This window comes from Ranitomeya imitator, chromosome 2 (genome assembly GCF_032444005.1).
Source record: "Ranitomeya imitator isolate aRanImi1 chromosome 2, aRanImi1.pri, whole genome shotgun sequence".
NCBI lineage: Eukaryota > Metazoa > Chordata > Amphibia > Anura > Dendrobatidae > Ranitomeya > Ranitomeya imitator.
Window position 1 is genome coordinate 24238108 of NC_091283.1, and position 61019 is coordinate 24299126.

General features: G+C 50.4%; 2 protein-coding genes across 5 annotated transcripts; one reads left to right on the forward strand and one right to left on the reverse strand.

Moving 5' to 3' along the window:
* Window positions 1-1278: 1278 nt before the first annotated feature.
* Window positions 1279-9452, forward strand: CKM (creatine kinase, M-type). The gene is made up of 8 exons (XM_069746179.1): window positions 1279-1431; window positions 4549-4761; window positions 5654-5808; window positions 6008-6140; window positions 6225-6396; window positions 6651-6774; window positions 6853-7042; window positions 8997-9452. The coding sequence occupies exons 1-8, from the start codon at window positions 1395-1397 to the stop codon at window positions 9173-9175; spliced, it is 1203 nt and encodes a 400-aa protein (XP_069602280.1). The 5' UTR covers window positions 1279-1394; the 3' UTR covers window positions 9176-9452.
* A 2798-nt stretch (window positions 9453-12250) lies between these two features.
* MARK4 (microtubule affinity regulating kinase 4) lies at window positions 12251-58256 on the reverse strand. 4 transcript variants are annotated; one of them, XM_069746183.1, is made up of 18 exons: window positions 57615-58256; window positions 57085-57282; window positions 56945-56998; window positions 44994-45042; window positions 44850-44915; window positions 44695-44765; window positions 41215-41271; window positions 40894-41130; window positions 37476-37595; window positions 37280-37379; window positions 36929-37038; window positions 36690-36843; window positions 35323-35537; window positions 34983-35086; window positions 34672-34908; window positions 22078-22157; window positions 20404-20448; window positions 12251-15511 (listed from the first exon to the last, which is right to left on the reverse strand). In XM_069746183.1, exons 1-18 carry the CDS (start codon window positions 57654-57656, stop codon window positions 15447-15449), a joined length of 2004 nt encoding a protein of 667 aa, XP_069602284.1. In that variant the 5' UTR covers window positions 57657-58256; the 3' UTR covers window positions 12251-15446. The 4 variants fall into 4 exon arrangements, with proteins under 4 accessions (XP_069602284.1, XP_069602283.1, XP_069602282.1 ...); XM_069746182.1 differs by having other exon boundaries at window positions 34672-34926; window positions 57615-58222; XM_069746181.1 differs by lacking the exon at window positions 22078-22157 and having other exon boundaries at window positions 15161-15511; window positions 57615-57796.
* Between the last annotated feature and the right edge of the window lie 2763 nt (window positions 58257-61019).

The following is a 61019-nucleotide window of genomic DNA, read 5'->3' on the forward strand; positions in this document are numbered from 1 at the left end:
TAGGGGGAGCTCCCTGTATACAGAGATACATGATAAGATCCTGTCTGCATCCACCACTAGGGGGAGCTCCCTGTATATAGAGATACATGATAAGATCCTGTCTGCAGCCACCACTAGGAGGAGCTCCCTGTATACAGAGATACATGATAAGATTCTGTCTGCAGCCACCACTAGGGGGAGCTCCCTGTATACAGAGATGCATGATAAGATCCTGTCTGCAGTCACCACTAGGGGGAGCTCCCTGTATACAGAGATACATGATAAGATCCTGTCTGCAGCCACCACTAGGGGGAGCTCCCTGTATACAGAGATACATGATAAGATCCTGTCTGCAGCCACCACTAGGGGGAGCTCCCTGTATACAGAGATACATGATAAGATCCTGTCTGCAGCCACCACTAGGGGGAGCTCCCTGTATACAGAGATACATGATAAGATCCTGTCTGCAGTCACCACTAGGGGGAGCTCCCTGTATACAGAGATACATGATAAGATCCTGTCTGCAGCCACCATTAGGGGGAGCTCCCTGTATATAGAGATACATGATAAGATCCTGTCTGCAGCCACCACTAGGCGGAGCTCCCTGTATACAGAGATACATGATAAGATCCTGTCTGCAGCCACCATTAGGGGGAGCTCCCTGTATACAGAGAGACATGATAAGATCCTGTCTGCAGCCACCATTAGGGGGAGCTCCCTGTATACAGAGAGACATGACAGGAGTATGTGGCTCGGGCCCTCTGCAGTCACTAGGCCTGCTCTATGGTAGGTACCACATTAGCTACCGGTATACAGCAGGATGGAGTGTGACGGGGCCACAATGCTAACGAGGAGGTTCTCTGTCCCCAGAGAGGTTGCGGTCAGTCCCTTAGACCCTGGTACTATGTGGCCCTGCAGGGAGTATGTGTTTAGGGCCTCACTTCCAGAGGTTTTAGTTGAAGCTGCCTGCACTATTGTTATCGGTGTGCGCAGGCCTCATGTAGATTGTCAGCTCTTTGGGTCATTAATACTGCCAATGTTAATTGCATGGATATTTTCTGCTCGCAGTTATCAGCCCCCCTCTAACATGTCACCCAGAAGGTGTCAGCACATGAGCCCCCTGTACCCCCCCCAACCCCCTCCCCGCTCTCATGTACCCCTGCAAGGTGACAGAGTGGGCATCCTCTGTGGAGATATCACCCTGCAGGGGAGCTCCCCCCCACTGTCCCCTCTAATAATAACTCCCTGTAAACTGAGCTCTTCTCCTCCAGATAAAGGCATCTTCACAGGCAGAGCAGCAGCCAATCAGATCGTGGCCGCCCTGATGACATCACGGTGACGCGCTTCACACCTCTCCGCTGTGGCCAATAGGACGGCTCTGACCATTATATATTGGGGGATTTGGGGACAGACTGATGGGTCACCCTGAAGTTTGCTCCGTCTCTACAGCAGGTAATGCTTCTTAACCCCTTTCTTGCCAGGGACATCCACTACTTAATGCTTTGTGGCCGGAGAGGACACAGAAAGCTGCAGAACTTTATAACTACTTTTATTACAAAATTAACGGGAACCTGCAGATTTATAAAGTAAGATGGACATCGAGGGGGTGCAGCCCCCGAATACTGCAAACTGTGCTCTTCTGTCCAACAGAGAAACACTGACTGCAGAGCGAGCCTTGCTCCAACATTAACCCCAACCTGCACCAACAGGTAGCAGAGGTAACCCTGCACTGACACCAACCCCAAACCTGACACCGTCACCTATTGTAGATCAAATTATGCATGAATCCCTGCACCGATAATAACCCCAGCACTGACTGCAAAGTTAACACCGACACCCTGCACTGCAGACCAGCAACCCATGCCCCAACCCCAGCACTGACTGCAAAGCTAACACCGGCACCCTGAACTGCCGACCACGAACCCATGCCCCAACCCTGACTGCAAAGCTAACACCGGCACTCTGCACTGCCGACCACCAACCCATGCCCCAACCCCAGCACTGACTGCACAGCTAACACCGGCACCCTGCACTGCAGACCACCAACCCATGCCCCAACCACAGCACTGACTGCAAAGCTAACACTGGCACTCTGCACTGCCGACCACCAACCCATGCCCCAACCCCAGCACTGACTGCAAAGCTAACACCGGCACCCTGCACTGCAGACCACCAACCCATGCCCCAACCCCAGCACTGACTGCACAGCTAACACCGGCACCCTGCACTGCAGACCACCAACCCATGCCCCAACCACAGCACTGACTGCAAAGCTAACACTGGCACTCTGCTCTGCCGACCACCAACCCATGCCCCAACCCCAGCACTGACTGCAAAGCTAACACCGGCACCCTGCACTGCAGACCACCAACCCATGCCCCAACCCCTGCACTGACTGCAAAGCTAACACCGGCACCCTGAACTGCCGACCACGAACCCATGCCCCAACCCCTGCACTGACTGCAAAGTTAACACCGGCACCCTGAACTGCCGACCACGAACCCATGCCCCAACCACAGCACTGACTGCAAAGCTAACACTGGCACTCTGCACTGCCGACCACCAACCCATGCCCCAACCCCAGCACTGACTACAAAACTAACACCGGTACCCTGAACTGCCGACCACCACCCATGCCCCAACCCCAGCACTGATTGAAAAGCTAACACCGGCACTCTGAACTGCCGACCAGTAACCCATGCCCCAACCCCAGCACTGACTGCAAAGCTAACACCGGCACTCTGCACTTCTGACCACCAACCCATGCCCCAATCCCAGCACTGACTGCACAGCTAACACCGGCACCATGCACTGCAGACCACCAACCCATGCCCCAACCCCAGCACTGACTGAAAAGCTAACACCGGCACCCCGAACTGCCGACCACCAACCCATGCCCCAACCCCAGCACTGACTGCAAAGCTAACACCGGCACCATCCACTGCCGACCACCAACCCATGCCCCAACCCCAGCACTGACTGCACAGCTAACACCGGCACCCTGAACTGCCGACCACCAACCCATGCCCCAACCCCAGCACTGACTGCACAGCTAATACCCTCCACTACCGACCCCTGTCCGAATCACTAACTGCTGCACCAACCCCAAAAATGCACCAACACTAACTGCTCTGCCAACCCCAATAATAACTGTCACTAACCCCGACACTGGCTGCGGAGCGGACCCGCCATTAGACCTCGCTTCAACATAAAGATCCACATTTACCTCTATATCATCTACTACATTACACCTAACCCTGACCTGCAGAACATTTTCTATTCCAAGATCCTGAAAAAAGCATAATATTGCAGAGCATTTCACCCCCACTGCAGAGCACTCCACCACCACTGCACAATATGTCTCTTCCACTGCAGAACATGTCACTTCCACTGCAGAACTTGTCTCTCCCACTGCAGAACATGTCACTTCCACTGCAGAACATGTCACTTCCACTGCAGAACATGTCCCTTCCACTGCAGAACATGTCACTTCCACTGCAGAACATGTCACTTCCACTGCAGAACATGTCACTTCCACTGCAGAACATGTCACTTCCACTGCAGAACATGTCACTTCCACTGCAGAACATGTCGCTTCCACTGCAGAACATGTCACTTCCACTGCAGAACATGTCGCTTCCACTGCAGAACATGTCGCTTCCACTGCAGAACATGTCACTTCCACTGCAGAACATGTCACTTCCACTGCAGAACTTGTCTCTTCCACTGCAGAACATGTCACTTCCACTACAGAACTTGTCTCTTCCACTGCAGAACATGTCACTTCCACTGCAGAACATGTCACTTCCACTGCAGAACTTGTCTCTTCCACTGCAGAACATGTCACTTCCACTGCAGAGCCCTCCACCGCCACTGCAGAACATGTCACTTCCACTGCAGAACATGTCACTTCCACTGCAGAACTTGTCTCTTCCACTGCAGAACATGTCACTTCCACTACAGAACTTGTCTCTTCCACTGCAGAACATGTCACTTCCACTACAGAACATGTCGCTTCCACTGCAGAGCCCTCCACCGCCACTGCAGAACATGTCACTTCCACTGCAGAGCATGTTCTGCGTATGACTTGAGATTTCTCCATCTCAATGTTCCTGCTGCCTCTTATGGGAGAATTGAATAGTTGGGGGAGTTACCAGAACCCCACCCCAAACCTCTTGCTGTTTACCACAATTTGAGACCCCCTTGCACCCCCCACCCGGAACCAGCCTCTCCTGCCCATCTCCTGTCACCAGCTGCCACCACCTGTCAGCCGGCTGAGAGGTCTATCTATATATACTGAGAATGTGCTGTCACTGCACGGATACCGTGGCACTTGTGGGAGAACTCACGCACTGGGTGACACTCTACACCACAACTGTTACATAACATGACCCTCCGACTACTACAAAGAGTGAAGGGTCTCACGTATTCATGTGCAGCTGCCAGGGGAAGGGCGCCGGGTGCCCAAAATGCATCAGGTCGTTTTACTAATGGAACTTTGTGGATCTCTATCCAGCCTCTCCCGCGCCCTTCCATTCACCGACCTGCACTAACCCTTCCTTTCCGCAGGTCCAGCCCGAACTCTCACCATGCCTTTCGGAAACACCCACAACAACTTCAAGCTGAACTATTCAGTGGAGGAGGAATTTCCCGACCTCACCAAACACAACAACCACATGGCCAAAGCCCTGACTCTTGACATCTACAAGAAGCTCAGAGACAAGCAGACACCCAGCGGCTTCACCCTTGACGATGTCATCCAGACCGGTGTGGACAACCCTGGTGAGTTGTACTGTTCTGCTGTATAGGCATCCCACACCGTGCAGGGCCATGAGCAGTAAGGAGGGTCCTCAACCCTGAGACCAAGAGCCGACCAGGGCTCCCAGAACCTGCTCCGTGAGGGACAGATTTATCACTGTCTACCACTTAGAGACCATGGGCCAAATTTATCCCAGAGGTGCTCGGAGAATGATAGATGTTGTTCAGCTTGCTAGATAAGATGGGAGACTTTTTATTTCCATATGCCACCTCTTGGTTGGGCTACGTTCTGCTCACTGATTTTGCCTGCCTGACCCGCCACCCTCACTGGTGATTGACAGCTTGCTGACTTGGCTTGACCCTGAGCTCCAGGCACGGCCACGCTGTCAATCACCAGTGAAGGTGGAGGGCATGCAAAATCCGAGAGTGGATCTGTGAAATGAGCTTTTCGGCAATGCTCAGGGTGCACCCAGCATATCCCATACAAGAATCCCTTTAAGTCACCTCCTATGTTGTAGACATGAAAGCATTAAAAAATGTGTTAAACATAATAAATCTGGAAGAAGACGGGTCTTCTAGTTTGTTGCATTACTTAAGTCTTTTTAGAAATCACTTCTACTCTTCTTGAGTTCCACCAGGTCTTATACTGCAGTCACATCCAGAGCTGCTGTCATGGAACAGAAGCTTGCACCTTTGGTAGTGACAGGAGGATAAGACTAGATAACAATAAAGGTTGTATCGGTCAGATGTAGAAGATGTAGTGTCCTGTTACAGCATGTAGATAATGTCACAGAATAGAGGTGAAATCTTCTTTCAGGATTCACCCAGGATGAGCCTCCAATGTAGCAGTAGTAGAATAGGATTCCACCAGGTCCCGGGAGCTCACACATCTGACTTCTTCCTCTTCCCGCTTCAGGACACCCTTTTATTATGACTGTCGGCTGCGTTGCTGGAGATGAAGAATCCTACGAAGTGTTCAAGGATCTGTTGGACCCAGTCATTGAGGATCGTCACAACGGCTACAAGCCCACAGACAAGCACAAGACTGACCTCAACTTCAGCAACCTGAAGGTAAGAAGCAGCGGTGGCTGTACGGTATAATGTGTCCAGCTCTGGGCGTTATAATCCTATAATGCGGCAGCACAGGACTGATCGCCTTTTAGGATTTTATGCGCCATAAAATCCCCAATTTTGTCAAGTCCAGTTGATGGAGAAGCTGGAGAGGGAGCGAGAAGAGGCCACAAACTGAACCGGCTGCTTGTCTTTTCAGGGAGGTGATGATCTGGACCCAAACTACGTCCTGAGCAGCCGTGTGAGGACTGGTCGCAGCATCAAGGGATACACCCTGCCCCCCCACTGCAGCCGTGGTGAGCGCCGCGCCATTGAGAAGCTGTCCATCCAGGGTAAGTGATCAGGGGATGGTGGGTCGCAGTGTGTGCTCACAGCTAGCCTGTGGCCACCGAAATGATGTCCATCTCTCTTCGCAGCTCTCAACAGCCTGACAGGAGAATTCAAGGGCAAATACTATCCCCTGAAGGACATGTCAGACGCCGAGCAGCAGCAGCTCATCGACGACCACTTCCTGTTTGACAAGCCTGTGTCTCCCTTGCTTCTGGCTGCTGGCATGGCTCGTGACTGGCCCGATGCCCGCGGTATCTGGTACGTGACTGCACAGCTCGTCTGGGAGACAATCCAGGTCATTAAATAGTTGCTTGGGGACAGGATTTGTTTGGTGGCTGCTCGTTGTCATTCTGCCCCATATGTGAAGGCTTCTAGAAACATAGATAGTACCGGCATGTGTTGCCTACCTTGTCTGGACACCTGTGTTCCTTCAGTGGCCGTTCTATAGTTGCCCCATCAGATCAGGGAGGACTTCTGGCCACAAAGGCTCATTGTATCCTCATCTCTTCCAGGCACAATGATAACAAGACTTTCTTGGTCTGGGTGAATGAAGAGGACCATCTGAGAGTTATTTCCATGCAGAAGGGTGGTAACATGAAGGAGGTCTTCCAACGCTTCTGTGTTGGTCTCCAAAAGGTAAGACGAAAACTTCCATTCTCCTTTACAAACACATGATCTATGGCTTCTGGTCTCACCTCTGGTTATCCGTCACAGATTGAAGAGATCTTCAAGGCCGCTGGACATCCCTTCAGCTGGAGCGAGCATCTTGGTTACATCCTGACCTGCCCATCCAACCTGGGCACAGGTCTCAGGGGGGGTGTTCACGTCAAACTCCCCAACCTCAGCAAGCACGCCAAATTCGAGGAGATCTTGACCAGACTCCGTCTACAAAAGAGAGGCACTGGTGAGTGTGGTTTTTCAACTACTGTCCAGTCATCCTCGGGATAGGTATATGTAAGAGGATGATCAGGCCCTATAGTGGTTCATATAAGAGGATCATGGGGCCCCGTACTGGTTCATATAAGAGGAGGATGGGGCCACATACTGGTTCATATACAGGGAAGATGAGCCCTCATACAGGGAAGATGGGAACCATACAGATTCATATACAGGGAAGATGGGGCCCGATACTAGCTCATACAAAGGGAACAAGGGGCCCCCTACAGGTTCATATACAAGGAAGATGGGGTCCCATACAGGGAAGATGGGACCCATACAGATTCATATACAGGGAAGATGGGGCCCGATACTGGCTCATACACAGGGAACAAGGGGCCCCATACAGGTTCATATACAAGGAAGATGGGGTCCCATACAGGTTCATATATAGAGAAGATTAGGCCCCATACAGGTTCATATACAAGGAAGATGGGGTCCCATACAGATTCATATACAGGGAAGATGGGGCCCGATACTAGCTCATACACAGGGAACAAGGGGCCCCATACAGGTTCATATACAAGGAAGATGGGGTCCCATACAGGTTCATATATAGAGATTAGGCCCCATACAGGTTCATATACAAGGAAGATGGGGTCCCATACAGATTCATATACAGGGAAGATGGGGCCCGATACTAGCTCATACACAGGGAACAAGGGGCCCCATACAGGTTCATATACAAGGAAGATGGGGCCACATACAGGTTCATATACAAGGAAGATTAGGCCCCATACAGGTTCATATACCGGAAAGATGGGCTCTCATACAGGTTCATTTACTGGGAAGATGGGCCCTCATACAGGTTCATAGACAGGGAAGATGGGCCCTCATACAGGTTCATACACATGGAAGATGGGGCCCCATACAGGTTCATATAAAGGGAAGATGGGGCCACATACAGGTTCATATACAGGGAAGATGGGGCCCCATACAGGTTCATATACGGGGAGATGGGGCCCCATACAGGTTCATATAAAGGGAAGATGGGGCCACATACTGGTTCATATACGGGGAGATGGGCCCTCATACAGGTTCATAGACAGGGAAGATGGGCCCTCATACAGGTTCATACACATGGAAGATGGGGCCCCATACAGGTTCATATAAAGGGAAGATGGGGCCCCATACAGGTTCATATAAAGGGAAGATGGGGCCACATACAGGTTCATATGCGGGGAGATGGGGCCCCATACAGGTTCATATACGGGGAGATGGGGCCCCATACAGGTTCATATAAAGGGAAGATGGGGCCACATACTGGTTCATATACGGGGAGATGGGCCCTCATACAGGTTCCTATACAGGGAAGATGGGCACTCATACAGCTTCATATAAAGGGAAGATGGGGCCCCATACAGGTTCATATAAAGGGAAGATGGGGCCACATACTGGTTCATATACGGGGAGATGGGCCCTCATACAGGTTCATAGACAGGGAAGATGGGCCCTCATACAGGTTCATACACATGGAAGATGGGGCCCCATACAGGTTCATATAAAGGGAAGATGGGGCCACATACAGGTTCATATACGGGGAGATGGGCCCTCATACAGGTTCATATGCAGGGAAGATGGGGCCCCATACAGGTTCATATAAAGGGAAGATGGGGCCACATACAGGTTCATATACAGAGAAGATGGGGTCCGATACAGGTTCATATACAGGTTCATATAAAGGGAAGACGGGGCCCCATACTGGCTCATACACAGGGAGGATGGGCCCCATACTGGTTTGTACACAGGAACGATGGTGCCCCATACTGGTTCATACACAGGGTGAATAACGCCCGTAGTACGTCAGTCAGTATTCATAACTCCAGCTGGCTACTAATGAAGCAGAGCGGACTCTGTAGCTGCTCGCATCTTGGACTGAGTGTCCCGTCCACGGCTCTCACCTCCATCTTCTCTCTTCACAGGTGGAGTCGACACTGCCGCCGTCGGAGGCACCTTTGACATTTCCAATGCTGACAGACTGGGCTTCTCTGAGGTGGACCAGGTCCAGATGGTGGTGGATGGTGTGAAGCTGATGGTTGAGATGGAGAAGAAGCTGGAGAAGGGAGGATCCATTGATGACTTGATTCCAGCACAGAAGTAAATTGCGCAGCAGAGACAGAGCCCTACAGGTCCCCGCACCACCGGGCGGGCCCAGGAGACCCCACTGAGATCATTAGAGGTTGGAAGAGACGTCTTCATAGGATGGCATTAGAAATGGGGAGAGAGAGGGGGAATCACCGGCCACGGCACGGCCCCTCGAGGTGCGGCATCACATCCTGATGGTTTCATTGTATATATTGTAAAACACCAGGTCCCCCCCATTTACTATGTGCCCCCCGATAACAGCAGAAGGCAATAAAGGAGAATTTCCCCTCTGATTCTTCTATATGTGATGGTGAAGTGAATGTGAGCACAGAGAGATGTATGAGTGATTCAAGGAGTGTACACCTTGAATGTGCGCAGTCCCAGTGTGACACCTGTAGAGGGGGCTCTTTACCACGGTGACACACGTAGAGGGGCTCTTTACCACGGTGACACCTGTAGAGGGGGCTCTATACCAGTGTGATACCCGTGGAGGGGGCTCTGTACCAGTGTGATACCCGTAGAGGGGGCTCTATACCAGGGTGACACCTGTAGAAGGGGCTCTAGATGAGGGTGACATCTGTAGAAGGGGCTCTATACCAGTGTGATACCTGTAGAGGGGGCTCTTTACCAGGGTGACACCTGTAGAGGGGGCTCTACATGAGGGTTATACCTGTAGAGGGGGCTCTTTACCAGGGTGACACCTGTAGAGGGGGCTCTACACCAGGGTGATATCTGTAGAAGGGGCTCTACACGAGGGTGACACCTGTAGAGGGGGCTGTATACCAGTGTGACTCCTGTACAAGAGGCTCTACCAGTGTGACACCAGTAGAGGGGGCTCTATACCAGGGTGACACCTATAGAGGGGGCTGTATACCAGGGTGACACCTGTAGAGGAGGCTCTATACCAGGGTGACACCTGTAGGGGGGCTGTATACCAGTGTGACACCTGTAGAGGGGGCTGTATACCAGGGTGACACCTGTAGAGGGGGCTGTATACCAGGGTGACACCTGTAGAGGGGGCTGTATACCAGGGTGACACCTGTAGAGGGGGCTGTATACCAGGGTTTCACCTGTAGAGGGGGCTGTATACCAGGGTGACACCTGTACAGGGGGCTGTATACGAGGGTGACACCTGTAGAGGGGGCTGTATACGAGGGTGACACCTGTAGAGGGGGCTGTATACCAGTGTCACACATGTAGAGGGGCTCAAAATCAAAGAAGCTTTATTGGCAGGACCAAACAAACATTAGTTTTGCCAAACCACGTGTTCAGTAGGGAATAGGGGCTGTGGGGATAATGGGTGGGGACTGTGGGAACGATGGATGGGGTACAGGGTGGGGGCTAAGGAAGTTCATGGCATATCATGGCTGTCTTTCTCGCAGTCTATGGCTCGCACTCACATACCGCGCTGCTATCTCCACTGCGCTCTCTTCTTCCCCCAGCAGGATATATGTTTTCTCTTCCTCCTTCATGGAGCTGAAATCCGGGAAGAGATCGGAGAGTCTCCTGAAGTGAGTGTCACTCACTGCTGAGTATTTGGTGCAGTGTAGCAGGAAGTGGGTCTCATCCTCCAGGTCACAGTGTAGGCACAGTCTGTCTTCTCTGGGCTTGTAGCCATGTCTGTGCCGGCCGACCTCGATGGCCAGACAGTGGGCACTGAGTCTATACCGGCTCAGGATCTGGCGGTCTCTGGGGTCCGGGAGTGTCTCCAGATATGGAGCCAGTCTGTAGTCTCTCTGTAGACTCTGGTACATGATCAGTTTCTGTGAGCTGATGATCTCGTTCCTCCAGACACTGACGTACTTCTCCTGTCCCTCCTCTACCATCTTCCTGATTGTGGCTTTTGTAAGATTGTTTTGGTTGACAGTTCGGTCAGGTTTGGTTTGGGTGAGCTGTTCCGGGGGTCCTGGTTTGTGGGGACCACCTATATGTAGCATGGCTTTATGGTGACAGGAGCTAGGGTTGCTACTCTAGGTGAGCCTGGAATGACAGCGCCCTCTTCAGGACTGCTAGGTGCAGTGGGAATCTGCCCAGCTCAGCCCGGCAGGCATTGTTGGTGGTGCTCCGATGGACCTGGAGAAGGCGTTTACAGAATTCCCGGTGGAATATTTCTGTTGGACTGAATGGCTCTATATCAGGGTGACACCTGTTGATGGTGCTCTATACCAGTGTGACACCTATAGACGTGACTGTATACCAGGGTGACACCTGTAGAGTGGGCTGTTTACCAGTGTTACACCTGTAGACGCAGCTGTATACCAGGGTGACACTTGTAGAGAGGGCTGTATACCAGAGTGACACCTGTAGACGGGGCTGTATACCAGAGTGACACCTGTAGAGGGGGCTGTATACCAGGGTGACACCTGTAGAGGAGGCGGCTGTATACCAGGGTGACACCTGTAGAGGGGGCTGTATACCAGAGTGACACCTGTAGAAGGGGCTGTATACCAGAGTGACACCTGTAGAGGGGGCTGCATACCAGGGTGACACATGTAGAGGGGGCTGTATACCAGGGTGACACCTGTAGAGGAGGCGGCTGTATACCAGGGTGACACCTGTAGAGGGGGCTGTATACCAGAGTGACACCTGTAGAAGGGGCTGTATACCAGAGTGACACCTGTAGAGGGGGCTGTATACCAGGGTGACACATGTAGAGGGGGCTGTATACCAGAGTGACACCTGTAGAGGGGGCTGTATACCAGGGTGACACCTGTAGACGGGGCTGTATACCAGGGTGACATGTAGATTGGGCTGTATACCAGGGTGACACCTGTAGAGGGGGCTGTATACCAGGGTGACACCTGTAGAGGGGGCTGTATACCAGGGTGACACATGTAGAGGGGGCTGTATACCAGGGTGACACATGTAGAGGGGGCTGTATACCAGGGTGACACATGTAGAGGGGGCTGTATACCAGGGTGACACATGTAGAGGGGGCTGTATACCAGGGTGACATGTAGAGGGGACTGTATACCAGGGTATGGATGCTTATGCCACGTGGTACATGCAGCGATAAATATCTCACTTTCGGCATCGCACCGTCGCCCTCTCTTACCCCCTCGCTGACTGCACATTACACACAGACCATGACTGGATTTCATAGGGTGATTTTAATAAATAGTTTTGGGGTACAATGTCTGGAGGAGGGTTCACTGCTGACGTTCTACACTACGAGCGTGTGCTGGGTACATGACACGGCCTGCGCTCTGGTTTCTTGTTTCGACACTGTGTGGGTGTCAGGAGCTTCAGGACCCCATTCTGAACACTGTAGTTGTCGGACTGCTACCCCCATCATTGTGTGACATCTGGAGAGGTTTAGATTAATAACATTACGAGGCGCCTGCAGATCATCTCCTCAAGAAAGGAAGGAAGTGACGGGAACATTATAGTGTAGGCTCCATTATGAAATATTTACAGCGGCTCCCAGGTGGCACTTTACTGCACTCATGCGGTGTAGATGGTGCTGGGACCGGACAGCAGTATCGGCACAAGGCTAAAATGATGCCAGGACTGGCTGCAGTGATGATGAAGGCGCAGTGCAGCAGTATCAGGTGTGGGGTGTTCATAGTGTTGGGGGGCTGGCTGCAGTGATGGGGGCGCAGTGCAGCAGTATCGGGGGTGGGGTGTACATAGTGTTGGGGGGCTGGCTGCAGTGATGATGAGGGCGCAGTGCAGCAGTATCAGGTGTGGGGTGTACATGGTGTTGGGGGGCTGGCTGCAGTGATGAGGGCGCAGTGCAGCAGTATCAGGGGTGGGGTGTACATAGTGTTGGGGGGCTGGCTGCAGTGATGAGGGCGCAGTGCAGCAGTATCAGGTGTGGGGTGTACATAGTGTCGGGGGGCTGGCTGCAGTGATGAGGGCGCAGTGCAGCAGTATCAGGGGTGGGGTGTACATAGTGTTGGGGGGCTGGCTGCAGTGATGAGGGCGCAGTGCAGCAGTATTAGTTGTGGGGTGTACATAGTGTCGGGGGGCTTGCTGCAGTGATGAGGGCGCAGTGCAGCAGTATCAGGTGTGGGGTGTACGTGGTGTTGGGGGGCTGTCTGCAGTGATGGGGGCGCAGTGCAGCAGTATCGGGTGTGGGGTGTACATAGTGTTGGGGGGCTGGCTGCAGTGATGAGGGCGCAGTGCAGCAGTATCAGGTGTGGGGTGTACATAGTGTTGGGGGGCTGGCTGCAGTGATGAGGGCGCAGTGCAGCAGTATCAGGTGTGGGGTGTACGTGGTGTTGGGGGACTGGCTGCAGTGATGAGGGCGCAGTGCAGCAGTATCAGGTGTGGGGTGTACATAGTGTTGGGGGGCTGGCTGCAGTGATGAGGGCGCAGTGCAGCAGTATCAGGGGTGGGGTGTACATAGTGTTGGGGGGCTGGCTGCAGTGATGAGGGCGCAGTGCAGCAGTATTAGTTGTGGGGTGTACATAGTGTCGGGGGGCTTGCTGCAGTGATGAGGGCGCAGTGCAGCAGTATCAGGTGTGGGGTGTACGTGGTGTTGGGGGGCTGTCTGCAGTGATGGGGGCGCAGTGCAGCAGTATCGGGTGTGGGGTGTACATAGTGTTGGGGGGCTGGCTGCAGTGATGAGGGCACAGTGCAGCAGTATCGGGTGTGGGGTGTATAGAGAGTCGGGGGGCTGGCTGCAGTGATGAGGGTGCAGTGCAGCAGTATCGGGTGTGGGGTGTACATAGTGTTGGGGGGCTGGCTGCATTGATGAGGGCGCAGTGCAGCAGTATCAGGTGTGGGGTGTACATAATGTTGGGGGGCTGGCTGCAGTGATGAGGGTGCAGTGCAGCAGTATCAGGTGTGGGGTGTACATAGTGTTGGGGGGCTGGCTGCAGTGATGAGGGCGCAGTGTAGCAGTATCGGGTGTGGGGTGTACATAGTGTCGGGGGGCTGGCTGCAGTGATGAGGGTGCAGTGCAGCAGTATCAGGTGTGGGGTGTACATAGTGTTGGGGGGCTGGCTGCAGTGATGATGGTGCAGTGCAGCAGTATCAGGTGTACACAGTGTTGGGGGGCTGGCTGCAGTGATGAGGGTGCAGTGTAGCAGTATCGGGTGTGGGGTGTACATGGTGTTGGGGGGCTGGCTGCAGTGATGAGGGCGCAGTGCAGCAGTATGAGATGTGGGGTGTACATAGTGTCGGGGGGCTGGCTGCAGTGATGAGGGTGCAGTGCAGCAGTATCGGGTGTGGGGTGTACATGGTGTTGGGGGGCTGGCTGCAGTGATGAGGGCGCAGTGTAGCAGTATCGGGTGTGGGGTGTACATAGTGTCGGGGGGCTGGCTGCAGTGATGAGGGCGCAGTGCAGCAGTAGGCTCTTAGCGAAGAATTTGCAGTGATGGTGGTGGAGTAATATTCCCAGCATAGGCGGTGGTTTTGCAGCAGTGAGGATGCAGTAAAGCGAGTGGCTTTAGATGGTGCCGGGGTCTTGCTGCGGTGATGAGGGGACGGCACGGTCCGGTGCTGGTTTGGCGAGTGGACACCACGCTGGGTGATAGGACGTGTGAGGAGGGCAGCAGCCAAATAACCCCTCCCCCACCAGGAATCTGCGTGACCTGCACATGTCATTATATACACTGACCCCCGGATGATGGGGGTCTCTGAGCGCAGGAGGAGGAGCATCGGATTAATCAGGGGGTGGCGAGAAGCAGACCGGTGATACGTGGGGTGGATGCCATGACGGGCGGGGACGTGTCATGGAGAACAGGTTAACATAGCACATATGTCGAGGGAGGGGCTAATATAATGTCCAATATTCAAGTGGGCAGAGCCAGAAATGGGAGACAATTTGGGAAGGAAACTGTTAATAAGGTCTCGGATCCGGCGTCTGGTCCGCACTGTGCAGAACCCCAAGTAAAAATCACCGCCCCTCCCCCGCGATGGCACAGCTCTCAGGAGACGAGTGGGCATGGCACGTCCAGAAGGGGCATCTCATGGGTGGAGTGGACGTCGTCCTCCTGCTTCCACCATAGATCCTCAGACAAAGCCCTACAGGTGCAGCATCCAGACCAGGAGGCGTCCGTCATAAAGGCACAGCGTCCCGACAGTAAAGGAGGGGGCGACTGCCCGGATGGGGCGTGCTTCACCCCCGATGGGGCTCGTCCCAGCTTCAAAAAGCTACAGCAGCATCCTACAGGATATCCACAGAACGAATATATCCCCTTCTTAAAGTCCCAGCGTCCCAACGGTGACAAGTGGGCGGAGCTTGCCTGGTAAGGGCCGAGGTCTTCCCACTGGGTAAGATTCACTGGGAGCAGTCGAGGGGGCTGGCGAACTCAAGGGGGGGCGCCGGGTGGATTTCGTCACATCCCCGGAAGGTCGGAGCAGGCCTGAGTGGGCCGACGCTTTATACCAAGGTATATAGCTACTGCAGAAAGAGAGAGAAAAAGAAATGTAAAGAAGGGAGCACAAAGGGGAAAATGGCTGCCTTGCCAGACACATTGGCCAGGCGGGCTCTAAGGTGGAGGTCGCCATCATCTCCTGACCTCACTACCTGCTCCACGGTGGAGCTCGCCAACATCTCCTGACCTCACTACCTGCACCATGGTGGAGTCCTCCGTCATCTCCTGAACTCACTACCTGCACCATGGTGGAGTCCTCCGTCATCTCCTGACCTCACTACCTGCTCCATGGTGGAGGCCTCCATCATCTCCTGAACTCACTACCTGCACCGTGGTGGAGTCCTCCGTCATCTCCTGAACTCACTACCTGCACCATCGTGGAGTCCTCCGTCATCTCCTGATCTCATTATCTGCTCTATGTTGGAGGTAACCATCATCTCCTAACCTCACTAACTGCTCCATGGTGTAGGTCACCATCATCTCCTGACCTCACTACCTTCCCCACGGTGGAGGCCTCTGTGATTTCCTGACCTGACTACCTGCTCCATGATGGAGGCCGCCATTATCTCCTGAACTCACTACCTGCTCCATGGTGGAGGTCTCTATTATCGCCTGACCTTGCTACCTGCTCCATGGTGGAGATAGCCGCCAAGTCCTGAGTTCACTCCCTGCTCCACGGTGGAGGTAGCCAACATCTCCTGACCTCACTACCTGCTCCATGCTGGAGGCCTATGTCATCTCATGACATCAATACCTGTTCCATGCTGGAGGCCTCTGTCATCTCCTGACCTCACTACCTGCTCCATGGTGGAGGTCACTATCATCTCCTGACCTCACTTCCATGGTGGAGGTCGTCATCATTTCCTGACCTCAGTACCTGCTCCATGGTGGAGGTCACCGTCATCTCCTGACCTCACTACCTACTCCATGGTGGAGGCCTCTGTCATCTCCTGACCTCACTACCTGCTCCATGATGGAGGCTGCCATTATCTCCTGACCTCGCTACCTGCTCAATGGTGGAGGTCGCCATCATTTCCTGACCTCAGTACCTGCTCCATGGTGGAGGTCACCGTCATCTCCTGACTTCACTACCTGCTCTATGGTGAAGGTCACCGTCATCTCCTGACCTCAGAACCTGCTCCATGGTAGAAGTCGCCGTCATTTCCTGACCTCACTACCTGCTCTATGGTGGAGGCCTCCGTCATCTCTTGACCCCACTACCTGCTCTATGGTGGAGGTTGCTTCATTGTGGAGGTCGTCATCTCCTGACCTCATTTCCATGCTCCACAGTGGAGGTCACCAACATCTCATGACCTCACCACCTGCTCCACGGTGGAGGCCTCCGTGATCTCCTGACCTCACTACCTGCTCCACGGTGGAGGTGGTCAACATCTCCTGACCACACTACCTGCTCCATGGACGAGGCCTCTGTCATCTTGTGACCTCACTACCTGCTCCATGGTGGAGGCCTCTCATCTGACCTCACTACCTGCTCCATGGTGGAGGTCGCCGTCATCTCCTGAACTCCTTACCTGCTTTATATTGGAGGTAACCATCATCTTCTGACCTCACTACCTGCTCCACAGTGGAGGTCGCCAACATCTCCTGACTTCACTACCCGCTCCACGGTGGAAGCCTCTGTCATCTCCTGACCTTACTACCTGCTCCAAGGTGGAGGCCTCTGTCATCTCCTGATCCCACTACCTACTCCATGGTGGAGGCCTCCGTCATCTCTTAACCCCACTATCTGCTCCATAGTGGAGGTCACTATCATCTCCTGACCTTACTTCCATGCTCCATGGTGGAGGTCGCCATCATCCCCTGACATCACTACCTGCTCCATGGTGCAGGCTACAGTCATCTCCTGAACTCACTACTTGCTTCATTGTGGAGGTCGTCATCTCCTGACCTCATTTCCATGCTCCACAGTGGAGGTCACCAACATCTCCTGTCCTCACTACCTGATCCATGGTGGAGGCCTCCGTGATCTCCTGACCTCACTACCTGCTCCACGGTGGAGGTCACCGTCATCTCCTGACCTCACTACCTGCTCCACGGTGGAGGCCTCCATCATCTCCTGATCTCATTACCTGCTTTATGTTGGAGGTAACCATCATCTCCTGACCTCACTACCTGCTTCATGATGGAGGCATTCGTCATCTCCTAACCAGACTACCTGCTCCATGGTAGAAGCCTTTGTCATCTCCTGACCTCGCTACCTGCTCAATGGTGGAGGTCGCCAACATCCCCTGACCTCACTACCTGCTCCATGGTTGAGGCTTCGGTCATCTCCTGACCTCACTACCTGCTCCAAGGTGGAGACCTCTGTCATCTCCTGATCTCACTACCTGCTCTATGTTGGCGGTAACCATCATCTCCTGACCTCACTACCTGCTCCACAGTGGAGGTCGCCCTCATCTCCTCACCTCACTACCTGCTTCACGGTGGAGGTCGCCAACATCTCCTGACTTCACTACCTGCTCCATGGTGGAGGCTATCATCATCTCCTGATCTTACTACCTGCTCCATGGTGGAGGTCGCCGTCATCTCCTGAGCTCACTACCTGGTCCATGGTGGAGGCCATCATCATCTCTTGACCTCACTACCTGCTCCATGGTGGAGGTCGCTGTCATCTCCTGACCTTGCTACCTGCTCCATGGTGGAGGTTGCGCCATCTCCTGAGTTCACTACCCGCTTCATGATGGAGGCCGCCATTATCTCCTGAACTCACTACCTGCTCCATGGTGGAGGACTCTCATCTTCTGACTTCACTATCTGCTCCAAGGTGGAGGCCTCTGTCATCTCCTGATCTAACTACCTGCTCTATGTTGGCGGTAACCATCATCTCTTGACTTCACTACCTGCTCCATGATGGAGGCTGCCATCATCTCCTGACCTCACTACCTGCTCCATGGTGGAGGCCTTCGTCATCTCCTGACCTCACAACCTGCTCCATGGTGGAGGTGGTCGCCATCTCCTGAGTACACTACCCGCTTCATGATGGAGGCCGCCATTATCTCCTGAACTCACTACCTGCTCCATGGTGGAGGACGTCATCATCTCCTGACCTTACTACCTGCTCCATGGTGGAGGTCGCCCTCATCTCCTCACCTCACTACCTGCTCCACGGTGGAGGTCGCCAACATCTCCTGACTTCACTACCTGCTCCATGGTGGAGGCCTTCGTCATCTCCTAACCACACTACCTGCTCCATGGTAGAAGCCTTTGTCATCTCCTGACCTCACCACCTGCTCCACAGTGGAGGTTGCCAACATCTCCTGTCCTCACTACCTGCTCCATGGTGGAGGTTGCCGTCATCTCCAGACCTCACCACCTGCTCCACAGTGGAGGTTGCCAACATCTCCTGTCCTCACTACCTGCTCCATGGTGGAGGCCATCATCATCTCCTGACCTCACTACCTGCTCCATGGTGGAGACCTTCGTCATCTCCTGACCTTACTACCTGCTCCATGGTGGAGGTCGCCGTCATCTCCTGACCTCACTACCTGGTCCATGGTAGAGGCCTTCGTCATCTCCTGACCTCACTACCTGCTCCATGGTGGAGGTCGCTGTCATCTCCTGACCTCGCTACCTGGAGGTTGTCGCCATCTCCTGTGTTCACTACCCGCTTCATGATGGAGGCCGCCCTTACCTCCTGAATTCACTACCTGCTCCATGGTGGAGGACGCCATCATCTCCTGACCTTACTACCTGCTCCATTGTGGAGGCCTCTGTCATCTCCTGACCTCACTACTTGCTCCAAGGTGGAGGCCTCTGTCATCTCCTGATTTCACTACCTGCTCTATGTTGGCAGTAACCATCATCTCCTGACCTCACTACCTGCTCCACAGTGGAGGTCGCCCTCATCTCCTCACCTCACTACCTGCTCCACGGTGGAGGTCACCAACATCTCCTGACTTCACTACCTGCTCCAAGGTGGAGGCCTCTGTCATCTCCTGATTTCACTACCTGCTCTATGTTGGCAGTAACCATCATCTCCTGACCTCACTACCTGCTCCACAGTGGAGGTCGCCCTCATCTCCTCACCTCACTACCTGCTCCACGGTGGAGGTCGCCAACATCTCCTGACTTCCCTACCTGCTCCATGGTGGAGGCCTTCGTCATCTCCTGACCTCACCACCTGCTCCACAGTGGAGGTCGCCAACATCTCCTGACTTCACTACCTGCTCCATGGTGGAGGTTGTCGCCATCTCCTGAGTTCACTACCCACTTCGTGATGAAGGCCGCCATTATCTCCTGAACTCACTACCTGCTCCATGGTGGAGGACTCTCATCTCCTGACCTCACTATCTGCTCCATGGTGGAGGCCTCTGTCATCTCCTGATCTAACTACCTGCTCTATGTTGGCGGTAACCATCATCTCTTGACTTCACTACCTGCTCCATGATGGTGGCTGCCATCATCTCCTGACCTCACTACCTGCTCCATGGTGGAGGCTTCTTTCATCTCTTGACCCCACTTCCTGCTCCATGGTGGAGGCCTTTGTTATCTCCTGACATGACCTCACTATCTGCTCCATGGTGGAGGTCGCCATCATCTCCTGGCCTCACTACCTGCTCCATGGTGGAGGGCGCCATCATCTCCAGACCTCACTACCTGCTCCATGGTGGAGGTCACCTTCATCCCCTGAGTTCACCATCTGCTCCGTCATGGAAGCCACGGTAATCTCTTGAACTCAATACCTGCTCCATGGTGGAGGTCACCGTCATCTCCTGACCTCACTACCTGCTCTATAACCAGAATCTTCATCAGATAGACCAGCCAGGGCCATCAGGACCGGGCAGGAGAACCCTGTGTGACATCCTGAGGCTGCACAGACCTTCTCACTCTTTATATACTGACAGTGAATCAAGTCAGGGATGATGGGAGTGGTAGTCAGCAATACATGAATACTTGCCTTGTGACCTCAGGTCTCCGGACTCTCTCAGATTCGTCTGTGACCCTAAAAATAAAAGTGATGATACCATGAAGAAACAGAGAAGGTGAATTGACGCGTCCTCAGAGCTTGGCCCTCACACCGGGGCTGCTATATGGGAGCAATGCAGAGGAACCGCAGTACCCCGGCCGGGCACTGGGGGTCATCACAGGATTTAATAGAGCAATGATGGCACCATCATCCACCACAACAGACCAGCCCACAGCGTCATCACATGTCCACTGCATCCGAAGTCACAGCAACCATCTCGGATCCGTCATCTAATCCTAAATTCACCAAGAACATTATGATGACCACTACCAGTGTAATGGTGAAGGGAAGAGGAGGAGTGATAGTATAATGGTGCAGGGAGGAGGAGGTGTGATACTATAATGGTGCAGGGAGGAGGAGGAGGTGTGATAATACTATAATGGTGCAGGGAGGAGGAGGAGGTGTGATAGTATAATGGTGCAGGGAGGAGGAGGTGTGATATAATGGTGCAGGGAGGAGGAGGAGGTGTGATATAATGGTGCAAGGAGGAGGTGTGTTAGTGAAATGGAGCAGGGAGGAGGTGTGATTTGGCACTATGTGGATGAAGGGAGGTAGTGGAGGGTGTCATGTAATGGTGTGGGGAGGCGACAGTGGTAGAAGTGTCATGAAGCAGGAAATTAAGGCGGACATGTACCTGTAAGGACCAGACCCGGCGCTGACCACAAGGCCGGACACCACTAATACCTGTAAGGACCAGACCCGGCACTAACCACAAGGCCGGACATCACTAATACCTGTAAGGACCAGACCCGGTGCTGACCACAAAGCTGGACACCACTAATACCTGTATGGACCAGACCCGGCGCTGACCACAAAGCCGGACACCACTAATGCCTGTAAGGACCAGACTCGGCGCTGACCACAAGGCCAGACACCACTAATACTTGTAAGGACCAGACCCGGCACTAACCACAAGGCTGGACATTACTAATACCTGTAAGGACCAGACCCGGCGCTGACCACAAGGCCAGACATCACTAATACCTGTAAGGACCAGACCTGGCACTAACCACAAGGCTGGACATCACTAATACCTGTAAGGACCAGACCCGGCGCTGCCTACAAGGCTGGACACCACTAATACCTATAAGGACCAGACCTGGCACTAACCACAAGGCTGGACACCACTAACTCCTGTAAGGACCCTGACCCGGCGCTGACCACAAGGCCGGACACCACTAATGCCTGTAAGGACCAGACTCGGCGCTGACCACAAGGCCGGACACCACTAATGCCTGTAAGGACCAGATCCGGCACTAACCACAAGGCTGGACACCACTAATACCTATAAGGACCAGACCCGGCACTAACCACAAGGCCGGACACCACTAATACCTATAAGGACCAGATCTGGCGCTGACCACAAGACCAGGCGGTATCGGCCCATGCACTGGCCTATACCTTCCTCATCATGAATACCTGGCACAGAGCTGACTTTCCTTCCTCACTGCCCATCACACAGTCACTATAAAGGGGCCGGAAACAATCAATACAACCCTCAGGAAGTTTTCAGCCGCACTTCCCATGGCTGCAGCACAACGGTGACCATCACACTGACGACTCGCCCACGGGTAAAGGTTATTAGGGGGACAGGGAGACACTTACTGATCTTGCTGTCCTGAGGGAGAGACACTCCAGACACACAGCGGTGAGACGCCTGTCTCTTAGAGGGGTCAAGAGCGACCCTGGAGAGGAAGCCAGAAAGTGCAAGGGAAGAAGGACAGAGGGGAGAAAAACTATGAGAAGACAGGTGATAGGAAAGGAGGACAGCAGAAAGTAGAGCAATAAAAACTACAGTCCACTGGTGTCCCCAACTGTGTCACCCACCCACAGATACAACTGAGCGCAGCAGGTACAACACAACTGAGCACAGCGGGAACAGTGCAACTGAGCACAGCAGGAACAGTGCAACTGAGGGCAGCAGGTACAACTGAGTGCAGTGAGTACAGTATAACTGAGCGCAGCAGGTACAACGCAACTGAGCACAGCAGGTACAACGCAACTGAGCACAGCGGGAACAGTGCAACTGAGGGCAGCAGGTACAACTGAGTGCAGTGAGTACAGTATAACTGAGCGCAGCGGGTACATCGTAACTGAGCACAGCGAGAACAGTACAACTGAGCGGAGTGAGTACAGTACAATTAAGCGCAGCTGTAAGGACTCTGGATTCCTTATTTATCTGTGGTGTTTTATTGCCATTTTCCAAGATGGCGTCTGCTGCCTCAAATTTGCTCATGTAATCAGACTTCCCTGTCTTTATAAGCCTGGCTTGCTTCATACTCCTTGCTTGTGTATTCTGCCTGAATCCCTGGCTTGTGCTGCAAGAGACTTCCCCTCTCCAGATACTCCGGCTCTGCCTATTCAGCTAACCTTCGCTACTCTCAGAGGTTCTCCTGACCTGCATTACTCTGCATTCTTCTCCTGCCTGCTGGGACATGTAAGCTCATCCTGCTACAACTAAGCTTGTTTGATTTCCACTGCTAGTTTATTTGACTGTTTCTGGACTCGAAGCTCTGCACTGCTTCCGGACTCTTTGCTAATACTGCCAGCCCTGGTATGAACCGTGTCTTATGATCTGCATTTCCCCAGAAAGTGCTACGCCCATAAGACTTTGCCTGCAGTAAAGCTGCAAACAAACTATTCCTAAGAAGGACCCAGTTTGCCATCCACTTGAACTGTTGTGCACATGCTGCACCCACGTTTGTGCGTTTGAATATTGACTTTGCCTGCACCCGAGCTGCAAGGAACTTATCCTGAACTCACCTTATTTGCTGTGTTTTGAACTTGCTCACTGTGGAGAAATATGTGTATATATACACATCTATATGTGTGTAGTGACATATGTCTAGGGTTATATGTGTGACTAGTGATAATGTAACATCTGTCCTGAAGGCAAGTCGCACCTAGGTGTTAATAGGTACTTTCTTGGGACTAGTAGAAATTCTGTCTCCAGATCTCACCAGGAGGTCTAGCTAGAGCCAAGAATGAGGTAACATTTGGCACCTCTTAAGTCTTGGAGGGGAGATGCTAATTGCGGCCTGAGGTGATCTATTCCTGAGAACCTTTTCACAAGTGTCTCAAAAGAGAAAATAATATATTCATTAGTAGAGCGGCCGTGGCCAAACAGACCACAATTATATTAACCTGGGGGGCCGGTCTAGAAACCTGAGCTCAAGCCAAAGTTATAAATTTAGGCTGCAGACAGAGAATTGTGTTCACATGTGAGGGCAGCCTGAGAAGCTGATGTGTTCCACCAACTCCATTCACCCCCCCTCAGGGAGCAGAAAGCAACTACCAGTTAGATAATTTCTTTAAGTTTTCTCCTGTTTATTTTGATACTGTTTTGCATAAGTTGTATGTCTTTTTATTATCATATTTTTATACCTTTTCTTATTGTAAGCACTGACCCTTTTGTTATTAAAGTATAAAACTTTAACAGTTGAACCTTTAATGGTCTAAAAGAATCCATAACCTAAGGTGTGTGAGCCTTATGAGTGATAGACATATTTTTATTAGTATTATTATTTCTGGGACTCATCGCCCGTGTATTCGGTGAGTGGTGGCAGCGCGTATGAGCGGGTGTGTGGCCTGGGTCGGTGTGTGATTTATGCTCCCATTACAGCATAGGACAGAGGTTGAATGCTGGACTGAGAGTGGGGAGATAGATTAACCCTTGCAGGCACAACCCCAAGTCACGTGTGAGAGCACGAACGTGACGAATTAGTGACACCACGGAGTAGGGATCCGTGACACTCACTCTTTGCACCAATGTTTGTTTTGAATAATACAGACTTATCATTATATTTGGTTCTGCTGCTTATTTGTCTCAAGCCAAGAGATTCTTGAGTGTTCCACTATAATTGTTACAGGATACACAAGCCAAATAAGGAATCTGCCGAGACAATGGCTACTGAACCTAAGATTGAACAACTGTTTTCTATGATGAGATCTCTGCAAAAAGAGATGGGCACTCTGCAGAGTAAGGTTGGAGGCTTGGAACATAATCAGGTGTTTGGACAGACTCTGCAGGATCTGAGTACTCGAATGGACGCTCAGGAAAATAAATTTAAAAGCATGGAGTCTCAGTATGGACAGGCCTTTCAGGACTTAAGTGCTCATATGCCCACGTAATATATTGCCCAGCCACGTACTATATTGCCCAGCGACGTAGTATATTGCACAGCCCACGTAGTATATTGCCTAGTGACGTAGTATATTGCCCAGTGACGTAGTATATTGCCCAGCCACGTAGTATATTGCCCAGCCACGTAGTATATTGCCTAGTGACGTAGTATATTGCCCAGTGACGTAGTATATTGCCCAGCCACGCAGTATATTGCCCAGTGACGTAGTATAATGCCCAGCCACGTAGTATATTGCCCAGCCACGTAGTATATTGCCCAGTGACGTAGTATATAGCCCAGCCACGTAGTATATTGCCCAGGCACGTAGTATATTGCCAGTGACGTAGTATATTGCCCAGTCACGTGCTATACAGCACAGAGCCACATAGTACATTGCACAGCGACGTAGTATACAGCACAGAGCCACGTAGTAGATTGCCCAGCGACGTAGTATACAGCACAGAGCCACGTAGTATATTGCCCAGCAACGTAGTATATTACCCAGCCACGTATGTCACAGGTTAAAAAATAAAAAATAAACATACTCACCTAACGATCCGAGGGCCCCTTGTAGGTTAACATACTCACCATTCTTGTCGCTGCTCCTCAGCGTCCCGTCTCTCCGCCTCCTGGGATCCAACGGCGCTGTGCCGATGGGCGCGCGGCTGCCGCCATCTTCCGTTCCCAGTATGCTTCGCAAAATTACCCAGATGACTTAGCGGTCACGCGAGACCGCTATGCCTTCTGGGTAATTTCACAATGCATCGCTGGGAAAGGAAGATGGCGGCAGCCGCGAGCGGACAACGGAGGGTGAGTATAGCTGGTTTATTTTTTTTTACTATTTTTAACATTACTTTTTTTTACTATTGATGCCGCATAGGCAGCATCAATAGTAAAAGGTTGGGGACACACAGGGTTAATAGTGCCGGTAAAGGAGTGCGTTATCCGCGGCATAACGCGGTCCGTTACCGCCGGCATTAACCCTGTGTTAGCGGTGACCGAAGGGGAGTATGGAGCGGGCGTCGGGGACACTGACTGCGGGGAGTATAAAGCGCAGCGCCGGGGACACTGCGGGGAGTATGGAGCGGACCGTCGGGGACACTGACTGCGTGGAGCGGGGAGTATGGAGCGGAGCGCCGGGGACACTGACTGCGGGGAGCGGGGAGTATGGAGCGGATCGCCGGGGACAATGACTTCGGGGAGTAAGGAGCGGCCATTTTCTTCCGGACTGTGCCCGTCACTGATTGGTCGCGGCAGCCATGACAGGCAGCTGGCGAGACCAATCAGCGAATGAATAACCATGACAGAAGGACAGACAGACGGAAGTGACCCTTAGACAATTATATAGTAGATTATGCTACTGACATCCCGAGCACTCGCCTGGGCAAATCCGATGTATTGGATGATTTTTTGGCTGCCATGGCATTAATGTTTGATGACCCTAACCGTCGCGCCTCTGCTGAAACCGCCTTACAGTCCTTGCATCAGGGTAAACGTTCAGTTATTGAATATGCCACTGATTTTAGAAGGCTAGCTGTGGATACTAATTGGGATTGTTATGCACAATTGCCTATTTTCAGGAGAGGTCTGTCTAGTGTTATAAAGGATGAACTAGCCCGCTCTGAATCACCACAAGAGCTAGAAACCTTTATCCAACATTGTGTACGCATTGATATTCGCCTTACTGAGCGTAGACAGGAAAAATTGGCGGTATTTAATCGTATGTCTAATTATTCCCTTTCTCCCAAAGAACCTGCAGGTAAAACCACTCGGGAGACAGAGGTAGTGCCTATGCAAATTGACTCAGGAGCAACTCTCATTTTTAGTAATTTCTTCTCCTCATTTTCCAGTGATTCTAGGCATTCCTTGGCTGCGCTCACAGAATCCAACAATCAACTGGGAGACCAAGGAGATTACATTCCCAACCAGGAGTGATTCAGCCGTAACGGAAACTGTTCCGGAGTCTCTTGATTCGGAACCCCCTGAACCGGTCTTTACTTTACCTGTTGTGTATAAGGAATACTCTGACATCTGTGATAAGAGGAAGGCAGACCAGCTTCCCCCACATAGGGATTATGATTGTCCCATTGAACTGCTTCCAGGGGCAGCCATTCCTTTCAGTAATTTTAACCCTTTTTCAGCTCCTGAGCTCCAAGCTCTGAAAGAGTATATTGATGAAAATTTGGCTAAAGGCTTTATACGTCCTTCTTCCTCACCAGCAGGGGCACCTATTTTTTTGTAAAGAAGAAGGATGGGACCCTAAGACCGTGCATCGACTATCGGGAACTCAATAAGGTGACCATCCGGAATCGTTATCCCTTGCCTTTGATCCCAGAACTGTTGGAAAGAATCCATCATGCCAAGGTATTCTCTAAACTGGATCTTCGCGGGGCGTATAATCTAATACGTATCCGACCAAGCGATGAATGGAAGACGGCATTCAGATGTCGGTATGGACATTTTGAGTACTTGGTGATGCCTTTTGGGCTGTGCAATGCCCCAGCAATGTTTCAACATCTCGCCAATTATATTTTCAGAGATTTACTGGACCAGTTTGTTGTAATATATCTGGATGACATTCTAATTTTTTCTGACTCTCTACAGGAGCATCAAGAACACGTCAAGATGGTTTTGAAGCGTTTGCAAGAGAACCATCTTTATATCAAGCCGGAGAAGTGTGAGTTTCATCGTTCTGAAATTCAGTTCCTAGTTAATGTCATCTCTCCTCAGGGGATAAACATGGAATCCAGTAAGATTCAAGCAATCCTGGATTGGCCGATGCCTAAGAACATTAAGGAGGTTCAACGCTTTATCGGCTTTGCAAATTTTTATAGAAATTTTTCAGAGATTGTCCGTCCCATCACTTCTCTGACTAAGAAGGAGAGATCCTTTAAGTGGTCTTCACAGGCTCAGGAGGCTTTTGATCAGCTTAGGTCTTGTTTTACCTCAGCTTTTGATTCATCCAGACCCAGCACTGCCTTTCATCGTGGAGGTGGACGCTTCTGATTGGGCACTGGGAGCCATTCTCTCTCAGAGAACTGGAGAGAAGGCTCTATTACATCCTTGTGTTTTCTTTTCTCGTAAACTTACCCCTGCAGAAAGGAACTACGACGTGGGAGATAAGGAACTCCTAGCGATTATTGCAGCCTTTAAGGAATGGAGACACAATCTGCAAGGGGCCGCACAACAGATCGTAGTGCTCACCGATCATCGCAATTTAGAGTTCCTCAGATCTGCTAAATGTCTGTCTCCACGTCAGGCTCGGTGGAATTTATTTTTAAACCAATTTAACTTTATTATTTCGTACCGTCCAGGTTCACGTAATGGGAAGGCTGATGCTTTGTCCCGAATCCATTCTTCGGATTCCATACCTGGAGCCCCGTTCAAGACCATTCTTTCGGATGCCAACTCCATCGGAGTAACCCATGATTCAGATCTATGGACAAGGATCAAGGAGGCCTATGATGGTGATGTATTTCTTGCTAACCCGTCTGTGGATATCAATCTTGCCCTTAAGGGAGGCTTGTGGTTCCATGACCGACGCATCTACATTCCTGAGGCCGTACGTCTGCAGATCCTCAAGTTGGTACATGACTCCAAGTTGGCCGGTCATAGGGGGGTACAGAAGACACAAGAATTCCTGGGCCGATTTTTCTGGTGGCCAACTTGCCTCAAGGATACTAAGGACTATGTGCTCTCTTGTGAGGTATGTGCTCGTTATAAGACTCCTCGTGCTTCTCCTACGGGTCTACTTCAACCACTACCTATTCCATCTCGTCCATGGGGCTCAATCTCTATGGACTTCATTGTGGATCTTCCTGCTTTTGGTGGCATGAACACGATTCTAGTGGTAGTTGATCGTCTGACTAAGGCTGCTCATTTTGTTCCTTGTGTCGGCCTCCCCTCAGCTAAAGAGACTGTAAACTTAGTAATACAGAATATTTTTCGGCTGCATGGGGTCCCAGATGAAGTTATTTCTGACCGTGGAGTACAGTTTACTTCAAGATTCTGGAAGGGGGTTTGTTCTGCGCTTAATATTGATGTTCGTCTTTCTTCAGCATATCACCCTCAGACGAATGGTCAGACCGAGCGAACCAATCAGACTCTGGAGCAATATCTACAATGCTACGTCTGCCATCTTCAGGATGACTGGTTGGAACTGCTTCCTTTAGCGGAATTCTCCTACAATAATTTACAGAATGCCTCCACTATGGTAACGCTTTTCTTCACTAATCTAGGTTATCACCCAAGCATCTTTCCTAGATCTCCAATGGATGTTCCAGTTCAGGCAGTGGAGGAGAGATTGACTGCTTTGAGGGAAAATCTAGAAGTCCTTAAGGAATCCTTAACTTCAGCTCAGGATTGTTACAAGAGGTCGGCAGACAGATTCCGAAAGCCGGCGCCAATGTTCAAGGTAGGAGATTCAGTATGGTTATCTACTAAGAATCTAAGACTGAACGTTCCTTCACAGAAACTGGGACAGAAGTTCATCGGTCCTTTCAAGATCAACGGTATCGTGAGTTCTGTGGCCTGCCGTCTAAAGCTGCCAAAGACTATGAAGGTACACCCAGTATTTCATGTCTCTCTATTGAAGCCTGTTTCTCCCAATAGCTTTCAGGGACGCATTGTGCCCCCTCCACGACCCGTACTGGTTGATGGGCAAGAACAATTCTTGGTAGAGGAAATCATTGATTCAAGGATCCACAGAAATCGTCTTCAGTATCTTATAAGATGGCAGGGATATCCACCTGAGGAGGACTCTTGGGAACCAGTTGCTAACATCTGTGCTCCACAGAAGATTACTCAGTTCCATCAGAGACACCCAGAGAAACCAGGCCTGAAGCCGCTGTTAAGGGGGGAGTAATGTAAGGACTCTGGATCCCTTGTTTATCTGTGGTGTTTTATTGCCATTTTCCAAGATGGCGTCTGCTGCCTCAAATCTGCTCATGTGATCTGACTTCCCCGTCTTTATAAGCCTGCCTTGCTTCATACTCCTTGCTTGTGTATTCTGCCTGAATCCCTGGCTTGTGCTGCAAGAGACTTCCCCTCTCCAGATACTCCGGCTCCGCCTATTCAGCTAACCTTCTCTACGCTCAGAGGTTCTCCTGCATTACTCTGCATTCTTCTCCTGCCTGCTGGGACATGTAAGCTCATCCTGCTACAACTAAGCTTGTTTGATTTCCACTGCTAGTTTATTTGACTGTTTCTGGACTCGAAGCTCTGCACTGCTTCCGGACTCTTTGCTAATACTGCCAGCCCTGGTATGAACTGTGTCTTATGATCTGCATTTCCCCAGAAAGTGCTACGCCCATAAGACTTTGCCTGCAGTAAAGCTGCAAACAAACTATTCCTAAGAAGGACCCAGTTTGCCGTCCACTTGAACTGTTGTGCACATGCTGCACCCACGTTTGTGCGTTTGAATATTGACTTTGCCTGCCACCGAGCTGCAAGGAAATTATCCTGATTTCAACTTATTTGCTGTGTTCAGTACTTGCTCACGCTTTGCACCAGTGTTTGTTTTGAATAATACAGACTTATCACTACATTTTGTTCTGCTGCTTATTTGTCTCAAACCAAGAGATTCCTGAGTGTTCCACTATAATTGTTACAGCAGCAGTTACAACGCAACTGAGCGCAACAGGTACAACGCAACTGAGCACAGCGGGAACAGTGCAACTGAGTGCAGCAGGTACAATGCAACTGAGCACAGCGGGAACAGTGCAACTGAGTGCAGCATGTACAACTGAGCGCAGTGAGTACAGTATAACTGAGCACAGCAGGTACAACACAACTGAGCACAGTGAGTACAGTACAATTGAGCGCAGCAGTTACAACGCAACTGAGCGCAACAGGTACAACGCAACTGAGCACAGCGGGAACAGGGCAACTGAGCCCAGCAGGTACAACGCAACTGAGCACAGCGGGTACAACGCAACTGAGCACAGCGGGTACAACGCAACTGAGCACAGCGGGAAGAGGGCAACTGAGCACAGCAGGTACAACGCAACTGAGCACAGCGGGTACAACGCAACTGAGCACAGCAGGTACAACGCAACTGAGCACAGCGGGTACAACGCAACTGAGCACAGCGGGTACAACGCAACTGAGCACAGCGGGTACAACGCAAATGAGCACAGCAGGTACAACGCAACTGAGCACAGCGGGTACAACGCAACTGAGCGCAGTAGGTACAGTGCAAATGAACACAGTGGATATAACGCAATTGAGCACAGTGGGTGCAGTCCAACTAAGCATAGTGGGTACAACTCATCTGAGCACAATGGGTACTACGCAACTAAGCGCAGAGGGTACAGAGCAACTGAGCGGAGCAGGTACAATGTAACTGAGCGCTGTGGATACAACGCAACAGAGCAGTTGGTACAGTGCAGGTGAGCGAAGCGAGTACAATGCAACTGAGCGCAGCAGGTACACTAGAACTGACAGCAACGGGTACAGTGCATCTTAGTACCGAGGGTACAATGCAACTGGTACAGTGCAACTAAGCGCATAGGGCACAATGCAACTGAGCGCAGAAAATACAATGCAACTGAGAGCAGCAGGTACAACGCAACTAAGTGCAGCCGGTACAACCCAACCGAGAACAGTGGGTACAACGCAACCGAGAGCAGCGGGTACAATGCAACTGAGCGCAGTAGGTACAACGCAACTGAGCAGTTGGTACAAAGCCACTGAGCGCAGTGGGTACAACCCAACTGAGAGCAGCTAGTACAACGCAACTGAGAGCAGCGGGTACAGTACAGCAGAGCACAGCGAATACAATGCAACTGAGCGCAGCAAGTACACGAGAACTGAGAGCAACGGGTACAATGCAACTGAGTGCAGAGGGTCCAACGCATCTCAGTACAGCAGGTACAACGCAACTGAGCGCAGTGGGTACAGTGCAACTGAACGCAGCGGATACAACGCAATTGAGCGCAGTGGGTGCAGTCCAACTAAGCATAGTGGGTACAACACATCTGAGCACAACGGGTACTACGCAACTAAGGGAACAGAGCAACTGAGCGGAGGGGGTACAACCAGGGCCGGACTGGCCCTCTGGCAAATCTGGCAAATGCCAGAAGGGCCTGTCTGGTCATGAGATGCCTTATCTGCTACGTTGTTAACAGAATCAGTGTTTTCAAGACACCCATACTGTTAAGAGTTGTGACGGAGCACAAAGTCACTTACCCCAGCAGGCCATGGGTATCATTAGAAATATTGCTCTTGTAGAAAATCTTCCTTTCCTCCATCCAGGGTAATATTAGTAATTTATCCCATCTGGTTCATGGGGACGCGGACAACATGGGCCTGTGTGATTTCAAATGCCAGGACTGAATTTCAGCCCCAGTCCATACCTGGGTACAACGCAACTGAGAGCAGCAGGTACAGTGCAGCAGAGAAAAGCGAGTTCAATGCAACTGAGCGCAACGAGTACAAATGCAACTGAGCGCAGCAGGTACACTAGAACTGAGAGCAACGGGTACAGTGCATCTGAACACAGAGGGTACAACACAACTGGTACAATGCAACTGAGCTCATAGGGTACAATGCAACTAAGCGCAGCTGGTACAACACAACTAAGCGCAGCTGGTACAACGCAACTGAGCACAGCGTGTACAGTGTAGCTGAGCGCAGTGAGTACAACGCAACTGAACGCAGCAGGTACACTAGAACTGAGAGCAAGGGGTACAGTGCAACTGAGCATAGCGGGTACAATGCAATTGACTGCAGAGGGTCTAAGGAATCACAACACAGCAAGTACAACGCAACTGAGCGCAGCGGATACAACACAACTGAGAGCAGCTGGTACAATGCAACTGAGTGCAGCGAGTACAACACAACTGAGAGCAATGGATACAGTGCATCTGAGCATAGAGGGTACAACGCAACTGGTACAGTGCAACTGAGTGCAGCAAATAAAATGCAACTGAGACAACAGGTACAGTGCAACCGAGCGTAGCGGGTACAACAAAACTGATTGCAGCGGGTGCAGTCCAACTGAGCATAGTGGGCACAATGCATCTGAGCACAACAGGTACTAGGGTACGAGCAACTGAGGGTAGCGGGTAAAACGCAAGTGAGCTCAACAGTTACTGAGCAACTGAGAGAAGCGGATGCAACGCAACTGAGCACAGTGGATACAAAGCAACTGATCACAGCAGGTATATTAGAACTAAGAGCAGCAGGTACAATGCAACTGAGCGCAGCGGGTACAACGCTACTGAGCGCGGCGGGTGCAGTGCAACTGAGCAAAGCGGGTACAACGCATCTAAACACTGCCTGTACATTGCAACTGAGCACAGTGGGTCCAACGCAACTGAGAAAAGCGTGTACAGTGCAACTAAGCGCAGAAGGTACAATGCTACTGAGCATAGCGGGTACAAAGCAACTGAGGGCAGCAGGTACAATGCAATTGAGTGCAGAATGTCCATCACATCTGAGCGCAGCGGGTACAGCGCAACAGAGAACAGTGGGTACAATGCAACTGGGCGCAGCGGGTACAACACATCTGAACACAGTGGGTACTACGCAAGTAACGCAACTAAGCGCAGATGGTACCGAGCAACTGAGCGTAGTGGGTACAACACAACCGAGAGCAACGAACACAGAGCAACTGAGTAAAACACAACTGAGAGCATCGGGTACAACACAACTGAGCGCAGCAGGTACAGTGCAACTTAGCGCAGCGGTGCAACGTAACTGAGTGCAGCAGGTACAACGCATCTGAGCACAGTGGGTACAATACAACTGAGCGAAGTGGGTGCAATGTAACTGAGCGTAGCAGTAGGAACGCAAATGAGCGCAGCAGGTACAAAGCAAATGAGAGCAGTAGATACAATGCAACTGAGTGCAGAGTACAAAATATAACAGTGCAGCAGGCGCAATGCATCTGAGTGCAGTCGGTACATTGCAACTGAGCGCAGCAGGTACAATGCAATTGACAGCAGTAAACACAATGTAATTTAAAGCAGCAGCTAAAATACAATGGACTGCAAAATGTACACTGGAACTGAAAGCAACTGGAACAACTCCACTGAGTACAAGTACAATGCAACAGAGAGCAGCATGTACAGCACAACTGAGTGTACAATGCATCTGAGTGCAGCAGGTACGTTGCAACTGAGCGCAGCGGATACAACGCAAGTGAGCGCAGCAGGTACAATGCAATGGAGAGCAGCAGATACTGAGTGCAGCGTGTACAACGTAACTGAGTGCTGTGGGCAAAATGCATCTGAGTGCAGCAGAAACAATGCAATGTGTCCCCCCTTTTCCTCAGTTTGTAAGCTTGCGAGCAGGGCCCTTATTCCTCCTGGTATCTATTTTGAACTGTGATTTCTGTTATGCTGTAATGTCTATTGTCTGTACAAGTCCCCTCTATAATTTGTAAAGCGCTGCGGAATGTGTTGGCGCTATATAAATAAAATTATTTTTATTATTATTATTATTATTAACGGAGTGCAGAGTACAACGTAACTGATTGCAGTGGGTACAATTCATCTAAGTGCAGCAGGTATATTGCAACTGAGTGCAGCAGGAATAATGCAACTGAGTGCAGCAGGTACAATGAAATTGAGAGCAGCAGATACTGAGTGCAGCGTGTACAACGTAACAGTGCTGTGGGCAAAATGCACCTGAGTGCAGCAGAAACAATGCAACGGAGTGCAGAGTGTACAACGTAACTGAGTGCAGTGGGTTCAATTCATCTAAGTGCAGCAGGTATATTGCAACTGAGTGCAGCAGGATCAACGCAACTGAGAGCAGCAGGAACAACCCAACTGAGAGCAGCAGGATCAACGCAACTGAGAGCAGCAGGAACAACCCAACTGAGAGCAGTGAATACAATGTAATTGAAAACAACAGCTACAATATAATGGAGTGCAACGTGTACACTGGAACTGAGAGCAACTGGAACAACTCCACTGAGTGTAGTGGGTACACTGCAACTGAGCACAGCGGGTAAAACGCATCTGAGTGCAGCCAGATGGGCATCATACCTACATCTACACTCACTCGTCACCTACTTTGTCGGGGTCGGTCTGTCAGGGTCTCCCGGTCCCCCCATATTCTGCCTTACCTGCGGGTCAGTTTGGAGGTCAGCTTGCTGAACAGGTTGGAGGTGGCTCGGGATCGGCTCTGGTTTAGCCCCTCGTGGGGGTGTGTGGGCGAGCTGGGAGGTGGATTCTGACCCCTCCGATCTCGGACGTGGCCGCCATGGAAAGTGCTGCGGACATTGGATCCTCGGGAGAGGCTGCTGCGCTCTGCGATGCTCTGCGTTGAGGGTGACGGTGCGGGTGGTCGAGAAGGAGTGGAACTGAGTGACAAGACAGAGCTGGGGGTCAGAGGGGGCAGCGTCATCCGGTCACGTCCCGCCAGCCCAACACTTACCTGTTCTCCTTTCCATTGTGGAGCAGGGAGTGGCGCTCTGAAGCGTGGCGGTCTGTGCACACGTACGTGTTCCTGCGGCCCATAACACCCGGAGGAGTGTTCATCTGTCAGACAGATAGAAATTAGCACATGCCTGAGCCCGAGAACCTGCCCCAACCTTCTCACAGCTGAAAGTTTGTTACAATGTGTCTATCTACGCAATCCATGGAGATCTGGATCCCGAACTGACACACTGTAGCAAACCATAACTTGGATCAGATCAGGGCAGGTTTTCGGGCACTTGGCAGCAAGCAGAGTTCTTGAAAATGGTGGGAAGAAGTGAGAAAAGAACGAGCCTTACAGTTGTGGGTGGAGCCTCTTTGCGCGGCTCTGGAATTTCCGCCTTGTTTGGGTTGTGAGCGTGGCTAACCATAGGGCTGGAGGGAGGGGGAGGCCGGCTACCCCCACTCACAGATCCACTGCCCCTCCTGGGGGCAAGACGCTCCCCAACTGTGCCGTCATCAACTGCCCCAGGAGGACTGCGCTTGGCTTGGGAGGGAGTGGGTGCAGGACCACCTACCGAGGAAAGAGGACATCATCATAGGGAAGCCCACCCACGTAACATGGCGGCTGTGATCCGACAACCCAAGTGTCAGTATCCTGTACCCCGAGTGTCAGTGTCATTATCCTGTACCCCGAGTGTCAGTGTCATTATCCTGTACCCCGAGTGTCAGTGTCATTATCCTGTACCCCCAGTGTCAGTGTCATTATCCTGTACCCCCAGTGTCAGTGTCATTATCCTGTACCCCCAGTGTCAGTGTCATTATCCTGTACCCCCAGTGTCAGTGTCATTATCCTGTACCCCGAGTGTCAGTGTCATTATCCTGTACCCCGAGTGTTAGTGTCATTATCCTGTACCCCGAGTGTCAGTGTCATTATCCTGTACCTCCAGTGTCAGTGTCATTATCCTGTACCCCCAGTGTCAGTGTCATTATCCTGTACCCCCAGTGTCAGTGTCATTATCCTGTACCCCGAGTGTCAGTGTCATTATCCTGTACCCCGAGTGTTAGTGTCATTATCCTGTACCCCGAGTGTCAGCGTCATTATCCTGTACCCCGAGTGACAGTATCATTATCTCGTACCGAGTGTCAGTGTCATTATCCTGTACCCCAAGTGTCAGTTTTATTATCCTGTACCCCGAGTGTGTGTCATTATCCTGTACCCCGAGTGTCAGTGTCATTATCCTGTACCCCGAGTGTCAGTGTCATTATCCTGTACCCCGAGTGTCAGTTTTATTATCCTGTACCCCGAGTGACAGTATCATTATCTCGTACCGAGTGTCAGTGTCATTATCCTGTACCCCCAGTGTCAGTGTCATTATCCCGTACCCAGAGTGTCAGCGTCATTATCCCGTACCACCAGTATCAGTATCATTATCCTGTACCCCGAGTGTCAGTGTCATTATCCTGTACCCCGAGTGTCAGTGTCATTATCCCGTACCACAAGTATCAGTATCATTATCCTGTACCCCGAGTGTCAGTGTCATTATCCCGTACCCCGAGTGTCAGTGTCATTATCCCGTACCCCGAGTATCAGTGTCACTATCCCGTACCCAGAGTATCAGTGTCATTATCCTGTACCCCGAGTGTCAGTGACATTTTCTCCTGTCTCTCCTCTGGGTCTCTAGGTAGATCTTGGTGGCCATGCCTGGATGGTGCGGGTACTCACAGAAGTCACTGTGCCTCCTCTGCCTCTGGTAGCCTCGCTGGTTCTTGCTATGGGAGGTTGACGATGACTTGGTGGCACCATTGGTGACATCGGAGGTGACTCGGGTCCGAGACAGTGACAGCGTGCTGTCTGAGCGAGACTCGCCCCCTTCATTCTGCAGGACACAGAGGGGAGATGTCAGCGCCGTCTCACCCGGCCTTGGCTGGCGATGTCAGGACTGTGCCTGTGGCTGGTCTCACCTCGGCTTTCCGCCCCAGCAGCAGGTAGGTCGCCATCACTTCATTGTACTTATTAGAGTTTAAAGCGTCTTTGATCTCCTCCCTGGAATATCCCATCTCCAGCATAATCTCTGAGGAAGATGAGGAGACACTCGAAAGACTGACACACACATACATGGACAGTGCTGGACTGGGAATGGACCCCGAGGACCCCCTGCTAGGGATGCAACAAATCAGCCACCCACAGAAAGGCCTAGGGGTCTGGGACTCTCCTACAGGCAGATAGAGCAGAAGCCTTCACATTTAATGATAGTAAAATAGTAAGGGAGCAGGAGACATGTTATGGACAATATCGGGATGCGTCGCCCTCACCAATGCGCTTGGGATCGGCGTGATCTTCCTCCGGCTCCTTGTATGGCTTCAGATCATCACTATCAAACCCGATATTCATCCATTTATCATTCATTATTTGCTGAGAAAAAAAGGTTATTAAAAAAGAAAAAGAGTCAGGATATCGATGGTTAAACAACGACATGACTGGGGTGAGAGGTGGCAGTGGTGTGGTCACCTCTAGGGTGCAGCGTTTGGTGGGGTTCAGCACCAGGAACCTGCGCAGGACACTCTCACAGTCTGTGCTCATGTAGAACGGGACCCTGTATTTACCACGAAGGACGCGTTCCCTCAGCTCCTGCCGAACAGAAGAAGAAAAACATTATATCCTAGTCAGCTTCATCCATCAGAAACAACATCCTGGGAGCTGCACACCAGGGAACTAATAAGCTGCACCCAAGAGAACAATCAGCTTCTGAGGACCCGCACCCCAGGGACAAACGATAAGCATCTGAGGAGCTGTACTCCAGGAGACCAAAGAACAGCATCTGAGGTCCTGCACCCCAAGAGACCAAAGAACAGCATTCGAGGACCCGCACAGGAGACCAACGATCAGCATCTGAGGACCTGCACCCCAAGAGACCAAAGAACAGCATTCGAGGACCCGCACAGGAGACCAACGATCAGCATCTGAGGACCTGCACCCCAGGAGACCAAAGAAGAGCATCTGAGGACTCGCTGCCCAAAAGACCAAAGAACAGCATTTGAGGACTCGCACCCCAAGAGACCAACGATTAGCATCTGAGGACCTGTACCCCAAGAGACCAAAGAACAGCATTCAAGGACCCGCGCCCCAGGAGACCAACAATCAGCATCTGAGGACCTGCACCCCAAGAGACCAAAGAACAGCATCTGAGGACCCGCTGCCCATGAGACCAAAGAACAGCATTTGAGGACCTGCACCCCAAGAGACCAAAGAACAGCATCTGAAAACCTGCACACCGAGAGACCAAAGAACAGCATCTGAGGACCCGCAACCCAAGAGGCCAAAGAACAGCATCCGAAAACCCGCACACAGAGAGACCAAAGAACAGCATCTGAGGACCTGCAACCCAAGAAATCAAAGAACAGCACCTAAGGACCCGCACCTCAGTAAACTAACGATCAGCATCCGAAAACCCGCACCCAGGAGGCCAACTATCAGCATCCAAGGACCCACAACCCAAAAGACAATGATTAGAATCCGAGGACCTGTACTCTAAGAGACAATGATCAGCATTCAAGGACCAGTATCCCAGGAAAAATGATCAGCATCCAAGGACCAGCATCCCAGGAAAAATGATCAGCATCCAAGGACTCGCACCCCAGGAGACCAATGATCAGCATCCAAGGACTTGCACCCAAAGAGACAAATGATCAGTATCCAAGGACTCACAACCCAAAAGACAATGATTAGAATCCGAAGACCCGCACTCCAAGAGACAACGATCAGCATCCAAGGACTCACACCGCAAGAGACTACGATAAGCAATCTAATGATCAGCATCCGAGAACCCGCACCCCAGGAGACCAACTAACAGCATCTGAGGACCTTCACCCCAAGCAACCAAAGAACAGCATACGAGGATCTGCACCCCAGGAGACCAAGGTTGAGGACCTGCAACCCAAGAGGCTAAAGAACAGCATCCGAATAACCGCACAACAAGAAACCAAAGAACAGCATCTGAGGATCCGCACCCCAAGAGATTAAACATCAGCATCTGAGGACCCGGTATCCGTAGACACGAAACCCAAGAGACCAAAGAACAGCACCTGAGGACCCTCATCTCAAGAGCCCAAAGAACAATATTCGAGGACCCGCACGCCAAGAGATTAATGATCAGCATCTGAGGACCCGCACCCCAGAAGACCAGAGAACAGCATCCGAGGACCCAAAACCAAAGAGACCAAAGAACAGCATTTGAGAACCCGCACCCCAAGAGATTAACTAACAGAATCCAAGGACCCGCACCTCAGTAAACTAACGATCAGCATCCGAGGACTCGCACCCAGGAGACCAACGATCAGCATCCAGGGACCAGAACCCCAAGAGACAACGATCAGCAATTGAAGACCAAAACCCCAGGAGACTAACGATCAGCATATGAGGACCTACACCCCAAGAGACCAACTAACTGCATCTTAGCATCTGCACCACAGGAGACCAACAATCAGCATCCGAGGACCCACACCCCAAAAGACCAACTAACAGTATCTGAGGACCCACATCCTTGGAAACCAATTATGGACACGCACCACAAGAAATCAAAGGACAGCATCTGAGGACCTGAAGCCACAGGACACCAATGAAAACCAACTGAGGTCCCGCACTACAGAAGACCAAGCAATTGAATCGCAGGACCCGCACTCCAAGAGACCGAAGATCAGCATCCGAGGACTTGCACCCAAAGAAAGCAGGGAACAGCATCTGAGGACAGTTCCTGAAGAGACCAATGAACATTATCTGGGGACTTGAACTCCAGGAGACCAATGAACACCAATCAAGGTCTTGCACTTCAGAAGACCAAGCAAGGGAATCGCAGGACCCACACCCCAAAGAGACCAATGATCAGCATCCGAGGAACCGCACTCCAGTGGATCAGACAATGGAATCACAAGAGCCGCACTCCAGGACGCCAATGAACTGCATCATGACAGCTTCACTCCACGAGACCAATGAGCAGCGGGAGCTGCACCCCAGTAGACTAAAAACAGCGTCACAGAAGTCGCACCCCAATAAAGGAATGAGCGGGGTCCCAAGGAAACCAATGAGAAGCATCATGGGAGCATCACTCCAAGAGACCAACGAGCAGGGTCTCAAGAGCTGCACCCCAAGATACTAATAAGCAGTCTCACATGAGCCGCACCCCAATAAACTAATGAGTGAAGTTGCACGATGTGGATCACAATGAGCAGTCATGGAGCCACACCCCAGAAGACCAAAGAGCAACGCTGATGGAGCCGCTCAACAGGAGACCAAAGAGCAGTGCTGATGGAGCTGCTCACCAGGAGACCAAATAGCAGCGCTGATGGAGATGCACCCCAGAAGACCACAGAGCAGTGCTGATGGATCCGCTCACCAGGAGACCAAAGAGCAGTGCTGATGGATCCGCTCACCAGGAGACCAAAGAGCAGGGCTAATGGACCCGCTCACCAGGAGACCAAAGAGCAGTGCTGATGGACCCGCTCACCAGGAGACCAAAGAGCAGTGCTGATGGTTCCGCTCACCAGGAGACCAAAGAGCAGCGCTGATGGAGCCGCTGACCAGGAGACCAAAGAGCAGTGCTGATGGATCCGCTCACCAGGAGACCAAAGAGCAGGGCTAATGGAGCCGCTCTTTAGGAGACCAAAGAGCAGCGCTGATGGAGCCACACCCCAGAAGACCAAAGAGCAGTGCTGATGGACCCGCTCACCAGGAGACCAAAGAGCAGGGCTAATGGAGCCGCTCTCTAGGAGACCAAAGAGCAGCGCCGATGGAGCAGCAGCACCCCAGAAGACCAAAGAGAAGTGCTGATGGAGCCGCTCCCCAGGAGACTGGGGACACTTTGCTTCCGCTTGCCGCTTTTCCTTCATTCTCCCCCTAGAGTTGACCTCATGGACAAATCACAAAGACTTACCTTAAGGTTCTGTCCATCAAATGGCAGGGACCCACTGACCAGCGTGTAGAGGATGACCCCCAGGCTCCACACATCCACCTCAGGACCATTGTACCTCTTGCCCTGGAATAATTCAGGAGCGGCATATGGGGGGCTCCCACAGAACGTGTCCAGTTTTCCTCCAGGAGTAAATTCATTACTAAACCCAAAGTCTGCAATCTTTATATTGGCCTCAGAGTCGAGTAGGAGATTCTCAGCCTGAAAGAGGAAGCGGGAGGAGAGGGACATGATACAAGAGTGGAGGCAACCTCAGCAGACCTGGGGCCTAGGAAAGCTTCTCACCTTGAGATCTCGATGAACGATGTTCTTCTGGTGACAGTAGTGGACGGCGGATACAATCTGTAAAAAGAGATGAGGCATATGGTCACCATTACCGGATACACCAGACTACCATACATCACTGTGGCCCAGGAGGAGTGATGCACAACGAGAAGCTCTAGAGACGTCAGTGCATCGTGGCTCTGCACCACTTGCAGCCTTCAGGCTTATAGGATAGTCCTTGGTCAGCTCGTGTAGTGCCCGGCTGCGCCCTCCATGGGGGCTGAATTGGTACAGGATTTGGCAACAAAATTGTGCAGCAACTTGCCATCACGGTGGGCAGAGCTTCGGCGCATGCTGCTGGCCGCATCATATGACCATGTCTAAAATGTAAAAGGCGTCTCATTAAAAGATTTGTGTAAAGTTTTGTAGTTATTCCTAATCAACAAGAAAGCAGATAATCTATTGATCTATTGGGGGTCAGACTGCTGGGACCACCAGCCATCCTGTAAACTCTGAATGGAGCGGAGGTTGAGCATGAACATGTCCACTATATTCATTGTCTATGGGACTGTCAGGTATGGCAGTCTCCCAGAATGTAAGCTCCCCCCCCCCCGCCGAAACACACAGAAATATGGCGGGGGTCTCATGTCCACATATACCCTAACCCCCACTTTATTCTTCCTATGTTACTGGGGAGAAAATCTTGAGGTAATGGTAACCGGTGTGCTATTAATAGACTAGCCGGCTCTGACCAATGGTTGTGCGTCCTTTTATTGACAAATTTTGATTGGCTGGTAACGGTTTTGGCGGTATTTTTCTGTGATATAACCCCGTGTCAAGCTCCTGTCACCTCAGTCTGCGGGCGCACGCACGAAGAAAGAAGAGAACCTACGTGGGATGGAGAAGTTATTCCAGGAGCTATTGGCCAGGGCCGGCGGCGAGGATGGAGTGGACTGGCTGAGGAGCTGCTTAGCTATGAAACCTATTACAGCAGCTCCTGATGCCGTCCCTCCTCCACAAGCAGCAGAAGTCCTTACCCCTCCTACTTGTGAAGAGCCGCAGGTTTCACAGGAAGCCGTCTCCGGGGCCAGGCCTAGAAGGCAGAAGAAACCCTTCTCCCCCTCTGCTTCTCCTTCCGGGTCCAGGCGCGGCGCTGATGACGCGGCCGCAAAGCCCCAACGCTGCTTAGCGGCTAAATCCCGTAGTCCAGCACGAGACTTCGGCTGCCGTCATCAAGAGGCGACCGCGACGTCATCAAGAGCTGCCGGGAACGCCAGTGAGGGTCGCGGCCGTAAAAGCGCCACGGTGCCCTCCTCCTCTGGCTCCCGGGCGGCTTTGGCAGCAGCAGCTGGAAGCGCCGGATCGGTCCCACTGCTTTCCCACCAATCCTCGGACGAAGATGAAGACTTGCAGCCAAGACCAGCTGCGCATTTGCGTTCGCCCACTCCTGAGGGCTTGAGCGCAGGTGCTGCAGGAACCGGACGATGCGACGAGCGACATGGTGAGAATTTTCATGTTCCAATGTCTGTCCCACATGAGCATCTCAAAGACTTAGTTAAGCATATTGTAGCTGAGGCCCTGGGTGGAGTTGTTAACCCCTCCCCAGCTGTAGCCTCCCTTATGCCTGAGAGTCCTTTACTTAGTTCAACTCCTGTTAACCCATTTAAGGAAGCTCTGACTTGTGAGCTGTCCCCCCTGGGCTTTCATTTGAGCTCCTCTGTTAAGGAGCTCATTTGGAATCACCAGTATGTCGACCTCTTTTCATTACTCCCACGTAGGGACCAGACGCTTAAATCAGATAAGAAAGATGACAGGTGTGAATCAGAAGATACGAAAAGGAATATTAAATCCTTTAATAATTGGCTTCAGGCCTTCACTATATATGCAGCTGTGTTGGGCGAAAAATCGACTAACCTCTGCAGTAGCCTTTTCCAGCATGTGGATATTATTCTAGAGGCTTATAGGAACTTTGGTGGGTCGGCGTGGATTAATTACGATGAGGCATTTAGGCATAAATTGGCGGTCCACCCTGATGTCCACTGGGGTTCCAAAGACATTGGTCTCTGGATCAACCTCATGCTTCCTATGAGGCATTCCACCTCTAGACAGCAGACTAATACCCTTCCCAAAAAAGGTGTATGTTTTGCCTTTAATGAGTCCTTTTGCAAATGGAATGACAGATGTAGGTTCAGGCATGAGTGTTCCTTCTGTGGGAACCCTCACCCTATTGCCAAATGCTTCAAGAAGCAGGCAGCTCATCAATCCGCCCTTAAAGATCCTAATGGAAAAGGCTCAGACTCCAGTGAGCCTGCAAAACATGGTATGCTGGTTAAACAGGTACCCAGACATGGAGAGCAGTAGGCTTCTATTTGAGCGTTTTTCTTTTGGTTTTCGGGTTCCTCAATTTAAGGGGATTGGTTGTCTTATTGTTAAAAATCTACCTTCCTTATCCGATTTTCCCGAAATTGCTAGACAAAAAATCTTCAGCGAACTAGAGCTAGGCAGGGTTGCTGGCCCATTTTCTTCTCCTCAGTTTATCAATTTTCGCATTTCTCCCCTGGGTATTGTGCTCAAAAAGGAATCCGGTTCGTTTCGTCTGAATCACCACCTGTCATACCCTCAGGGCCAATCATTGAATGATGAGGTGGACAAGACATTATGCTCTGTCACCTATTCGTCCTTTGATGGTGCCTTAGAGATGTTACGGAAACCGACCAGTTGGGTAGAGGTTTGGAGATTCGCCTGCATTCGTTTTCTGATTCAAGCATCTGCCCGGTGTTTAATTTATCTAAATGGATTAGTATAAGGCCTGCTGTTCCGGGCCCTTTATTTCTGCACAGGGACGGGTCTCCAGTTACTTCTTTTCAGTTTGGTTTTATCTTAAAGAAATGTCTGAATTTTCTTGGTAAAGGACATCTCAAAATTTCCTCCCACTCCTTTAGGATTGGTGCGGCCACAGAAGCTTCCAGGGCTGGGTTATCTGACTCCAGGATAAAAAAATTGCCAGGCATGTACTATGGAGGACAGAGAATCAACTTCAATCCAATATTGCAGCCAGCATGCAGCCAGCGGGTAAGGAAAGGGTGAATCAAACACCCGAAAACCCCGCCTCTATGGCTGAAGATTGTTCCCTCCAAATTCAGGTGACGGAGTCCCTTTAATGGCGACTGTTTCCCCCATGGCAGAAAGACAATGCTCTAGTGATCGCATAGATATTGCTTCAAAAGACACGACGATGAGTTTTCCGCACTCCCTCGGCCATTACTGTCTCCTGACGTTATTTCTATGGAGCAGTAGAAGGAGTTGTTCAGAGCATGTCAGCGCCTCCACCGAATGATCCAGTCTGCACGGGCCGATATTCCCGCAGAACGACCTCATCGCCGAGTGAAATCTGTGCCGCCAGGAATCCAGCGCTCTACGGGATAGCTGTCTACTGAAGTGGCCGCTCAGTGGAAACACATCAGTTGTCAGAGTAGAGACGGAGGGGGAGACTCCGCTTACCTGACGAAATTTGGCACGAGCTTCCTTCTCCTTCATCCGACCATGAGACACCAGGTAATCAAACACTTCACCTGAAGGAGGAGGAAGACGATTAGATGATACGCGAGGATCGGGAGAAACAATGGGAGAAGGAGGGAAGAGAAGAGATCCCGCACCTCCACTGGCGTACTCCATGATCAGGTAGAGCGTCTTCTCCGTCTCAATCACCTCGAACAGTTTCACTGTGAGGAAGAGACAGGAGAGTGAGCGATGGAAGTGAGAGGAAAGCGGAGGCTGCGCCTTGTGGGGCCTACACTCACCAATATTTGGGTGGTTCAGTCCCTTCATGATTCGAACTTCACGGAAAAGCTGCAAAGACACAAAATGGAAGGAAATGGTAAAAAAAAAAAGGTTACACAAATGATCTCCAATTATAGAACATACTAGATATTGTATGCGATATAGTAGGAGGGGCCAGACGTACGCGAACTTGTATGAGGGGTCAGGAGTATGCAAACCTCGTAGGAGGGGCCAGATGTTTGTGAACCTCGTAGGAGGGACCAGATGTTTGCGAACCTCATAGGAGGGGCCAGGAGTATGCAAACCTCGTAGGAGGGGCCAGATGTTTGCGAACCTCGTAGGAGGGGCCAGACGTTTGTGAACCTCATAGGAGGGGCTAGACGTTTGTGAACCTCACAGGAGGGGCCAGACGTATGCGACCTTGTAGGAGGGGCCAGATGTTTGTGAACCTCATAGAAGGGGCCAGACGTTTGTGAACCTCATAGGAGGGGCCAGAAGTTTGTGAACCTCACAGGAGGGGCCAGACGTATGCGACCTTGTAGGAGGGGCCAGATGTTTGTGAACCTCATAGGAGGGGCCAGACTTTTGTGAACCTCACAGGAGGGGCCAGACGTATGCGACCTTGTAGGAGGGGCCAGATGTTTGTGAACCTCATAGGAGGGGCCAGACATATGCAACCTTGTAGGAGGGGCCAGATGTTTGTCAACCTCATAGGAGGGGCCAGACGTACGTGACCTTGTAGGAGGGGCCAGATGTTCGCGAACCTCGTAGGACAGGTCAGACGTACGCGATCTCGTAACCGACTTAAATCTCCATATATGATCTAATCACATGCCAGATTTTACATACATGGTCACATATAACAGGCAGGGGTCTGCATACATAATCTCATAACAGAGCAGTGTCTACATATGTGATCCCATATAATGCGCACAAGTCTACACTACCGTTCAAAAGTTTAGGGTCACCCAGACAATTTTGTGTTTTCCATGATAACTCATACTTTTATTAATCATATGAGTTGCCAAATGAATGTAAAATCTCATCCGGACATTGACAAGGTTCCACAAAAAGATTTTTATTTGAAATAATAATTTTCTCCTTCAAACTTTTGCTTTCGTCACAGAATGCTCCCTTTGCAGCAATTCCAGCATTGCAGACCTTTGGCTTTCTAGCAGTTAATTTGCTGAGGTAATTTGGAGAAATTTCCCTACATGCTTCCAGAAGCCCCTCCACAAGTAGGTTTGGCTTGATGGGCATTTTTTTTGGCACCATACAGTCAAGCTGCTCCCACAACAGCTTAATGGGGCTGAGATCTGGTGACGGCGCTGGCCACTCCATTACAGATAGATACCAGCTGCTGCTTCTTCCCTAAATAGTTATTGTATAATTTGGAGGTGGCTTTGGGTAATTGTCCTGTTGTAGGATGAAATTGGCTCCAATCAAGCTCTGTCCATAGGGTATGGCATGGCGTTGTAAAATGGAGTGATGTGATAGCCTTCCTTATTCAAAATCCCTTTTTACCTTGTGCAAATCTCCCACTTTACCAGCACCAAGGCAACCCCAGACAATCACATTACCTCCACCATGCTTGACAGATGGCGTCAGGCAATCTTCCAACATTTTTTCAAATGTTTTTCTGTGTGATCCAAACACTGCAAACTTGGATCTGTCTGTCGAGAATACTTTTTTCCAATCTTCCTCTGCCCAATGTCTGTGCTCTTTTGCCCATATTCCCTGTAGATGTTGACACTGACAATTTGCGTGTACTATTTAATGAAGCTGCCAGTTCAGGACCTGTGAGCCGTCGATTTCTCACTACAGACTCTAATGTACTTGTCTTGTTGCTCAGTTGTGCAGTGGGGCCTCCCACTTCTCCTTCTACTCTGGTTAGAGCCTGTTTGTGCTCTCCTCTGAAGGGAGTAGGACACACCATTGTGGGAAATCTTCAGTTTCTTGGCAATTTCTTGCATGGAATAGCTTTCATTTCTAAGAACAAGAATAGACTGTCGAGTTTCACATGAAAGTTCTTCTTTTCTGGCCATTTTGAGAGTTTAATGGAACCAACAAATGTAAAGCTCCGGATTCTCAACTAGCTCAAAGGAAGGTCAGGTTTATAGCTTCTCTAATCAGCCAAACTGTTTTCAGCTGTGCTAACATACTTGCACAAGGGTTTTCAAGGGTATTCTAACCATCCATTAGCCTTCTAACACAGTTAGCAAACACAAAGTACCATAAGAACACTGGAGTGATGGTTGTTGGAAATGGGCCTCCTCTATACACCTAAGAAGATATTGCATTACAAACCAGACATTTGCAGCTAGAATAGTCATTACCACATTAACAATTTATAGAGTGAATTTCTGAATCACTTAATGTTAGCTTCATTGGAAAAAACTGCTTTTCTTTCAAAAATAAGGAACTTTCTAACTGACCCTAAACTTTTACACGGTAGTGTATATACAGCACATGATCACATATAACAGTCAGTATCCACATAGGTGATCTCCTATAACAGACTATACTACTTTACACACGTTGTCTCATAAATTACATTACTGTACACATACAATCCCCTATACTAAACAGGAGATATAAAAAGTTTACACCCCTGGTAAAATTCCAAGGTTTTGTCATGTAAACAAAATTTTACCAAGAAGAATCATTTCAGAATTTTTCCTATTTTTAAGCCTTTAGGCTAAGTTCACACAGTGCATTTTTGCAGCTTTTTTATGCTTTTTTTAATGCAAATTTTCAGCTGCGTTTTACAGTACCAGCAAAGTCAATGAGATGTCAGAAACCTCCTGCACAGCCATAGGCTTTTTGTCATCACAATTTTGGGCTTTGCATGTTTTTTTGCACAATGTAGCATGTCACTTCTTTCCGCGTTTTTTTCAGCATTTTTCACCGATTGAAATGAATGGGTGGTGAAAAAACTGATTCTCTAGAATAGGACTTTTCTTTTCAACACTAAACTTTATCAGCACGCACAAGAGACAAATCAAGCATGCCAAAATTGCAGTAACCCTTGAGCAAAAATGCATGACAAAAACAAGGAAAACCTGCTAGTGTGAACTTACCCTTAATATGTACAAATCCATTGAGAAACAAACAAAAATCAGGGAAATAAAAATAAATCCAAAATAACGTGGTTGCATTAGTGTGAGCACCCTTTTATAATTGGGGATGTGGTTGTGTTTAAAATTAGCATTTACATCACATTTACCCTCATGTTACACAGTCATCGCACAGCCGCCAAAACATTTACAGCAATTCTGATTAACGACAGTAAAAGTGTAGCTGTTCTAGGAGGATTTTCTGGCCCGTAAACAGCTGACAACCCAGCAGAGGGATCTTGTTGTAGAAAGTGGACAAAGCATTTCCAAGGCATTAGATCTACTGTGGGCACTGTGAAAAATGGGGCTTAAATTTGGCACAAAAGTGACATTACCTAGATCTGGACATCCGAGATTGCCATACTGACTGAAAAATAAACATGTTATGGCTCTAGGAAGATGGGGAGCAAAAACGAAAATGCAAAAAATGGAAAATCGTAAGGTCATGAAGGGGTTTAAAGAGCTGCCATAATTTCAATAAAGTCCTGGTTGTGTTCTGTACATGGCACCAATCTCCCATATTCTAGATATATGTCCGGCCTGTGGTGTCAGGTGGCACAACCAAGCCCTGCTATGTTTTGCTAAAACTTTCTTCACATCTGTAAAACTAATGTGGTATACATGTTCTGTCCAATGAGACCAAGGGGAGAACTTTTTGTCCATAATTCCAAAAGATGCAAAGCCAACACTGCGCTTCACCAGAAGATCACCATCCCCACAGTGAGGCATGGTGGAGGTAGCATCGGGTTTTGTCACTGTTTTTCAGAGTCTGGAACTGGGGATTTGGCTTTACTCAAGGAGAAGGGAATTATGAATGGTCCTTATATCAGTCAATTTTACATGAAAACCTTCCGGCCTCTGCTAAAAACCTGAAGATGAAGAGGAATTTCACCTTTCAGAACAACAACGACCCTGGACTCTACATACAGAATCTCGTGTATGGTCAGTGATGACAGCAGAACACTCCGAGATGTCGGAATGTGATCCCCACCAGAGATAGGTACTGTATGATGTATGGTGTGATGTACAGGCTGTGCCCGAAGTGATATCACTCAGAGGCCGACAAAGCCTCGGCAGTGACATCACACATCATACAATAGCCTGGCATTGTCATCACACATTGTACAAGAGTCTGGCAGTGACATCACACATCATACAAGACCATGGCAGTGACATCACACATCATACAAGACCATGGCAGTGATATCACACATCGTACAATAGCCTGGCAGTGACATCACACATCATACAATAGCCTGGCAGTGACATGACACATCATACAAGAACCGACAGTGACATCACCCATCATACAAGAACCGACAGTGACATCACACAAGAGCCATCAGTGTCATCACGCATCATCCAAGAGCCGTCAGTGTCATCACTCATCATACAAGCGTCGGCAGTGACATCACTCATCATATAAGAGCCGGCAGTGACATCACACAAGAGCCGTCAGTGACATCATACCTCATACAAGAGCCAGCAGTGACATCACACGATATAAGAACTGTCAGTGACATCACACATGAGCCGGTAGTGACATCACACAAGACCATGGCAGTGACATCACACATCACACAAGAGATGGAAGTGACATCACACATCACACAAGAGCCGGCAGTGACATCACACAAGAGCTGGCAGAAACATCACACATCATACAAGAGCCAGCAGTGACAATCACTCATCATATAAGTGCCTGGCAGTGACATCACACATCATACAAGAGCCAGCAGTGACAATCACTCATCATATAAGAGCCTGGCAGTGACATCACACAAGAGCCGGCAGTGACATCACACATCATATAAGAGCCAGCAGTGACATCACACATCATATAAGAGCCTGGAAGTGACATCACACAAGAGCCGGCAGTGACATCACACAAGAGCCAGCAGTGACATCACTCATCATATAAGAGCCTGGCAATGACATCACACATCATACAAGAGCCAGCAGTGACAATCACTCATCATATAAGAGCCTGGCAGTGACATCACACATCATATAAGAGCCTGGCAGTGACATCACACAAAAGCCAGCAGTGACATCACACATCATACAAGAGCCGCCAGTGAAATAAGAAGTTATACAAGTGCCATCACGTCATATAATATCCAGTATCCAGCAGTGACATCACACAACATACAACAGGCGATATGACATCTCAAGTAATACAATTGCCGTCAGTGATATCACATGTCATAAAAAATCCAGCACTGACATCACATATCATACAAGAGCCGGCAGTGATGTCTGATAGGAGCTGGTAATGGCATCAAGACACGATGCAAGAGGGGTCAGCGACCCTGCCAGTGATGGGTGAGGGGACAGCGACCCTGCCAGTGATGGGTGAGAGGACAGCGACCCTGCCAGTGATGGGTGAGGGGACAGCGACCCTGCCAGTGATGGGTGAGGGGACAACGACCCTGCCAGTAATGGGTGAGGGGACAGCGACTTTAATGGTGGTGGTGGGAATCTGTGACTCTGCCGGTGGTGTTGAGGGAACAGAGAATCTGCCATTGGTGATGGGGGAACAGTTACTCTGTCGGTGGTGGTGGTTTATCAGCGACTCTGCCGGTGGTGATGAGGGAACAGCGACTCTGCCGGTGGTGGTGAGGGAACAGCGACTCTGCCGGTGGTGGTGAGGGAACAGTGACTGTCGGTGGTGGTGAAGAGACAGTGACTCTGCCGGTGGTGGTGAGGGAACAGTGACTGTCAGTGGTGGTGAAGGGACAGAGAATCTGCCGTTGGTGATGGGGGAACAGTTACTCTGTCGGTGGTCGTGGTTTATTAGCGACTCTGCCGGTGGTGGTGAAGGGACAGTGACTCTGCCAGCGTTGGTAAGGGAACAGCGACTCTGCCGGTGGTGGTGAGGGAACAGAGAATCTGCCGTTGGTGATGGGGGAACAGTTACTCTGTCGGTAGTGGTGGTTTATCAGCGACTCTGCCGGTGGTGGTGAAGGGACAGTGACTCTGCCTGTGGTGGTGAAGGGACAGTGACTCTGCCTGTGGTTGTGAAGGGACAGTGACTCTGCTGGTAGTGGTGAAAGGACAGAAACTCCGCCGGTGGTGGTGAGAGGACAGTGACTCCGCCGGTGGTGGTGAAGGAACAGTGACTTTGCTGGTGGTGAAGGGACAGTGACTCTGCTGGTAGTGGTGAAGGGACAGAAACTCCGCCGGTGGTGGTGAGGGAACAGCGACTTTGCTGGTGGTGGTGAGGGGACAGTGACTTTGCTGGTGGTGGTGAGAGGACAGTGACTCTGCCGGTGGTGGTGAGGGAACAGCGACTCCGCCGGTGGTGGTGAGGGAACAGCGACTCCGCCGGTGGTGGTGAGGGAACAGTGACTTTGCTGGTGGTGGTGAGGGGACAGTAACTCTGCCGGTGGTGGTGAAGGAACAGTGACTCCGCCGGTGGTGAGGGAACAGAGACTCCACCGGTGGTGGTGAGGGAACAGCGACTCCACCGGTGGTGGTGAGGGAACAGTGACTTTGCTGGTGGTGGTGAAGGAACAGTGACTCCGTCGGTGGTGGAGGAGGAACAGTTACTCTGTCGGTGGTGGTGGTTTATCAGCCAGTAATGCCAGTAATGGTGGGGGATCAGTGACTTCACGGGTGGTGGGGGGTGACTGATGAGCATCGCATGAGGGGGAAAGCCGCCCGCATGATTTATTCATTGTACAGCGGGCTCCATCCGTGCACCCACAGGTGATCCATAAATAAGTGATGAAGCAGAAGCAATATAAAGAGATCGGCAAGATGCGGAAGGTTCAGCCCACCTGTCCCGCCCCATGACAACTGGCTCATTGGCGGCCGGGGCTACAACTATGACCGAAGCAGATTATCCAAATACAGGAAAGTGAAAAGAAGGCTCCTCAATGATGTTTAGTGGGAGAGTCCATATTGTGTACATCTTGCTCCATGGTGCTCCTTATCCCCATGCTCCCCTATAGTCCTGAACTCCAGGGCTGTGGAGTCGGTAAGCCAAACCTTTGACTCCGACTACTCAATTTCCCTGACCCCCAACACCGACTCCACAGCCCTGGTCACTACTGAGCATGTGCATAAAGTGCAGGACAGATTCATCTCCACTAAACGCTGAGATACTGAGATCAGGAACAGAACAGATACAGTGGGGCAAAAAAGTATTTAGTCAGTCAGCAATAGTGCAAGTTCCACCACTTAAAAAGATGAGAGGCATCTGTAATTTACATCATAGGTAGACCTCAACTATGGTAGACAAACTGAGAAAAAAAATCCAGAAAATCACATTGTCTTTTTTTTTAAACATTTTATTTGCATATTATGGTGGAAAATAAGTATTTGGTCAGAAACAAACAATCAAGATTTCAGGCTCTCACAGACCTGTAACTTCTTCTTTAAGAGTCTCCTCTTTCCTCCACTCATTACCTGTAGCTATGGCACCTGTTTAAACTTGTTATCAGTATAAAAAGACACCTGTGCACACCCTCAAACAGTCTGACTCCAAACTCCACTATGGTGAAGACCAAAGAGCTGTCAAAGGACACCAGAAACAAAATTGTAGCCCTGCACCAGGCTGGGAAGACTGAATCTGCAATAGCCAACCAGCTTGGAGTGAAGAAATCAACAGTGGGAGCAATAATTAGAAAATGGAAGACATACAAGACCACTGATAATCTCCCTCGATCTGGGGCTCCACGCAAAATCCCACCCCGTGGGGTCAGAATGATCACAAGAACGGTGAGCAAAAATCCCAGAACCACGCGGGGGGACCTAGTGAATGAACTGCAGAGAGCTGGGACCAATGTAACAAGGCCTACCATAAGTAACACACTACGCCACCATGGACTCAGATCCTGCAGTGCCAGACGTGTCCCACTGCTTAAGCCAGTACATGTCCGGGCCCGTCTGAAGTTTGCTAGAGAGCATTTGGATGATCCAGAGGAGTTTTGGGAGAATGTCCTATGGTCTGATGAAACCAAACTGGAACTGTTTGGTAGAAACACAACTTGTCGTGTTTGGAGGAAAAAGAATACTGAGTTGCATCCATCAAACACCATACCTACTGTAAAGCATGGTGGTGGAAACATCATGCTTTGGGGCTGTTTCTCTGCAAAGGGGCCAGGACGACTGATCCGGGTACATGAAAGAATGAATGGGGCCATGTATCGTGAGATTTTGAGTGCAAACCTCCTTCCATCAGCAAGGGCATTGAAGATGAAACGTGGCTGGGTCTTTCAACATGACAATGATCCAAAGCACACCGCCAGGGCAACGAAGGAGTGGCTTCGTAAGAAGTATTTCAAGGTCCTGGAGTGGCCTAGCCAGTCTCCAGATCTTAACCCTATAGAAAACCTTTGGAGGGAGTTGAAAGTCCGTGTTGCCAAGCGAAAAGCCAAAAACATCACTGCTCTAGAGGAGATCTGCATGGAGGAATGGGCCAACATACCAACAACAGTGTGTGGCAACCTTGTGAAGACTTACAGAAAACGTTTGACCTCTGTCATTGCCAACAAAGGATATATTACAAAGTATTGAGATGAAATTTTGTTTCTGACCAAATACTTATTTTCCACCATAATATGCAAATAAAATGTTAAAAAAACAGACAATGTGATTTTCTGGATTTTTTTTCTCAGTTTGTCTCCCATAGTTGAGGTCTACCTATGATGTAAATTACAGACGCCTCTCATCTTTTTAAGTGGTGGAACTTGCACTATTGCTGACTGACTAAATACTTTTTTGCCCCACTGTATTTATAGGACATTTCATCACTTGAATTGAACTACTGCACCGATTTATTACATATTTTTGGAGTCGGAGTTGGTCCATTTTATACAGACTCCGCCAAAATGGACATGGACTCCACAGCCCTGCTACAATCCCACCGGCTCGTGAATGTGGCGCATCATTTGTCAGCTGCATGTGGACATCTAGGTTCTGTTTGATGAGTCAACGTCTCGTCAACACATTCTTCCATTAATCAATACACACTAATTAATGATGGTTGATTCCAGACTATAATTTATTTTGGGGTGACATGCGCCTCACAGCTTCACCTCTACATGCCCCGTTCTGTAACACAACATGTCAGAGTCACCGCCTCTCATCACAGAACAGAGCACAAGCCCTTGACCTAAATATCCTCTTGGAGTAAATATCCGTCCTAGATATTCACAACTGATGTTCAATAAAGCAAACGGTGTCCGAGCCAGAAACAATCAGCAAGGACGAAAGAGTAGACATTACAGTCCATAAAATTCTACAGCGAGAGGAATTAGGGCACAACTGCTCCCAACACCTGCTGAACACCAGGGACACAACAAACCTCCATCATCTCCACAACTAACCAATCCCTATCAGCTCCAGCCATTAGGGACACAACTATCCAACCCAAACAGCTCCTGCCATTGGGGACACAACTATCCAACCGCCATAATCTCCTGCCACCATGGACACAGCCATCCAACCTTCATCATCTCCTGCCACCAGGGACACAATTATCCAACCCTCATCATCTCCTGCCACCAGGGACACAACTATCCAGCCTCATCATCTCCTACCACCAGGGACAAAACTATCTAACCCTCGTGATCTCCTGCCACCAGGGACACAACCATCCAACCCTCATCATCTCCTACCACCAGGGACACAACTATCCAACCTAATCATCTCCTACCACCAGGGACACAACCATCCAACCCTAATCATATCCTGCAACCAGGGACATAACTATCCAACCTAATCATCTCCTGTCGCTAGGGACACAACTATCCAACTCCATCATCTCCTGCCTCCATGGACAAAACTATCCAACCCTCATGATCTCCTGCCACCATGGACACAACCATCCAAGCCTCATCATCTCCTGCCTCCATGGACACAACCATCCAACCTTCATCATCTCCTGCCACCAGGGACACAATTATCCAACCCTCATCATCTCCTGCCACCAGGGACACAACTATCCAGCCTCATCATCTCCTGCCACCAGGGACACAACCATCCAACCCTCATCATCATGTCTCTGCAGGAAGATCAGCTTAAAAAACTGTGCAGCAGAGGAAAAGTGATGAAGTCACTCAAAAGGGATGTGACCATCCGGAAACTACTGTGGTCACAGAAAATGGCAAAGAGATTCTAGGAGGACTAGATCCTGTACAGTATTTATAGACTTCAACGGGACGGTGTATCCTGTACAGTATCTATAGACTTCCATGGGACAGTGTATCCTGTACAGTACAGTATCTATAGTCTTCTATGGGGCGATGTATCCCGTACAGTATCTATAGACTTCTATGGGGCGATGTATCCTGTACAGTATCTATAGACTTCTATGGGGCGATGTATCCTGTAGAGTATCTATAGACTTCTATGGGGCAGGGTATCCTGTACAGTATCTATAGTCTTCTATGGGGCAGTGTATCCTGTACAGTATCTATAGACTTCCATGGGACAGTGTATCCTGTACAGTATCTATAGACTTCTATGGGGCAGTGTATCCTGTACAGTATCTATAGACTTCTATGGGGCAGTGTATCCTGTACAGTATCTATAGTCTTCTACGGGGCGGTGTATCCCGTACAGTATCTATATACTTCTATGGGGCGATGTATCCTGTACAGTATCTATAGTCTTCTATGGGGCAGTGTATCCTGTACAGTATCTATAGACTTCTATGGGGCGATGTATCCTGTACAGTATCTATAGTCTTCTACGGGGTGGTGTATCCCGTACAGTATCTATAGACTTCTATGGGGCGTTGTATCCTGTACAATATCTATAGACTTCTATGGGGCGTTGTATCCTGTACAATATCTATAGACTTCTATGGGGCGTTGTATCCTGTACAATATCTATAGTCTTCTATGGGGCAGTGTATCCTGTACAGTATCTATAGACTTCTATGGGGCGATGTATCCTGTACAGTATCTATAGTCTTCTATGGGGCAGTGTATCCCGTACAGTATCTATAGTCTTCTATGGGGCGATGTATCCTGTACAGTATCTATAGTCTTCTACGGGGTGGTGTATCCCGTACAGTATCTATAGACTTCTATGGGGCGATGTATCCTGTACAGTATCTATAGTCTTCTATGGGGCAGTGTATCCTGTACAGTATCTATAGTCTTCTACGGGGCGGTGTATCCCGTACAGTATCTATAGATTTCTATGGGGCGATGTATCCTGTACAGTATCTATAGTCTTCTATGGGGCGATGTATCCTGTACAGTATCTATAGTCTTCTATGGGGCAGTGTATCCTGTACAGTATCTATAGTCTTCTACGGGGCGGTGTATCCCGTACAGTATCTATAGATTTCTATGGGGCGATGTATCCTGTGTACAGTATCTATAGTCTTCTATGGGGCAGTGTATCCTGTACAGTATCTATAGTCTTCTATGGGGCGATGTATCCTGTACAGTATCTATAGTCTTCTACGGGGTGGTGTATCCCGTACAGTATCTATAGACTTCTATGGGGCGTTGTATCCTGTACAATATCTATAGACTTCTATGGGGCGTTGTATCCTGTACAATATCTATAGTCTTCTATGGGGCAGTGTATCCTGTACAGTATCTATAGTCTTCTACGGGGCGGTGTATCCCGTACAGTATCTATAGATTTCTATGGGGCGATGTATCCTGTACAGTATCTATAGTCTTCTATGGGGCAGTGTATCCTGTACAGTATCTATGGTGAGTGATCAGAAGTGATTCTCTGACGTGTCTCGTCATCAGCATCAATAAGCACATCCCGGGGCCCTCATGGGTCAGGCCTAAGGAGGTCAACCAAAGCAGCCAATCAGAGCCCACCACTGGCGAAGACTGAGGCGCCCTGCAGTGATCGGCTCCCCACACCCACCTCACCTTTTGAAGACTGCTGGGGTTCAGCTGCGTTTTATCGATGATCTTTATAGCAACCTGAACACGAAAAAAGAGAAAAAGATGAGAGATTACATGACGGGCACAGGCAGTGTGTAGCCGGCGGCACACGTCAGGACTCTCACCTCTCGCCCGGTCAGGACATGTCTCCCCAGCTTCACTTTTGCAAAGTTTCCCTTTCCAATGGTCCTCAGAAGCCTGTAATTGCCAACATGAGGCTCCTCAGGGGCGGAGCTCCGGGATCGAGCTCCTGGGGGGCGGGAAGGCCAGGAGGCGGAGGAGGAAGAGGTGGTGGAACCTTTCTCAGAGCGGGCAGAGCCAGTCTGAAAGATAAAAATAACAAATCAGGAGCTGTGAATGGAGCCGCTATAAATAAGACGCTGAATTAAAACTTCCGTTCACAAATTATCCTCCCCCGGGCGCTGGCAGGAGAGCGCCTCCGCTTACTAATTACCCGCGCCTCCCCCTCACAGAATGCTCATTGAATTCTATGCTGGAGATGCCGCCATGTGGGGGACCCCCGAGCGGACGACGGTATATATATATATATATAGACCCCTCAGTGTGGAACAAGCCCCCGCCCCTGAGACAGCGTCTCCATCACCATGTCCAGATCACACCCACCGCGCAGACCAGGCCCAGGTGGGACACTCACCGTCTCATTTATCCGCTCGCTGCCAGTGGAAGCACGAGACATGTTCAGGCCACAAGAGACAGCTCCAGCCCAGGGTCAACGAGACATCCTGCCCCAGCGGTGGCCGAGCCGGCGCTCTCACAGCATTCCTCTGCACCCCAGCAGGGGCTGTCAGGAGGACGGGGGTGAGGATGAGGAGGATGGGGGTGAGGAGGATGGGGGTGAGGATGAGGACAGGGGTGAGGATGAGGAGGATGGGGGTGAGGATGAGGACAGGGGTGAGGATGAGGAGGATGGGGGTGAGGATGAGGAGGACGGGGGTGAGGAGGATGGGGGTGAGGATGAGGAGGATGGGGGTGAGGATGAGGAGGACGGGGGTGAGGAGGATGGGGGTGAGGATGAGGAGGATGGGGGTGAGGGCAGAGAGGAGGATGGGGTTGAGGATGAGGAGGATGGGGGTGAGGATGAGGAGGACGGGGGTGAGGATGAGGAGGATGGGGGTGAGGGCAGAGAGGAGGATGAGGAGGATGGGGGTGGCCTTCTCAGCAGCAGGGAGCTCTCCCCATCATCCGCGCTCTGCGCTCCTCTACGTCTCTGAGGCCTCGGCTCTCCTCCAGGACGCTCACTCCCTGGCTGTCTCCGGCTGTCTCTCCATGGTGCCCTGGCAGCTGTCTCTCTGGGCGGGCTCAGCTCTCTGACTGCCCCCTCCCCCTCCTGCCTCTTAAACAGACAGTCCACACATCACTGACAATGAATGGGAGGCTCTGACAATGGCGGAGAGGGAGGAACCGGCAGCTGCTGGGGGACAGGGGGTCAATCACCCACATCCCCTGAAGAGGCTGGCACAGGAGGGGTTAATCCGACCACCTAGACAGCCCGGCAAGGAAGGGTTACTCTAGGGACACAGAGCCTGGCACAGGAGGGGTTAATATGAGGACACAGAGCCTAGAACGTAGGGGTTAATATACACACACGCACAGGAGGGGTTAATGTGAGGACACACCCTAGGGTTAATCTGTCCACACAGCGCCTGGCACAGGAGGGGTTAATCTGACCACCTAGACAGCCCGGCAAGGAAGGGTTACCCTAGGGACACAGAGCCTGGCACAGGAGGGGTTAATCTGACCACCTAGACAACCCGGCAAGGAAGGGTTACCCTAGGGACACAGAGCCTGGCACAGGAGGGGTTAATACACACACACACACACACACAATCTGTCCACACAGCGCCTGGCACAGGAGGGGTTATTCTCTCTATACACACTGGCACAGGAGGGGTTAATCTCTCCACATACACACACACACACACACACGTAGCCTGGCACAGGAGGGGTTAATGTAGCAGCGTCTGTATTTTCCCAGGGCTCCGGCAATGAATTGGTCACTGCAGCGTCGGGTCAAGTCTTCCTGATGTGGGAAGGGTCAGAGATCGCTGCGGCCTGTGATTGGTTATAGGATGGTCCTAGCGACAACCTTTGACCCAATCAACAACAGCAGGGCGGAGCCAGGTCGTTCGAAACCCCGAGTGACTGACGGCTAATAACTCCGCCCACATGGGGGAGGAGTCATGTTTGCGCATTCGTAAAAGCAATGAGTAATCGATGCATATTGCATATAGGAAGGAGCAGCTCCCCCTCTTTTAACTCCATTGGAATCACCCTTGAAAATTCGGGTATTGAAAAACGGCAGCGAAGTGGGTAGTACCATGAAAGAGTGAGGGGTGTGTGATACCGTCTGCTGAGCTATGTAGCTAGTCCTTTCCTGCGTCATACCGTCTGTTCAGCTGTGTATCTAATCCTGTAGTGTGATACTGTCTGCTGAGCTGTGTATCTAATCCTGTAGTGTGTGATACCGTCTGCTGAGCTGTGTATCTAATCCTGTAGTGTGTGATACTGACTGCTGAGCCGTGTATCTAATCTTGTAGTGTGTGATACTGTCTGCTGAGCTGTGTATCTAATCCTGTAGTGTGTGATACTGACTGCTGAGCCGTGTATCTAATCTTGTAGTGTGTGATACTGTCTGCTGAGCCATGTATCTAATCCTGTAGTGTGTGATACTGTCTGCTGAGCCGTGTATCTAATCCTGTAGTGTGTGATACTGTGTGCTGAGCCGTGTATCTAATCCTGTACTGTGTGATACTGTCTGCTGAGCCGTGTATCTAATCCTGTACTGTGTGATACTGTCTGCTGAGCCGTGTATCTAATCCTGTAGTGTGTGGTACTGTCTGCTGAGCCGTGTATCTAATCCTGTAGTGTGTGATACTGTCTGCTGAGCTGTGTACCTAATCCTGTAGTGTGTGATACTGTCTGCTGAGTCGTGTACCTAATCCTGTAGTGTACCAAACTCTCCCCGCTCCAATCTGTCCTGAATGCTGCTGCCAGGATCATATTCCTCACCAACCGTTACACCGATGCCTCTACCTTGTGCCAGTCATTACACTGGCTACCCATCCACTCAAGAATCCAGTACAAAACTACTACCCTCATCCACAAAGCACTCCATGGCTCAGCACCACCCTACATCTCCTCTCTGGTCTCAGTCTACCACCCTACCCGTGCCCTCCGCTCCGCTGATGACCTCAGGTTAGCATCCTCAATAATCAGAACCTCCCACTCCCGTCTCCAAGACTTTACACGTGCTGCGCCGATTCTTTGGAATGCACTACCTAGGATAATACGATTAATCCCCAATCCCCACAGTTTTAAGCGTGCCCTAAAAACTCATTTGTTCAGACTGGCCTACCGCCTCAATGCATTAACCTAACGATCCCTGTGTGGCCTATATTAAAAAAAAAAAAATTAATTAACTGGTTCATGCAGCTTTACATGAACACCCAAGCCTTACACTATGGCTGGTCCGAATAACTATAGCAATTGTTACCATCCACCTCTCGTGTCTCCCCTTTTCCTCATAGTTTGTAGCTTACGAGCAGGGCCCTCACTCCTCTTGGTATCTGTTTTGAACTGTATTTCTGTTATGCTGTAGTGTCTATTGTATGTACAAGTCCCCTCTATAATTTGTAAAGCGCTGCGGAATATGTTGGCGCTATATAAATAAAAATTATTATTATTATTATTATTATTATTATAGTGTGTGATACCGTCTGCTGAGCCGTGTATCTAATCCTCTCCTGTGTGATACCGTTCGCTGAGCAGTGTATCTAATCTTCTCCTGTGTGATACCGTCTGCTGAGCCATGTATCTAATCCTGTAGTGTGTGATACCGTCTGCTGAGCTGTGTATCTAATCCCGTAGTGTGTGATACTGACTGCTGAGCTGTGTATCTAATCCTGTAGTGTGTGATACCGTCTGCTGAGCTGTGTATCTAATCCTGTAGTGTGTGATACTGACTGCTGAGCTGTGTATCTAATCCTCTCCTGTGTGATACTGTCTGCTGAGCTGTGTATCTAATCCTCTCCTGTGTGAT

What these genes read in the sequence shown, in the direction of transcription:
- MARK4 (XM_069746180.1), bottom strand. Translation starts at nt 57,656, where the DNA reads ATGTCTCGTGCTTCCACTGGCAGCGAGCGGATAAATGAGACG. An exon ending in AAGAGGCTCCACCCACAACT is followed by an intron (nt 35,087 to 35,322) that starts GTAAGGCTCGTT and finishes TCTGTCTGACAG; the next exon opens with ATGAACACTCCTCCGGGTGT. An exon ending in CACAATGGAAAGGAGAACAG is followed by an intron (nt 34,927 to 34,982) that starts GTAAGTGTTGGG and finishes TCTGACCCCCAG; the next exon opens with CTCTGTCTTGTCACTCAGTT.
- CKM (XM_069746179.1), top strand. Translation starts at nt 1,395, where the DNA reads ATGGGTCACCCTGAAGTTTGCTCCGTCTCTACAGCAG. An exon ending in TGAGAAGCTGTCCATCCAGG is followed by an intron (nt 6,141 to 6,224) that starts GTAAGTGATCAG and finishes CTCTCTTCGCAG; the next exon opens with CTCTCAACAGCCTGACAGGA. An exon ending in TCTGTGTTGGTCTCCAAAAG is followed by an intron (nt 6,775 to 6,852) that starts GTAAGACGAAAA and finishes TATCCGTCACAG; the next exon opens with ATTGAAGAGATCTTCAAGGC.